Consider the following 53335-nt stretch of genomic DNA (forward strand, 5'->3'; position numbering starts at 1 on the left):
ACAATGTAAGTGTATGAAGAGTGAGTGTGCTAGAGTTTGTTTGTGTATTTGTGTGTCTGTACCTGTGTGTGTCTCTTCATAGTCCCGCTATTCCATAAGGTGTATTTTTTTATATTTGTTTAAATCTGATTCTACTCCCTTCATCAGTTTCCTCCCATAGTATGTCATGGACATGGGGATTGTGAAGAGACCTCTGATGGCATGTCTTGTAGGGTATTCATGAGTTTCCGAGCTGTGTGCTAGACACATTTTTTGCTCAGGCCAAGATTTCCATATGGCTCATGGCCCTGCATAATTCCAGTCCCAGTGATGTGACACAGCCTTGACTATCCCCAATGCAATTTAGGCTGCATCCACTGCAAGTGTTATGAAAGCCTACAATTACGCCTGCTACAGCTCAGCGCAGGCCGGTCAAAGAGCGCCATCGTCTGCCTCTAAATATATCGCTCCCCTTCCCTTGACTCTCCCCTTCTCTGCACATTGCTGAACGTTAGTGCATGCATCCATTCCTGAGCAGCAGAGGTTTTCATTCGATCCTGGCCGCTATACCTGAAGAGCGCGACATAAGAGGGACCTGGCAATGATCTCACTGGACTTCAATTTTAATGTTTTGACAAGGGACCTGTCACTTTATTTGGAAAATCAAGTGAAAGTGGGCCTTTTTGGATCTGGAGTACTGTCACTGGTGCTCGGCTTCAGCGCAGCTTATGCCTACTACTACTTGATCTCTGTTGCGAAGGTAGGGGTCACAGAGGCTGCTTTGAATAATCATTATTTAATAGAAAGGGATATATTGTAACGGGCAATTATCTTATTAAAAGGTGTCATAAAGGTTATTATGATGGAGGATATCGCTGGCGCTTTTGCGCATCAAACCGGCTCAGCAGCTGGATGGTTTGCAGAGGAGGCTGATTATTTCAGTAGCCGACGAGCGTCAACGGTACTGCACATGTGATATGACATCTTTCAATAAAATGGTGTCGTATTTTCTTTAGACTAAATGTGACATTTCAATATTTGTACAAGGCCTACGGATATACAAATGTTAAATTGCCATTTAGGCTGGATATATTTTTTAATCGTGAGTCCTTTTTGTAATCTTAGAAGGCTGGGTATAGACTATTGTTATACAAGCTGTCAAACATCTGTATGCAGTGTAGCCTACTGCATAGTCACAAATGAATGTTTTTCCCCCCCATATTCAATTTCCCCCAATAATTAAACACATAGGCCTAGGCTACATACCATTAGGCTAATGTTAGATTATATAAAAACATATTAGAAGGGGTCATGCATTCTATTATTCCTTATACTTAAATTCAGAGATGCAAGGTCTCTATGCTCTGACATGACAGATATGTTTGATTTGATATGGTGGTGACCTCATATAATCCCAGTTACAACACAGCCTATCACTGTGTCTGTCACTGTATCCTCATTACCAGTCTCCTTCCTTTCCATCAATAGTGATTGCAGAATGTCTCTATAACTCATCAAAACATTTCATCTTTTCTGACACTTTACACAGTCCACTAGACTAAAAGTAGAGCAATATAATATTGAGATTCCAGTCTTGATAGTGCATATAATTACACTCTAGTTGTGGAGATAGTTTGTTTGGAATGTTACAGAAAGGTTGCACCACCAGCAAATAAACCATATGGAAATCTGTTGACATGTCATTTATTAAAGTGCAAGACAGAGAATTATATGTATCACATGATTTCAGTGAAGAGGCTGCACTATATGGGTACTGTAAGAGAGGGGTTATGTAGATGGTGAATGATGATGAAGTATAAGAACTTTTTTCAAGAGTATGTCATCAGTAGTATACATTTTGCCATTTAAATTGGTATAAGAGAAAGAGCACAAGCATTTCTCTTTCACTTGGCACAGATCTGATTAAAACCATTTGATGTTTGAAATAGTTTAACCCCAAATAGTTTAAATCACAAATTAAAACATCTTTGAATCTTGAAACGTATGTGAAGTATCTTTTCAATCCTCATGGTCTATATCTCTCTCTCTACACAAGCTATGAGCCAACGTCATTATTGGAAAGCCACATCACTGACTCACACTGTTCATGTCTTGTATTGCAGAAGCCCCAACTGATTTCTGGTGGAAAGAAGTTCTACCAGTTCCTGCGGGACCAATGTCCCGTGGTGTCAGAGATCTACTACCCCACCTTCTGGTGCTGGGAGAGCCGGATCCAGACGGTGCTCAGGCCCTTCGTCACGGCTAAACCGGGGGTCAGCTACAGAAAGTAAGACTTTTATAGGATCAGACGTGATGGTAACAGTATTATTGTAGAAACACTATAATAAGTCGTATCTCTGTCCAGTGTTGAAACAACTATCTAAAAATGAATAGAGAACATACTGAGAAGATCTTCAGCATGTTAAGGGGGAGTGTTTCCCTGCTGTGATGGTGAAATGAAACTGGGTGAACTGGAATTAAACTGGAGAAAGGGTTAAAAAATCATGGTGTTTTTGTCTAATAAGAGATAAGCCTGTTGCATGGTGTTGGTTTCACAATACACTTGCACGTTATACATGTCCTGTTTACCAAAAAGAACACTGTATGTATTTCAAGTATTTTAAGCCTTGTTGGGCTCTGCTCAGACCTGTTCTTCATGTTCAATTGATGTGTGGCAAAGTTCAAGGGTCACTTGGCCTTGTGACTAGTTAATCCACTTCCTGCAGCGGACGTTATCCACTCATCACCAGTTACCACTAGTAGCCAACACACTTGCTATCCTTAGGTTAGGTAATGTCGCATGGTTAGTTAGTGCCCTGAGTTCTTTCTGGGCAGGTGACCTGTCAAAGAAAAACTCTGGGCCCTAGTTAAAGGCAGGGCCGGATTACCAAACGGGCACGCAGGGCACGTGCCCCAGGTCCCCAGAACCCAAATACCATATGAAGACGTCATAAGCAGTGGCAAAATCTTTAAACTGCAACATTTTCTCTCAGCCTTCTGAAAAAATGTGTAGAATAGCAGGACATTTGCTTTAAAACTGGAAAATTTTCTCACAGCCTCATGACAATATGTGTAGAATAGTATTATAAAACTTTCTTACTGCCCCATGGTAAAATCTGTTGAAATGCAGGAAGTTAGCTGGGGGACTTCCAGGAGGTAGGTGCTTTGTCCGGCCCTGGTTAAAGGGTATGGGAACTAAGGCCCTATGTTTTTCCTGGTCAGGTCACATGGTTGATCAAGGTAAAAAAAAGAAAAATGGTTCACCATCAAACGCAATTGGTCAGTTTTCAACATAGACAGCAGCCATGGCGACATACAGTAAAATAATAGAAAATTCCCTGCCGTATTGGGAAGAGGCTTTACCTTACTTCCACTTTTGATTGTTTTATTATTAGGCTTTAAGGCATTAAGGCAGTTGGTTTGATCATCTAAGTACTGAAATGTGCCCGTTCTTTGACTCCTTTCATTCAGGTTTAACAACGTGAAACAAATGTCCTGCGTCTTGTTCTTAGCCAAGACTTAGCAGCAGAAAGGAGAAAAGAGTCTTTTGTGTGATGGTATTGGCTCAGGCCACCCGGGCTTCTTTAGTGCATTCTGTTAGAGATTAATGGTCACGGTGTCCCAGGCCTCCTGCATGCATTAGGTGGATTGAAATTAATTAAAAGGGGTTGGGGGTAGTTAGTGTACAGTATATGCCACAGAACTGAAATTAGTAGGAAATAGCCTAGTGGTTCGATCAGATTTACTGTCCAAATACATTATCTATATGCATGCCAGTCTCTCCTGGCTCAAAGTAGAGGAAAGATTGACTTCATCGCTACTTGTATTTATGAGAGGTATTGACATGTTGAATGCACCGAGCTGTCTGTTTAAACGACTAGCACACAGCTCAGACACCCATGCATATCCTACAAGACATACCACCAGAGGTCTCTTCACAGTCCCCAAGTCCAGAAGAGACTATGGGAAGCGCACAGTACTACATCGAGCCATGATTACATGGAACTCTATTCCACATCAGGTAACTGATGCCAGCAGTAGAATCAGATTTTAAAAAACAGATAAAAATATACCTTATGGAACAACGGGGACTGTGAAGCAACACAAACATAGGCACAGATAAATGCATACACACACATGATAACTTACGCACTGTACACACACGTACACATATATTTTGTGTTGTAGATATGTGGTAGTGGAGTATGGGCCTGAGGGCACACACTTAGTGTGTTGTGAATTCTGTAATCACATCAAATCAAATGTTATTTGTCACATGCGCCGAATACCACCAGTAGGCCTTGAGATATGGTTCTGTAGGGCCGGAGCAGATGAGCACTTTAGTGGATCTTATTCTGCGCAACATGAAGAGAAAGCTGGGAACGGATGAGGCGCCTTTGGAACGAACGCCACATGTTATTGATAATGTTGTGTATTACGTGTATCGTCCTGTGTCGTTTACCTTACAGTAAAATGCTTACTTACAAGCCCTGAACCAACAATGCAGTTTTCAGAAAAATAGATTAGTAAAAAATAATTAAAGAGCAGCAGTAAAATAACAGTTGCGAGACTATATACAGGGGGTACCGGTACAGAGTCAATGTGCGGGGGCACAGATTAGTCGAGGAAATTGAGGTAATATGTACATGAAGGTAGAGTTAAAGTGACTATGCATAGATAATAAACAGAGAGTAGCAGCAGTGTAAAAGAGGGGGGACAATGCTGGGTAGCCATTTGATTAGCTGTTCAGGAGTCTTATGGCTTGGGGGTAGAAGCTGTTAAGAAGCCTTTTGGACCTATACTTGGCACTCCGGTACCGCTTGCCGTGCGGTAGCAGAGAGAACAGTCTATGGCTGGGGTGGTCTTTGACCATTTTTAGGCCCTTCCTCTGACACCGCTTGGTATAAAGATTAATAGAGATGAACGTAATGAATGTGTTGTAATGTTTTTAAAACTGTATAACTGCCTTAATCTTCCAGGACCCCAGGAAGAGTAGCTTCTGCCTTGGCAGGAGGTAATGGGGATCCATAATAAATACTTAATTGCTTTCAGAAGCAGGCCTACTCTCCATCAGGGTTGGCCATTGATGATGATGACTTTGCTCCTTAGTGGACAACCTACATAAATACAGTAACTGATAACACCGAACAGATTATGACAACAAAACAATAGTCTTTACTACCGTTGCTGAAAGTGGCACTATAGGTAACTAACCACAGAAGGGGATGTTAGCCTGACTATAGGCCGTCTATCATTATTGTGCTGGCCATGCAGTCAGTCAGACATATACAGTGGGGAGAACAAGTATTTGATACACTGCCGATTTTGCAGGTTTTCCGACTTACAAAACATGTAGAGGTCTGTAATTTTTATCATAGGTACACTTCAACTGTGAGAGACGGAATCTAAAACAAAAATCCAGAAAATCACATTGTATGATTTTTAAGTTATTTATTTTTATTTATTTATTTATTTACCCCTTTTTCTCCCCAATTTCATGGTATCCAATTGTTTTTTTAGTAGCTACTATCTTGTCTTATCGCTCCAACTCCCGTATGGGCTCGGGAGAGACGAAGGTAGAAAGTCATGCGTCCTCTGATACACAACCCAACCAAGCCACACTGCTTCTTAACACAGCGCGCATCCAACCCGGAAGCCAGCCGCACCAATGTGTCAGAGGAAACACTGTGCACCTGACAACCTTGGTTAGCGCGCACTATGCCCGGCCCGCCACAGGAGTCGCTGGTGCGTGATGAGACAAGGACATCCCTACCGGCCAAGCCCTCCCTAACCCGGACGACGCTAGGCCGACGGACCTCCCGGTCGCAGCCGGTTACAACAGAGCCTGAGCGCGAACCCAAAGTCTCTGATGGCACAGCTGGTGCTGTATAGCGCCCTTAACCATTGCGCCACCCGGGAGGCCAATTTCTTTGCATTTTATTGCATGACATAAGTATTTGATACATCAGAAAAGCAGAACTTAATATTTGGTACAGAAACCTTTGTTTGCAATTACAGAGTTCATACATTTCCTGTAGTTCTTGACCAGGTTTGCACACACTGCAGCAAGGAGCCACTCCTTAGTTGCCCTGGCTGTGTGTTTTGGGTCGTTGTCATGCTGGAAGACCCAGCCACGACCCATCTTCAATCCTCTTACTGAGGGAAGGAGGTTGTTGGCCAAGATCTCGCGATATATGGCCCCATCCATCCTCCCCTCAATACGGTGCAGTCGTCCTGTCCCCTTTGCAGAAAAGCATCCCCAAAGAATGATGTTTCCACCTCCATGCTTCACGGTTGGGATGGTGTTCTTGGGGTTGTACTCATCCTTCTTCTTCCTCCAAACACAGCGAGTGGAGTTTAGATCAAAATGCTCTATTTTTGTCTCATCAGACCACATGACCTTCTCCCATTCCTCCTCTGGATCATCCAGATGGTCATTGGCAAACTTCAGACGGGCCTGGACATGCTCTGGCTTGAGCAGGGGGACCTTGCGTGCGCTGCAGGATTTTAATCCATGACGGCATAGTGTGTTACTAACGTAGTGTGTTACTAATTCTTTGAGACTGAGGTCCCAGCTCTCTTCAGGTCATTGACCAGGTCCTGCTGTGTAGTTCTGGGCTGATCCCTCACCTTCCTCATGATCATTAATGTCCCACGAGGTGAGATCTTGCATGGAGCCCCAGAACGAGGGTGGTTGACCCTCATCTTGACCTTCTTCCATTTTCTAATAATTGCACCAACAGTTGTTGCCTTCTCACCAAGCTGCTTGCCTATTGTCCTGTAGCCCATCCCAGCCTTGTGCAGGTCTACCATTTTATCCCTGATGTCCTTACACAGCTCTCTGGTCTTGGCCATTGTGGAGAGGTTGGAGTCTGTTTGATTGAGTGTGTGGACAGGTGTCTTTTATACAGGTAACGAGTTCAAACAGGTGCAGTTAATACAGGTAATGAGTGGAGAACAGGAGGGCTTCTTAAAGAAAAACTAACAGGTCTGTGAGAGACGGAATTCTTACTGGTTGGTAGGTGATCAAATACTTATGTCATGCAATAAAATGCAAATTAATTACTTAAAAATCATGCAAAGTGATTTTCTGGATTTTTGCTTTAGATTCCGTCTCTCACAGTTGAAGTGTACCTATGACAAAAATTACAGTCCTCTACATGCTTTGTAAGTATGAAAACCTGCATAATCGGCAGTGTATCAAATACTTGTTCTCCCAACTGTACCTACAGTATGTCAGTGTATTAAATGACAGTTTAATACTGGACGGTTCTGACTTAGAATATGTGGACAACTACAAATACATAGGTGTCTGGCAAGACTGTAAACTCTCCTTCCAGACTCATATTAAACATCTCCAATCGAAAATAAAATCTAGATTCGGCTTCATATTTCGCAACAAAGCCTCCTTCACTCACGCCGCCAAACATACCCTCGTAAAACTGACTATTCTACCGATCCTCGACTTCGGCGATGTCATTTACAAAATAGCCTCCAACACTCTACTCAGAAAACTGGATGCGGTCTATCACAGTGCCATCTGTTTTGTCACCAAAGCCCCATTTACCACCCACCACTGCGACCTGTATGCTCTAGTCAGCTGGCCCTTGCTACATATTTGTCATCAGACCCACTGGCTCCAGGTCATCTATAAGTCTATGCTAGGTTAAGCTCTGCCTTATCTCAGCTCACTGGTTACGATAGCAACACCCACCCCAAGCACGTGCTCCAGCAGGTATATTTCACTGGTCATCCCCAAAGCCACCTCCTTTGGCCGCCTTTCCTTCCAGTTCTCTGCTGCCAATGACTGGAACGATTTGCAAAAATCGCTGAAGCTGGAGACTTATATTTCCCCCACTAACTTTAAAAATCAGCTATCTGAGCAACTAACCGATCGCTGCAGCTGTACAGAGCCCATCTGTAAATAGCCCACTCAATCTACCTACCTCATCCCCATATTGTTTTTATTTACTTTTCTGCTCTTTTGAACACCAGTATTTCTACTTGCACATCATCATCTGCACATCTATCATTCCAGTGTTAATTTGCTAAATTGTAATTACTTGGCTATAATGGCCTATTTATTTCCTTACCTCCTCACGCCATTTGCACACACTGTATATAGGCTTTCTTTTTTTCTATTGTGTTATTGATTGTACGCTTGTTTATTCCATGTGTAACTCTGTGCTGTTGTTTGTGTCACACTGCTTTGCTTCATCTTGGCCAGGTCGCAGTTGTAAATTAGAACTTGTTCTCAACTAGCCTACCTGGTTAAATAAAAGTGACATTAAAAAAAGAAACAAGCATTTTGCTGCACCTGAAATAACATCTTGCAATTTTTTGATTGGATTTGAAAGAGTTGTCCTCCTCCTACTATTCGGTGGGTCAGGCTCACTTCCGATTGGTGCATGCTCTGACCAGCTAGCTCCAGATTGGTGCATGGCCTACAACCCCAGTGGCTGCCCCAGTCTGGCCTTTAAGTACATATTTAATGCTGGTGTGGTTCTATAATTTCATTCCACTTCCAATTAGACAGACATACTGTACATGGGCCGCAGGGCCAGCCATGTTGGTGTTGTCGCCTGGTCGCTCGCTTGGTGGTTTGGTGGTGTGAGATGGATTGCACTGGGATTTGTTGACCTCAGCTGATGGCCTAGACTTGTGGAAACTAGAAATTGATTCTCCATAAGAATCCACTGCTGCTGCAGCGAGCTCTCCGCCCCCCACCACCCTTCCCTCTTCGCCATCCGTGCCCTTCACTGCTTCTGAGTAACCTGGTCTTTTCTTCTCACTGTCCATCCTCAGTTTTACATGTGACCCATATCAGATTTGCACATTCACACTGATGTAGCATCTGAAGTAGCACACAGATGCAAAGCTAATTTCATGTCACTGTTCCTTTGCGTTTGAGGGGTGGTTGTCAAGGGAACGGGCAGGTCATGTGCAAAAAAATCCATTCAGGACAAAAAATTGGGTTTGAGTGTCCAGACAGGTTGCGTAGGGATCATCCAAATTATATCAGGATTGAGATCCACATATGGATGCAGTATAAATTTGAAGTAAAAAAATCAGCTTCCATTTTTTTTTGTATCACATATGACAAATAATTGGAAAAAGATCTGAATTGGGCTGCCTGTGTAAACGAAGCCTGAGAGGCTGATCGCTAGGGAAATTAAGTGGTTGTCAACTAGTGCTAGACTGCGTTCCCTTTGGCAAAGGTAACGTTGGTGATGGGTTCACACTGTAGTAATCCTTGTACCTGTAACTGAAGAGGGACATTTGAGTAAAGAACAATGCCTTTTTGCTGTGTCCTGATTGGAGGTTTGGTTAGAAAGCAGTATCATGTGCAGTACAGTGTACATACTATACCCTATCTAATGCAATCTATACAGGATATATATGAAATCTAATACTTTACTGTATAGAATTATTAACAAAAGTCATGTATTGTCTTGTTGGTCCCTATATGGATGCTGTAGTTCTGTTTTTTTTAAATCACAAAGCATAATATGTAAGAACCTTGGAGGTTGAGTATTTCCTCTGCATTCTGTGCAATGAGCTTCTGCTTTACTGAACATATTGTAAGGAAGCTGCAGTGTAGAACCTAGAACCTAGGCCTACTTGCAGAGTGTGTGGGTATTGTAAGGAAGCTGCAGTGTAGAACCTAGAACCTAGGCCTACTTGCAGAGTGTGTGGGTATTGTAAGGAAGCTGCAGTGTAGAACCTAGAACCTAGGCCTACTTGCAGAGTGTGTGGGTATTGTAAGGAAGCTGCAGTGTAGAACCTAGAACCTAGGCCTACTTGCAGAGTGTGTGGGTATTGTAAGGAAGCTGCAGTGTAGAACCTAGAACCTAGGCCTACTTGCAGAGTGTGTGGGTATTGTAAGGAAGCTGCAGTGTAGAACCTAGAACCTAGGCCTACTTGCAGAGTGTGTGGGTATTGTAAGGAAGCTGCAGTGTAGAACCTAGGCCTACTTGCAGAGAGTGTGTGTGTAACTTAGTGGTGTCCTTTTCTGCCCTGACTGTTATATCTGACCCTCTCTTTGCAGTGAGCTCATTAGAGCAGACGATGGAGGACAGATCTCTCTGGATTGGTTCGACAACGATGACAGCGCCTCCCACCCCAACGCGGCCACACGGCCCACCGTCCTGCTGCTTCCAGGCCTGACCGGTACCAGCAGAGAGTCCTACATCCTCCACATGGTGCAGCAGAGCAGGGATCTAGGTTATAGGTGGGTGGTCCTGATTCCAAGTACTGCAGTTTTTATTCATTCAGACGGGTTGTTCAATTCAATAATGTGGATTGGTCCTATGCCTTAACCTGTAGGAATATTGTAAGCACAGTCAACGTTTGCTCATCTGTTTTAGTGCATTGTAGTTCAATAGTCCAAATTCAAATACATTATCTTTGCAATGAAAGTCCCAAGATATTGCATATGTTAGGAGTTGAAAACGGTGTATGAATGGATTAAGGTTACTTGAGGTAAGTAGCTGCTGAAAGAAAGGCTCGCCAAGCTCTCAGTAGGCAGAGCAGTGCAGACCTGCTTTGGAAAGAAAGAGCTGAATATTGCACAAGCACTAAGAGATGCTGAGAGTGGCAGTTTGTTATCCTCTGAAAGGCCCCTCTGTGTTCGCTGCACTCATTCTTTCAAACAGAGGGAGGGCAGAGAAGAGAGGGAGGGCGCAGAGCAGAGAGAGGGGGGCAGAGAAGAGATGGAGGGGGCGGGGAAGAGAGGGAGGGGGGCAGAGAAGAGAAGGGGGACAGAGAAGAGAGGGAGGGGGACAGAGAAGAGAGGGAGAGGTGCAGAGAAGAGAGGGAGGGGGCAGAGAAGAGAGAGAGGGGGCAGAGAAGAGAGGGAGGGGGCAGAGAATATAGGGAGAGGGGCAGAGAAGAGATGGAGGGGGCAGGGAAGCGGGCAGAGAAGAGAAAGGGGGACAGAGAAGAGAGGAAGGGGGGACAGAGAAGAGAGGGAGGGGGCAGAGAATAGAGGGAGGGGGACAGAGAAGAGAGGGAGGGGGACAGAGAAGAGAGGGAGGGGGCAGAGAAGAGAGGGAGGGGGGCAGAGAAGAGAAGGGGGGACAGAGAAGAGAGGGGGCAGAGAAGAGAGGGAGGGGGGCAGAGAAGAGAATTGGGACAGAGAAGATAGGGAGAGGGGCAGAGAAGAGAGGAAGGGGGGACAGAGAAGAGAGGGAGGGGGACAGAGAAGAGAGGGAGGAGGGCAGAGAAGAGAGGGAGGGGGGCAGAGAAGAGAAGGGGGTCAGAGAAGAGAGGGAGAGGGGCAGAGAAGAGAGGGAGGGGGCAGAGAAGAGAAGGGGGCAGAGAAGAGAGGGAGGGGGCAGAGAAGAGAGGGAGGGGGGCAGAGAAGAGAAGGGGGCGGAGAAGATAGGGAGAGGGGCAGAGAAGAGAGGGAGGGAGGCGGAGAAGAGAAGGGGGGCAGAGAAGAGAGGGAGGGGGCAGGCAAACAGAGCAGGGCAGCGAGGGGGGACAAGCAGGCAAACTCAGCATCTTTCCACCCCTGCACTCACCCCGGCCCTGTCCTGCAAGCTTAATGAATTACAGCTTACTGGTACAAGCTTTGCAGCTGAGCTTAGCCCAACCAGCTTCGGCTATGCAGGAGGAAGTGAATGTGCGTCACACCATCCTCTGCCCTGTCCACACCCCAACCTACAGCATGTCCCTACCCTGCTGCTGAATTTTCACAGCAAGTCTCTTAGATAACAGATGACTAGAGAGAGATTTATGCTATTGCTGTTCAGGTCTTCAGGACTAATACAACAACAGATATGTCTCTTTCACAGGTGGTTGGTAGCACCTTAATTGGGGAGGATGGGCTTGTGGTAATATCTGGCGCAAAATCAATCACATCTATTTATAATCAAATGTATTTATAAAGCCCTTTTTACATCAGCCGATGTCACAAAGTGCAATACAGAAACCCAGCCTAAAACCCCAAACAGCAGGCAATGCAGATGTCGAAGCACGGTGGCTAGGAAAAACTCCCTAGAAAGGCAGGAACCTAGGAAGAAACCTAGAGAGGAACCAGGCTCTGAGGGGTGGCCAGTCCTCTTCTGGCTGTGCCGGGTGGAGATTATAACAGTACATGGCCAAGATGTTTAAACGTTCATAGATGACTAGCAGGGTCAAATAAAAATAATAATAGCAGTGGTTGTAGAGGGTGCAACAGGTCAGCGCCTCAGGAGTAAATGTTAGTTGGCTTTTCATAGCCGGTCATTCAGAGTTAGAGACAGCAGGTGCGGTAGAGAGAGAGAGTAAAAAACAGCAGGTCCGGGACAAGGTAGCACATCCAGTGAACAGGTCAGGGTTCCATAGCCGCAGGCAGATCAGTTGAAACTGGAGCAACAGCACAACCATGTGGACATGGGACAGCAAGGAGTCATCAGGCCAGGTAGTCCTAAGGCATGGTCCTAGGGCTCAGGTCCTCCGAGAGAAGAGAAAGAGAGCAAGAGAGAAAGAGAGAGAAAGAGAGAGAATTAGAGGGAGCATTCTTAAATTCAAACAGGACACCGGATAAGACAGGAGAAATACTCCAGATATAACTGACCTTAGCCTAGACTGACCCTAGCCCCCCGACACATAAACTATTGCAGCATAACACTGGAGGCTGAGACAGGAGGGGTTGGGAGTCACTGTGGCCCTGTGGAATAGTATTAAACACATGGTTTCTATGTGTTTGATGCCATTCCATTTGCTCCGTTCTAGACATTATTATGAGCCGTCCTCCCCTTAGCAGCCTCCACTGGTTTCTTTATATATTCACCTTATTCCCTTTTCACTGCTGTGAAGTACATTTGTCTAAACATTGTTTGGTAGCAGTTCACGTGGTGCACCTGGAAGACAGTGCACCAGTAAGAGAATGCACCTGGAGGACAGTGCACCTATAAGAGAATGCCCCTGGAGGACAGTGCACCAGTAAGAGAATGCACCTGGAGGACAGTGCACCTATAAGAGAATGCACCTGGAGGACAGTGCACCAGTAGAGAATGCATCTGTAAGACAGTGCATCTGTAAGAGAATGCACCCGGTAGACTGTGCACCTGTAAGAGAATGCACCTGTAAGAGAATGCACCTGGTAGACTGTGCACCTGTAAGAGAATGCACCTGGTAGACTGTGCACCTGTAAGAGAATGCACCTGGTAGACTGTGCACCTGTAAGAGAATGCACCTGGTAGACTGTGCAACTGTAAGAGAATGCACCTGGTAGACTGTGCACCTGTAAGAGAATGCACCTGGTAGACTGTGCACCTGTAAGAGAATGCACCTGGTAGACTGTGCACCTGTAAGAGAATGCACCTGGAAGTTAGAACATTATTATGACACAAAATGTACATTGGTGAAACTAATGCAAGGAATGCAATTTAATGAAAGGATGTTAAAGGTTTATTTAGAGCATGTTTTTGTTGTGTTTCAGGTGTGCGGTATTCAACAACAGAGGGGTGTCTGGTGAAACTCTCTTGGTAAGAATCAAAGTACAGTTTAAAAGGATTTTTGCGTGTATGACTTTTAGGTTTTCAATTCAGACATGCATTTAAAAACATACATTTTTTCAATGACTATATTACTCTGTACAATCAAAATGCATCTTCATGTCCAATCAAAAGGCATCTTAATCTACACAGATATGCAAACACTCACAACATGACACAACGACATAGGACCTACATCCTTTTGGCACTCTACTCTACATGCCTGTGCAGTTGTCACTGGCAGAGTGCATGCTTTCCCTTGCATTGTGATTGGAGCTGTTCTTCAGCACCCCATAGCATGTCTGTGTCTGTGTCACACGTGGCATGTGTAACCCATAGTATATTGGGTAACCCACAAGGAGCCTAGTCCAGACAGTGTGCAGACAGACGATGTTCTCACATAGCAGGAATTATTAAGTGGACAGATAGTGTATTCTAGCACTGGTCAATAGAGCAGAATGAGCTTTCCCTGTCCTGCCTTCACGACGACCCACAAGGTGTATCTTTGAATCTATTTCCGTTCATATATAATCACTGAAGCTGGAGACTCATATCTCCCTCACTAGCTTTAAGCACCAGCTGTCAGAGCAGCTCACAGATCACTGTACATAGCCCATCCAACTACCTCATCCCCATACTGTATTTATTTATTTATCTTGCTCATTTGCACCCCAGTATCTCTACTTGCACATTCATCTTCTGCACATCTACCATTCCAGTGTTTATTGCTATATTGTAATTACATCGCCACCCTGGCCTATTTATTGCTTTACCTCCCTTATCTTACCTCATTTGCACACACTGTATATACTTTTTCTACTGTATTATTGACTATATGTTTGTTTATTCCATGTGTAACTCTGTGTAGTTGTTTGTGTCGAACTGCTTTGCTTTATCTTGGCCAGGTCGTAGTTGTAAATGAGAACTTGTTCTCAACTAGCCTACCTGCTTAAATAAAGGTGAAATAAAAATCTAGATATATTTAGCCAACAATTAGCTCTTTACTGTCAATCTTCATTGAAGTGAGAAAGACTATAATGCTATTCAAAAGACGCTGGCTTGTTAAAAAATGTGCATATGCCCTGGACAAAAACTGGCTGAATCAACATGGTTTCCACGTAATTTCAACCTCCAAAAAAATCTATGTGAGGACGTTGAATCAACATGGGAAAACTGATTGGATTTGTAAAAAGTCGAGGGCATTTTGTATTTTATTTCACCCAACTTTTAACCTCAATCCCAATGGCATGATTTCATGTTGAGTTCACGTTAATTGACAACTCAACCAAAGGTAAATCAAAACTAGACATTGAACTTGTCTGTGCCCAGTGGGTAATTATATTACATACCAGTGTCACCCGAACAGCTCAGCCAATCCACAATTGGAATCTTGTATCATACCATAGTATGTGGCCACAATTCGTCCAATGTCCCTTTTGAGATCTGTGCTCTCGAATGAATGAATGGGTTGTTTTGTGTCTTGTCCTTGTTGTATTCACATGTGCAGTCACATAGACACAAACACATGCACGCAAGCAAGAACACACACACGAGTTCTAATACTACAACGGCGACCCCAGGCCAGGGTTTCATCTGAAAGGGCTGTTCTCAGTTGCCAAACTGGGCCAGTACTGTAGTGCACACACAGAATCAGGAATTACAATACTACTAATTTAGTAGGATCTCTATGAGTGCATATGTGAAGAATGGTTACAACTATTGCAATACATAACGTGGTTGTAAGAAAGGAATTATCATCCTTCCATTAACTTTGAGGAATTGTGCTGAAGTTTTATGTAAATGACTACACTTCCATACGCCTTTGTGACTGTTTTCTCTGCAGCCAGTTGAGTGTGAATGGCGTCCATTGTTTAAATAGGGCACAGTGTTAGAATGAATGTTCTGCTCTGTGAGAAGTGCCCTTTGCTTGGCCACAACTAGGGCTACTGCCCTAACTCCACACTGACCCCCCACTCACACACCACAATAGTGTGGTAGCCCGCTCAGTTAAAGTCTAAGCATTACCTTTCGGAGCTAATGCAATTCTTCAGGTCTCGAACCGCCTGGGTTCGTCTTAGCATTTAACATACCATAAATGCTTTAGTTGGTCCATTTAATTCACATCATGTTTCAATGGATGGTTATTGGACTTTGAACTTTATATTGTATCTGTATTGTAGTAGACAACTTTATTACTGTATCATTGAAAAGGAAATTGTTTCAATCTGTTTTTATTATTGTTGCAACATTACCAGTATGGCATATTTCCATGCAGGATTTACCTCAGTGTTTTACCTAAAAGGCTCAGACCTTTCTGTTTCCATCTACGTGGGCCGGTATCCGTGTCTCATTGGGCCATGGCTGCGTCGGACCTGCTCTTGGGGCCCAGGCAAGGCCCTGGATACTTTTCAGCTGGAATTTACATAACCATGGCTAACTGTGAACTTTAACATCTTCTCACAAAGCAAGTCTTGAATGATGCAGAGGTTGTTGATTAGTCTTTAGTGTCACACTCCTGATGGAAACACAATAACACGAGAACTTACAATAGCATAAAACACTGGTGGCCCATTGGTGTGGGGGTAAGTCTCAATGGAAAAGCACCAGTCGAGTTCCTACTCCACTCAAGTAATTTACTCGAATGTAGACTATGAAGAAACAGCAACTGGATATGGCTGCTGTGAAAAAACATTCAGGCTGAACTTTGTGCAAGAATATTGATGAAGAAAAATACTGGTAGTCCCAGTTTGCAGCCAGAGAGAAAGAAGATACTGTGCCTTGCGAAAGTATTTGGCCCCCTTGAACTTTGCGACCTTTTGCCACATTTCAGGCTTCAAACATAAAGATATAAAACTGTATTTTTTTGTGAAGAATCAACAACAAGTGGGACACAATCATGAAGTGGAACGACATTTATTGGATATTTCAAACTTTTTTAACAAATCAAAAACTGAAAAATTGGGCGTGCAAAATTATTCAGCCCCTTTACTTTCAGTGCAGCAAACTCTCTCCAGAAGTTCAGTGAGGATCTCTGAATGATCCAATGTTGACCTAATACAAAACAATAAACGTGGAAAAACCAAAACAGCCCTATCTGGTGCGACAAAGACAGGAAACAATCACCCACAAAACCCAACACCAAACAGGCTACCTAAATATGGTTCCCAATCAGAGACAATGACTAACACCTGCCTCTGATTGAGAACCATATCAGGCCCAAACACAGAAACAGACAAACAAGACATCCAACATAGAATGCCCACTCAGATCACACCAAAACAAAGCAAACTATGGTCAGGGTGTGACAATCTGTTCTAGGATCTGTTCTAGATTGAACAAGTGTTTGAATTCAGTTAGTGTTTTACTAATTTTCTTTTCTCTAACCTTATTGGTCCATTATTGTTCTCCATGTCTGTGGTGTTATTTCACTGTCAGTGGATCGCTTGCTCAATGTGATAGAAGAATGCTTGCATTAATTGATAGTGCTTGTGATGGACAGATACTACGGGCCAGTATCTGAAAAAGGCTGTCCAGCAGCAGGCTTAAATGTTATTATAGTATATCTCCTCCTTTGTTTGCTACTGCTTTAACTCTAAATAGCCCCTGTCCCTGAGTCAGCCATTTGTAATGCCAGAGCTTTTTTTCTACCACTCATTCCAATCCAGCATGATGAATATGCTGTATAGCATCATGGAGAGTGTTTGACCTTCAAGTCACAAGCAGAGTTTGTGCACATGTGTGAGAGAGGGAAGTGTGAAGGCTTGCGTGTAATTCATTTCATTTACAGTATGATTGCTCTGCACATCTGAATATAGATCGCCGGAACAGTGTGTGCACATGCAGAGGTCGCAGTGATATTTGCGTGTGTGTGTGTGTGTGTGTTTTAGTTCGCAGTACTATCCTCCTTACGGTTGAAAGTCAATCTAACAGAAAAACTGTGCTGTAACACTAAAAGGGACATGGACACGCACACACACACACACACACACACACACACACACACACACACACACACACACACACACACACACACACACACACACACACACACACACACACACACACACACACACACTCAGAGTTAACTCTTCATAACTTTGTGTGCTACCAGACTCCCAGAACATACTGTGCTGCCAACACAGAAGACCTGGAGGCGGTCATCGAACACATCCAGAGGACAAATGAGGACGCCCCTCTCATGGCTGCTGGGGTCTCCATGGGCGGGTTAGTAGGTGCCTCTTAATGTTTTCTCACTTCAATGGAATTGACACTATGGCCCAAATCCTGAGAGCTCCATGCATTACTCAGACTGTATAAATCATGTGTGTTGATGTAGGCTACCGTATTGATGTCAACGGGACATACATGTATGTATGGAGCAATACTATACTACAGTATCACTTCACTGAACTGTGGGAGTCAGTCTAAAGATACCACCTTTTATGTAGAGCCTGGAAAGTACTTGGTTGTCCCATCTATATGTTTATATTGATTTCTCAAAAACTGAGGGAAACGCTCACCAGCAGAAATGTTGTCATGGGTTGGTTATGTATTGTATTTTATTTTGCAGCCTCCTCCTTTCCTCTGTCAGCAACACCACTTTTCATTTGATTCTGAGAGCTCAGCCTCTCAGTAGTACTTACACAATGTCAAAAGAGGTATTACAGCTATAATCCCCTACCTAAGTGAGGGTTTCCCCTCTCCCTTCTCCCCCACCCTCTCTCCCCTCTCCCCTCCACCATCCTCCCCCCTCTCCCCCTACCCTCTCCCTGTCTTTCTAATCCCAGGATGATGCTGGCGAACTACCTGGGGAGGAAGGGCAGAGAGACATGTCTGAAAGGTGTGGTTGTGTTCTCGGCAGGCTGGGATGTGTTTGAGTGCACAGCGTCATTGGAGAAGCCTCTGGACCGCTTTCTCTTCAACTCCTATCTCACCAGCTGCCTGCAGGCAGGCGTGGACAGGTGGGTGTTCGCCGTAGAAGGCTGGAGGATTTGCCTAGATTAGCTCTTAGCTCTTAGTTGCACTGAGCTACATTTGTTTAGCTTTTAGATGTTAGCTTTGAGCAACCCCTGAGGATGGGCTCTAAAAGCTAACAGCTAAAAGCTCTTTCTCTTTCTCTCTCTCTCTCTTGGAATATTTTCCTATCTCAATCAATCAAATGTATTTTATAAATCCATTTTTACAGCAGCAGTTGTCACAGTGCTCAGCACTCGGTACTCCACTGTCAGGCCCAAATCATTTAATGGACATTGCCAATGGATATTGAAGCAAACCCACATGCTTCCCTATGTTCCCCATTGAAGCAAACCTACTTCCTGCTTCCTTGTGTTTTTCTCTCCTCTAGACACAAATCTGTGCTTGAGAAGAGTTACGACATTGATCATGTGATGAAGGTAAAATGCACAACCTTTTTAATGACCTCTTCTAATACAATCAAAGAAAAAAAGCAACCCATCTGGAATGTTCCACCAATTTGGTGCCTTTGAGAAGTGTAACTTGGTCAAAAAAAAGTTTGGTTTCACAAAATGTTTACACTCTGTCATAAAGAGCACATGTTCAGCTTCATAAAAAACACATTTCCCATCTCAAGAGGTACAATTTAAAAAATTACTATAGTAAGTTCCTAATAATAGCCAAATAAAGTAATAGGGTTGACCATAACAGGGTTGACAATTTAATCTTAAATCAGCCATAAATCACCTCGTGACAAGGGGAATGGAAGCTTGTTGTGTGCAACAGGGAGTGGCAATTGAAAATAAGCTTCACAAAAAAATGAAATTTCTAAAACATTTCAAGCCTGTATATCTATGGGTTTGTTTGTTTTTTCCTTACTAACTTTTCTGATAGCTACTTTATTGAGAAAAAAAGACTTACTATGACTGTGATATGTGGTTGTCCCACCTAGCTATCTTAAGATGAATGAACCAACTGTAAATTGCACTAGATAAGAGCACCTGCTAAATTACTCAAATGTAAAAAAAAGAACAGGGTTGATGTTATGCTCGACCCGCTCAATTTCCACCACAAACACCGGAAAATGGCCAAAAAGAGTAGAGCCAGCTCACCTGCTTTTACACGATGACTATTAAAAATTAAATGTTACTTTTGAAAAAAATATTTACAAATAAATAGTTTCACCATATTAAGACGAGAGTTCAGTCCATGTAACAGAGTTGACCTTAAAATGAGTGACAGACATTAATTAATCACTAATCACACACATTATTCATTTTAATCTTCAGAAATGACTTTGTCAAAGCATCAAAATAACAAAGGCTTTACAATGATGGTGAAATGCTGCATTTTAGCACTTTGGCAAGCCTTTATTTATCTTTAAAAATCAAGATTTATGGAATTCTCCACGTGATCTATATTAAAGACCACTTCATTTAATATAATAGGCATTTAAAATACCATATTGGTGCACAATTTATAATTAAAATATCAAAGGAATGCGAAAGAAACTCATTTCGTGGAATTTCAAGTCCGCTCCGAATCGCCATGTTAGGCTGCTGCCAATGTTGTTGAAAGCATACAGTGCCTTGCAAAAGTATTCACCCCCTTGGTGTTTTCCCTATGTTGTTGCATTACAACCTGTAATTTAAATAGATTTTTATTTGGATTTCATGTAATGGACATACACAAAATAATCAAAATTGGTGAAGTGAAATGAAAACAATAATTAAAATTATTATTATTATTTTTTAATAAAATAGAAAACGGAAAAGTGGTGCGTGCATAAGTATTCACCCCCTTTGCTATGAAGCCCCTAAATAAGATCTGGTGCAACCAATTACCTTCAGAAGTCACATAATTAGTTAAATAAAGTCCACCTGTGTGCAATCTAAGTGTCACATGATCTGTCACATGATCTCAGTATATATACACCTGTTCTGAAAGGCCCCAGAGTCTGCAACACCACTAAGCAAGGGGCACCACCAAGCAAGCAGTGTTGAAGAACAAGGAACTCTCTAAACAGGTCAGGGGCAAAGTTGTGGAGAAGTACAGATCAGGGTTGGGTTATAAAAAATATCAGAAACTTTGAACATCCCACGGAGTACCATTAATCCATTATTTAAAAAAATCTAAAGAATATGGCACCACAACAAACCTGCCAAGAGAGGGCCACCCACCAAAACTCACGGACAAGTCAAGGAGGGCATTAATCAGAGAGGCAACAAAGAGACCAAAGATAACTCTGAAGGAGCTGCAAAGCTCCACAGAGGAGATTGGAGTATCTGTCCATAGGACCATTTTAAGCCTCCACAGAGCTGGGCTTTACAGAAGAGTGGCCAAAAAAAGCCATTGCTTAAAGAAAAAAATAAGCCAACACATTTGGTGTTCGCCAAAAGGCATGTGGGAGACTCCCCAAACATATGGAAGAAGGTACTCTGATCAGATGAGACAAAATGTAGCTTTTTGGCCATCAAGGAAAATGCTATGTCTGGCGCAAACTCAACACCTATTATCACCCTGAGAACACCATCCCCACAGTGAAGCATGGTGGTGGCAGCATCATGCTGTGGAGGTTCACCTTCAAGCAGGACAAGGACCCTAAGCATACTGCTAAAGCAACACTTGAGTGGTTTAAGGGGAAACATTTAAATGTCTTGGAATGGCCTAGTCAAAGCACAGACCTCAATCCAATTGAGAATCTGTGGTATGACTTAAAGCCTGCTGTACACCAGTGGAACCGATCCCACTTGAAGGAGCTGGAGCAGTTTTGCCTTGAAGAATGGGCAAAAATCCCAGTGGCTAGATGTGCCAAGCTTATAGAGACATACCCCAAGAGGCTTGCAGCTGTAATTGCAGCAAAAAGTGGCTCTACAAAGTATTGACTTTGGGGGGTGAATAGTTATGCATGCTCAAGTTTTCTGTTTTTTTTGTTGTCTTATTTCTTGTTTGTTTCACAATAAAATATATTTTGCATCTTCAAAGTGGTAGACATGTTGTGTAAATCAAATGATACAAACCGCCCCAAAATCTATTTTAATTCCAGGTTGTAAGGCAACAAAATAGTAAAAATGCCAAGGGGGTGAATACTTTCTCAAGCCACTGTTTTGTTTCCGGATGTCACCTTTTAATTTGACTTTATCCCAACCCCCCTGCAGGCCAAGACCCTCCGTGAGTTTGATGAGAGGTTCACGTCTATAATGTTTGGCTACCCCACCAATGATGACTACTACCATGATGCCAGTCCCATCCACAGGCTCAAGTCTGTGCAGGTGCCCATGTTGTGTCTAAACGCTGCAGACGACGTCTTCTCTCCCAGTCATGGTGGGTCCACAATCACACCCCACCTCTGGCCCTCCATTTTGGTTACATAGCCTCCCACTGGCCCTCCATGTTGGTTACAAAGCCCACCACTGGCCCTCCATGTTGGTTACATAGCCTACCACTGGCCCTCCATGTTGGTTACAAAGCCCACCACTGGCCCTCCATGTTGGTTACATAGCCTACCACTGGCCCTCCATGTTGGTTACATAGCCTCCCACTGGCCCTCCATGTTGGTTACAAAGCCTACCACTGGCCCTCCATGTTGGTTACAAAGCCTACCACTGGCCCTCCATGTTGGTTACAAAGCCTACCACTGGCCCTCCATGTTGGTTACAAAGCCTCCCACTGGCCCTCCATGTTGGTTACAAAGCCTACCACTGGACCTCCATGTTGGTTACAAAGCCTACCTCTGGCCCTCCATGTTGGTTACATAGCACAACACCGGCCCTCCATGTTGGTTACATAGCCTCCCACTGGCCCTCCATGTTGGTTACATAGCCTCCCACTGGCCCTCCGTGTTGGTTACAAAGCCCACCACTGGCCCTCCATTTTGGTTACATAGCCTCCCACTGGCCCTCCATGTTGGTTACAAAGCCCACCACTGGCCCTCCATGTTGGTTACAAAGCCTACCACTGGCCCTCCATGTTGGTTACATAGCCTCCCACTGGCCCTCCATGTTGGTTACAAAGCCCACCACTGGCACTCCATGTTGGTTACATAGCACAACACCGGCCCTCCATGTTGGTTACATAGCCTCCCACTGGCCCTCCATGTTGGTTACAAAGCCCACCACTGGCCCTCCATGTTGGTTACATAGCACAACACCGGCCCTCCATGTTGGTTACATAGCCTCCCACTGGCCCTCCATGTTGGTTACAAAGCCCACCACTGGCCCTCCATGTTGGTTACATAGCACAACACCGGCCCTCCATGTTGGTTACATAGCCTCCCACTGGCCCTCCATGTTGGTTACAAAGCCCACCACTGGCCCTCCATGTTGGTTACAAAGCCTACCACTGGCCCTCCATGTTGGTTACATAGCCTCCCACTGGCCCTCCATGTTGGTTACAAAGCCCACCACTGGCCCTCCATGTTGGTTACAAAGCCTCCCACTGGCCCTCCATGTTGGTTACAAAGCCCACCACTGGCCCTCCATGTTGGTTACATAGCACAACACCGGCCCTACATGTTGGTTACATAGCCTCCCACTGGCCCTCCATGTTGGTTACAAAGCCCACCACTGGCCCTCCATGTTGGTTACAAAGCCTCCCACTGGCCCTCCATGTTGGTTACAAAGCCCACCACTGGCCCTCCATGTTGGTTACATAGCACAACACTGGCCCTCCATGTTGATTACATAGCTGATAAGCAAGGCCGATACCGAAAGACAATGCAGCCAAAGACAAATGTAGAAGACATCTTGTCTGGGGGAAAATATACCCATCACTGTTATAGTGGTCAAGGAGGTAACTAGTTTGTTGTCTTATTTTACTAAATCAGAAGTTATTATCCTGGGTGACCTAAATTATGATTGGGAAAAGCAATCTAAAATGAAATCTAAAAGACATTTGTAATGATCTAAACCTAACCCAGCTGGTGACCAAGCCTACACGGCCCTGGAATCAGAATCAGAAGAAGTATCAGAAGTATATAGAAGTATATATTCATAAAAAATATAATGCTTGAGTCAAGGCCAGGAACACAGGCTTAGGCTCAGACTGGCAAGCTTTTAAGCAGCTGAGGAATCATTGTGTAAGACAAATCAGAAAGGCTAAATCTGATTATGTAACCGCTCATTCGGATTGTCATGGGAACCCGGGTAAATTCTGGAAAACTGTCAAATCCCTGAAGGGTTGTACTTCCTCTTCTCTGTCACAACAAATTCCTTCAGATACTGGCCTCATTATGGTAAAAATGCCATCATTGATGCATTTAATCACCATTTTATTTCAGCAGGCTATCTCTTTGAAATAACTTCTAAGCCTTTCACAATGATACTGGGCTGGATGCTGATAGGGGAAACTTGCTGTATGATGAGAGAAATGATAGTCAAAGCTTGTCTTTTAGGCTAATTAAAGAAAAATAAGTCCTGGATGCTTTGTAGCAATAGTCAATAAGAAATCCACAGGGGCCGACCAATTGGAGCCAATTGTACAACTTTGCTCTTTTTTATCTGAGAAATGTTAACCAATCAGGGTTTAGGCATAGGCAAAGCACTATTACAACAATCATTTTAGTTGTTAATGATGTCAAAGGTTTAGACACTAAAATGAAATGCTGCTTCGTTGTGGACCAGTAAAAAGCTTTTGATACTGTTGATCATGCTATTTTATTGAAGGAGTTGTCCTCGTTAGGCCTGAGCTCTGACGCCTTTTCACGGTTTCATGATTATTTTAGTGACAGAACTCAGGTTATCGTGATTGATGGGGTTAAGTCGGAATTTCTTGAAGTGCATAAATGTGGTCGATTTTGGGACCTATTCTCTTCAATATTTATATAAACACCATTGGTCAATCTGTTAAAAAACCTAATCTATATGCGGATGATACTATTATGTATGCTATTGCCCCAACTGTTGATCTGGTTGTGTCAAAACTACAGTCAGATTTTATAGCTACAGTTGAAGTTGGAAGTTTACATACACTGTCACGTTCTAACCTGAGATCCTTTGTTTTGTCTTTGTTTTAGTATGGTCAGGGCGTGAGTTGGGGTGGGCAGTCTATGTTCCTTTTTCTATAAATTGGAATTCTGTGTTTGGCCTGGTATGGTTCTCAATCAGAAGCAGCTGTCAATCGTTGTCCCTGATTGAGAACCATACTTAGGTAGCCTGGTTTCACTTTTGAGTTGTGGGTGATAATTTTCTGTAGTGTATGTTCACCATCCAGAACCTTGTTGTTTATCGTTTTTGTTGTTTTCTTCGAGTATTCGTTTTCATTAAAAGGCATAATGAATACTTACCACGCTGCACCTTGGTCCTCCTCTCTTTCTCCCAACAACGAACCTTAACCAAATACATTTAAACTCAGTTTTTCACAATTCCCGACATTTAATCCTAGTAAACATTTCCTGTCTTAGGTCAGTTAGAATCATCACTTTATTTTAAAAATGTGAAATGTCCCGAATAATAATAGAGAGAATTATTTATTTCAGCTTTTATTTATTTCATCACATTCCCAGTGGGTCAGAAGTTTACATACACTCAATTAGTATTTGGTAGCATTGCCTTTAAATTGTTTAACTTGGGTCAAACGTTTCGGGTAGCCTTCCACAAGCTTCCCACAATAAGTTTGGTGATTTTTGGCCCATTCCTCCTTACAGAGCTGGTGTAACTGAGTCAGGTATGTAGGCCTCCATGCTCGCACGCGTTCTTTCCGTTCTGCCCACAAATTTTCTATGGGATTCAGGTCAGGGCTTTGTGATGGCCACTCCATTACCTTGACTTTGTTGTCCTTAAGCCATTTTGCCACAACTTTGAAAGTATGCTTGGGGCCATTGTCTATTTGGAAGACCCATTTGCGACCAAGCTTTAACTTCCTGACTGATGTCTTGAGATGTTGCTTCAATATATCCACATCATTTTTCTCCCTCATGATGCCATCTATTTTGTGAAGTGCACCAGTCCCTCCTGCAGAAAAGCACCCCCACAACATGATGCTGCCACCCCCGTGCTTCACGGTTGGGATGGTATTCTTCGGCTTGCAAGCCTCCCCCTTTTTCCTCCAAACATAACGATGGTCATTATGGCCAAACAGTTCTACTTTTTTTTTCCATCAGACCAGAGGACATTTCTCCAAAAAGTACGATCTTTGTCCCCAAAGTGTTTCCACACCTCACAAGCTACAGACAACAGACAACATGGAAAGCGGCAACACACAGCTAGGGACCATGTTCACAAATCTGATTGACCTTGACCATGTCTTCAAGCATTTTGTGAAAGTGTGATATGTGGTGCAGTTATGTGTGTCTGATGGCAGTGTATTCCAGACATGGGAAGCTCTCACAGAGAATGCAGATTTACTAAAGGTGCTTTTCCTTAGGGGAATTATACAGACACCTCTCATGGCAGACCTTGTGGATCAGCTGCCATATGTCTGGGTTTTCTGTTTAACAAAAATATTGAGTGGAGGGGGAGCCAGGCCATTAAGGATCTTGAATACAAGACATGCGTCGGTGTATTGCACAAGATTTTCCCAACTCAAGAGCTCATGCTTTCTAAGGATGTGACAATGATGATGGCTATTGGGCTTCCTATCAAGCACTTTGAGAGCCTGTTTGTAGACAGACTGAATATGTTTTAATGTTGTACAGCAAGCTTGGGCCCAACTAGTCAAGCAGTATGTTAAGTGGAGGAGTATCATAGAGTTGAAGTACAGTTTTGGTACCTCTGTAGTCAAACAATTTCGTATAAATCGGAAATTAGCTAGGTTGAATTTAGTGATTTGAATGACCTTTTTCACATGCTTTTTAAAAGAGAGGTTGGAATCAAGTATGATGCCAAGGTACTTAAAATCGGATACCACCTGGAGCTTCTCCCCTGACACATAGACATCTGGCTCAGTAGCATCTGTTGCCCTCTTTGTGAAGAACATGCAAACAGTTTTTTTCACATTGAGATGCAGACACGAGTCACTGAGCCACTTTGTAACCTGGACCATTACAGTAGTGAGTTCTTGTGCAGCTTGTTGTTTGTTCTTTGCATGCACATATATCACTGTATCATCTGCATACATTTGAACTTCAGAACCAGTACAGACAGAAGGCAGATCATTAATGTACAGGCTGAACAGGAGGGGCCCCAGTATTGACCCTTGGGGCACGCCCACATCATAGCTACGAGTGGGCGACAGCTCATTGCTCACTCTGACACACTGAGTTCTGCCTTCAAGGTATGATTTCATCCATCTCAAGGCATCAGGGGAAATGTTGAACTTGGACAATTTTGTGATGAGAATCTCATGGTTAACAGTATCAAAAGCCTACCTTAGGTCCAGAAACACAGCCCCAACAGCCCCCCCTTTGTCCATCTTGGACTTCACATTTTCCAGAAGAAAGCAGTTGGCCGTTTCTGTGGAGTGTTTCGCTCTGAAGCCAAACTGCATGGAGTGTAATGTGAAGGGACTGTTGTTGAGGTGGGCAATCAGTTGTTCTGCTACACACTTTTCAACAACCTTTGACACCACAGGTATTATACTAATGGGCCGTAGTTACTCACGTCAGCAGGGTCGCCTGATTTAAAGATGGCCGTTATTATGGCCGACTTCCATACCCTTGGAAACACACCGAGACCAATAGATGTGTTGGTGACCTTAGTAATGGGGCCAATGAGTGACTCTTTGTAGTTTTTAAGAAAGGTAGAGTCCATCCCAAACACATCTTTGGCTTTAGAGTTCTTTAGTGAGCTAATCACCTTGTTCACCTTTGACTCAGAAACCTCCCTTATGATGAAGACAGGTTGAGTGTCATTCACTAGCACTGAGCCCAAGAAACCAGTGGAGGGGTTCTGTGTCAGTACCCTGACAGAATCAATAAAGTAGGAATTGAAGGCTATTGCTATTTCGACTGCATCCTGTGTTAGATTGTTATTCACCATGATTTCTAGTCTTTTTGCAGTGTTACTATGGTCTTTCCCTGTTAACTTTTTTAGCTTCTCCCATACCAATTTAGAATTTCCCTTTGCTTCACCAATTATGTTAATAAAAAGTTTGCCTTGGCCTGTCTGATTTCTTTCATCACCTTATTTCTCAACATGGTAAACCTACGTCTGTCATGCTCTAATTTAGATTTTAGGGCTATTTTTAGAGCATAATCTCGTTCTTTCATCAATTTCCAGATTTCTCCATTTAGCCAAGGAAGAGTGCTCTTTTGGCCAGGTTTGGATTTGATTTTCTTTAGGAAGCCATTTATTGTAGTCTGGATTGTGGATAGAAAACCTGACTATCAGCTTCCACGTCTGTATAGGACAAGAGATCATTCCAGTTTATTCCCTTAATTGCTTTTTCAAAATAGTTTAATTCACTCTTAGGTATTCTGAGTTGATCCGGCTTTCTAACAGTAGAGAGGTTAAACCTGCTCTTAGACAGCTTTCTGGATATAAGTGTCAGATTATGATCAGACAGCCCAGTAACCATATTGAATGATTTAGTCACTCTCTCTGGTTTATTACTGAACACCAACCAAATCAATCTGTGTTTTAGAGCAACAAGTCACCCTGGTTGGCCCTTTAACTAGCTGTGTAAGGTCAAAGGTATTAGTGATCCGTTTGAGGGTTTTCCTACAACACTTGTCTTCATAATTAATGTTAAAATCTCCCATTAAGATGACCTCTTTCCCAAAATCACATTTCCTAAGCATGGTATTAAACTGATCAAAAAACACACTTTTGGTGGAAAGTGGCCTATACATTCCAATGAGGGTAAAATACATTTGGGGAGACAGTGTAACGTTCAGGCCGATACATTCTAGTTCATTATCACATGACCACTCAATTTGTTTACATCGGATATGTTCTTTAATGTAAATCATCACACCCCTCCTATTCCTTCAATCCTGTCTCTCCTGAAAACATTGTAGCCAGGCACAATCAAAGCAGCATATGGAGAGTGTTTATGGAGCCATGTCTCTGAGAGGCACAGAAAGTCAAGGTTGGAGTCTGTGAGTAGATGTTGACTTTGATCACTTTTTGGAATGACGCTATGAATGTTCAAGTGCCCCCCTAGTAGTCCCTTGGGCTTAGCTCGTGGGTCCCAGATGACTCGAGTGTGATTGACACACATTGACACACACGAAAAAGTTACATTTTCTGTGTTTTCTGACGGCTGGGTTTAGGCCGTTTTGTTTCGTTTTGATTAGGGGCAGTTCAGTAGCGCAATTAACAATCCCTCCCGCCTGCACTGGATGCAGGGAACTAATTAAAATAGCTTGCGTACCAGAAGCAGAGTCAGGGATCGCATATAGCGACTCTGGTATGTTTGAAGAGTCAAAATCTATCCTGGAGCCGGGTGAGTCGAGAGAAACCATAGGACCATAGCACTCACCCACCTCCACAGCGGCAACGACCAGTGGACGAGGCCATCCACCGCTCTCCACTCCGGTGCGTATCACTGGCTCGGTGATATTGGGCCCAGGATTGAGTTGTACATCCCCGGAGAGCAGGAGGGTAGTGAACAGGTAGTTTAACAGTTTCCGATAAATGTTGGACTTGTGTTTGTTACGCCGAAGCGGTTCAGTAGTTGCAGTTGCAAACCATAGTCTGGCTTTTTTATGACAGTTTTGGAGCAGTGGCTTCTTCCTTGCTGAGCGGCCTTTCAGGTTATGTCGATATAGGACTCGTTTTACTGTGGATATAGATACTTTTGTACCTGTTTCCTCCAGCATCTTCACAAGGTCCTTTGCTGTTGTTCTGAGATTGACTTGCACTTTTCACACCAAAGTACGTGTCACGCCCTGACCTGAGTATTCTTTGTTTTCTTTATATATTTTGGTTAGGTCAGGTTGTGATGAGGGTGGTATGTGTGTTTTTGTCTCATCTAGGGTTTTTGTACTGTCTAGGGGTTTTGTAGATTTATGGGGTTGTTTTCCATCTAGGTGTTTATGTAGGTCTATGGTTGCCTAGATTGGTTCTCAATTAGAGGCAGGTGTTTATCGTTGTCTCTGATTGGGAACCATATTTAGGCAGCCATCTTCTTTGGGTATTTCGTGGGTTATTGTCTATGTTATGTTGCACGTTAGCTCAGTGTTTCGTTAGCGGTCACGTTCGTCTTATTGTTTTGTTGTTTTGTTTAAGTGTTCTTCCTTCAATAAAGAAGAATGTATTCTAACCACGCTGCGCTTTGGTCTACTCCATATGACGATCGTGACAGAATAATCCACCTTAAAAGGACCAAGCAGCGTGATTGGGAGGAACAGCGCTTAATGGAGAAATGGACCCGAGAGAAGGATGAATGGGTAACAACCTGGGAGGAGATTGAGAGTTGGTCGATCGATCCAGGGAGAGTGCCAGAGCCTGCATGGGATTCTTTGGAACAGTGCGAGGAGGGATACAGGAGAATGGAGGAACGGCGAAGATAGAAGGGTACTTGGCTAGCACGGAAGCCCGAGAGGCAGCCCGAAGAAATTTTGGGGGGGAGGGACACGAGGAGATTGGCTAAGTCAGGTAGGAGACCTGAGCCAACTCCTCATGCTTACAGTGGGGAGCGTGTAACTGGTCAGGCACCGTGTTATGCAGAGATGCGCACGGTGTCTCCAGTGCGCATTTCTAGCCCGGTGCGCTATATTCCAGCTCCTCGTATTGGCCGGGCTAGAATGAGCATCCAGCCAGGACGGGTTGTTTCAGCTTTACACTCCAGACCTCCAGTACGCCTCCACAGCCCGTACGTCCTGTGCCTGCTCCCTGCACTCGCCCTGAGGTACGTGTCCCCAGCCCAGTACCACCAGTGCCAACACCACGCACCAGTTTTCCTGTGCGTCTCCAGAGCCCTGTACGCCCTGTTCCTCCTCCCTGCACTCGCTCTGAGGTGCGTGTCCCCTTCCCGGTACCTCCAGTGCTGGCACCACGCACCAGGCCTACAGTGCGCCTCGCCAGAGCATCCGACAACAGTACCCAGTCCAGAGCATCCGGCAACAGTACCCATTCCAGAGCGTCCGGCTACAGTACCCAGCCCAGAGCGTCCGGCTACAGTACCCAGCCCAGAGCGTCCGGCAACAGTACCCAGTCCAGAGCGTCCGGCAGCAGTACCCAGTCCAGAGCGTCCGGCAACAGTCTACAAACCGGAACCTCCAACGATGGGCCGCAGACCGGAACCTCCTACGACGGGCCGGATCCGCCAGAGTCTCCCTCCAGAGCGTCCGGCAACAGTCTACAAACCGGAACCTCCAACGACGGGCCGCAGACCGGAACCTCCTACGACGGGACTCTGACTCTGTAGCCAGAGTCTCCCTCCAGTCCGGATCCGCCAGAGTCTCCCTCCAGTCCGGATCCGCCAGAGTCTCCCTCCAGTCCGGATCCGCCAGAGTCTCCCTCCAGTCCGGATCCGCCAGAGTCTCCCTCCTGTCCGGAGCCGCCAGAGTCTCCCTCCTGTCCGGAGCCGCCAGAGTCTCCCTCCTGTCCGGAGCCGCCAGAGTCTCCCTCCTGTCCGGAGCCGCCAGAGTCTCCCTCCTGTCCGGAGCCGCCAGAGTCTCCCTCCTGTCCGGAGCCGCCAGAGTCTCCCTCCTGTCCGGTGCCGCCAGAGCCGTCAGCCAGCCAGGAGCGCCAGAGCCGTCAGCCAGCCAGGTGCCGCCAGAGCTGTCAGCCAGTCCGGAGCTACCCCTCAGTCCGGCATTGCCCCTCAGTCCAGAGGCGCTCCTCAGTCCAGTGGCGCACTCTACGATGATCTTCAGTCCGGGGCCCGCTGCGAGGGTCCCCACTACTGAGTTGCCACCTAAGTGGGCCAAGACTGAGATAGAGCGGGGTCCACGTGCCGCACCCGAGACGCCGCCGTGAAAGAGGCCCACCCGTACCCTCCCCTTTAGATTAGGTTTCTGCGGCCAGAGTCTGTACCTTTGTGGGGGGCTGCTGTCACGCCCTGACCTGAGTATTCTTTGTTTTCTTTATATACACTGCTCAAACAAATAAAGGGAACACTAAAATAACACATCCTAGAGCTGAATGAATGAAACATTCTTATTTAATACTTTTTTCTTTACATATTTCAATGTGCTGACAACAAAATCACACAAAAATGATCAATGGAAATCAAATTTATCAACCCATGGAGGTCTGGATTTGGAGTCACACTCAAAATTAAAGTGGAAAACCACACTACAGGCTGATCCAAATTTGGTGTCAATATACCAGCAACAGTGTGTGAAAACCTCGTGAAGACTTACAGAAAACATTTGACCACTGTCATTGCCAACAAAGGGTATATAACAAAGTATTGAGATCAACTTTTGTTATTGACCAAATACTTATTTGCCACCATAATTTGCAAATAAATTCATAAAAAATCCTACAATGTGATTTTCTGGATTTTTTTTTCTCATTTTGTCCATCATAGTTGAAGTGTACCTATGATGGAAATTACAGGCCTCTCTCATCTTTTTAAGTGGGAGAACTTGCACAATTGGTGGCTGACTAAATACAATTTTGCCCCACTGTATGTTATTTTAATTAACAAATACATTTGATTTTCATTCAAAAACAATTACATTTCTAAGTGATCCCAAAGTTTTAAAAGGTAGTGTACATGTATAATGTTTGTGATTTGTGCAGGGCACATTCTTGTAATGCCCTAATCAGTGTGTAAGACAAGATTTATACTACACGGAATATGTACGTGCATACAGTATTTCTGTGGGGCTTTGGAAGTCAAATCTCCAATCAAGTGCTCGGTGTATGTCCACTGCTTCACTGATTTTTAATAATCTATGTTTTTCTTCTCTCCTCGTCAGCCATTCCAGTGGAGGCGGTGAAGCAGAACCCTAACCTAGCCCTCCTCATCACCTGCCACGGTGGCCATATTGGTTTCCTGGAGGGCCTGTGGCCCCGACAGAGCACCTACATGGACCGCGTGTTTAAGCAGTTTGCCAAGGCCGTCATAGAACAGGGTGGCGACCTCAATGACCTTTCCAGCTAGTACGACATTCCTTTTCTCCCTCCCTCTCTCTCTTTCTTTCATTTCTTTCCTCCTCCCCCCAATCCTTCTCCCTCCCTCTCTCACTACAAGCAAAAAAAGCATTATTTATTTTGAAGGGCACATCCTGTCACAACACAGCAGTCGTCCGTCAACTCATGTATTCCTTCATACATTCATTAATTCAATGTATGTAGCCATGAATTCATATCATGCTTTTTTCAAAAAGATGAGTATGTTCACATTAGTATCTTCAAATATGAATAATTTCAGCTGTCTTTCTCCATCCGTCAGTGTTCTCAACAAAAACTCTGTATCAATAGGATTTTAGTCCTCAGGGATATTATTTATTTTTTACATAGTGTCTGTCTGTCTGTCTGTCTGTCTGTCTGTCTGTCTGTCTGTCTGTCTGTCTGTCTGTCTGTCTGTTATGAATGTGAATAGTTTATGTTAAAGAATGTTTAGTCCATTCAACAACAACAAAATACCTAACCTAATCTTTCGTGACAGCTAGCTGCTATAGTAGCGTGAGATTTAGTTCTGGGTTCCGAGGTGATACCTTTTAATTTACCTCAACAGATCACAGTATTAATGTTCTCTTGAATTGTTCTGCATGCACTTTCATTCACACATTCTACCTGTACGCACACAAAATAGCTCTAACAATGTAATGTTATGGAGATAACTCATTACTAGTTATAAGGAATGTGAATTTGCACTATTTTAGTTTGAACAAGCCATGCCTCTAATTCCTTCCTGCAAACGCACTTGATTTCAATAGTTTTCCTATGTAAATAAGTATACCCAAAAGGCCTAATAAATTAATATGCAAATACCACATGGATGTTATTGTTTGTCCTGATGTTGAGGACACAGCTAAGTATTAGTTACTTTGTGGGCCAGTATTACAGTATTTTACCGTACTTGTAGGGTATTTGCTGAGCATATCATCCTGATGCATATATCATCAATTCAGCTGGGTTGCCAGTTTGGTTCTGCTTAATCAAAACAATGATAAAGGAGTTGTTTACCATAAAGGAGTTAGCAAAAGTAGCACCAAATTTGGCAACTAGGTCATCATCAGTGCAGATGGGTTGCAAGTTTGGTTCTGTTTCATATAACAATGGTAAAGGAGTTGGTTACCATAAAGGAGTAAGCAAAGTTGCACCATATCTGACAACTAGGCTATCATCAATGCAGCTGGGTTGCCAGTTTGGTTCTGTATCAGCAAACAATGACAAAAAAGTTGTTTACTATAAAGAAGTAGCAAAAGTTACACCTGATCTGGCAACCCGGCTATTATGAATGCAGCTGGGTTGCCTGTTTGGTTCTACTTCAGCAAACAACGATAAAGCACTTGTTTACATCAAAGGAGTTAGCAAAAGTAGCACCAGATATGGCAACAGGACTGTCACCAATGCACTGCTTCAGACATTGCCTGTGTACAAAATGGCGCCCTATTCAATATATAGTGCACTACCTTTGGCCAGAACCTCTTGGACCCTGGGCAAAAGTAATGTAGGAAATGGGGTCTCATTTCATATGGACCTATGACTTTGTTCCTGTGGAATTTGTATGTTTCTCTATTTTGCCCCGTGGCCGTTAAGTAGCATGTGTCTCATCGTTATGACGTCATCCCGTTCTGAAATGTATGACTAATACCAACACTACATCGTAATCAGTAGCACAAAGGACATGTTTTGTTTGTCATTATATATACAGTATATATATATACAATATTATGTTTAATTTTATATACAAAACAATCAATTCTATTTACATTCGCAGCAAAAAGATATGCACGTATTAGTATGAAGTGTGTTATGCTGCATTTAATAAATTATTAAAATGGAACCTTGTGCATTTGTCTGCTGTCTCTCCTTTTACGAGTGCTCTGCTTGTAAATGCATTTCCTCAATTGATTTGATTGACTTTTAAGGGTTTGATAAAATACCCCACTGTTGGCATCAGCTTCAGTATCATCTAACAATTGTGTAATAACAAGTTATGTGGTGTCATCCATCCCTCTTTCCATGACTAGAATGACATGAGGATGTGGTCACCCTATTAGAGGTTGTGTGAGGTATGCTTCCATTAATCACTCCTCCTTAGTGAAAACATATTCCAATGTATTTTATTTTCCCTCTTTACACTAACATCTTTGCAGTATGCTGGGAAATGATCTGGATCTGAGTCACATGGTAATGAGGCTCTAAGTTCTGGTCCACGGTCAGAGGACCTCACACAACCTATAATAGGCTGACCACACCGCTCACGTCGTGTGTGCAAAATACATTTATAAATCTGTTATTCAATTATTGCACCCACACTGCTCGCGCGCGTCAACGAACGTCTGCATTGCCAAGGGCTAAAATAGAAGTCCTTTCTATTTCTGACCCAGATCGCACTGCAAGTCCTGCCTCTTCCATCTCCTCATTGGTTTATAGAAGCAGGTGCCCACGTGTCATCTCCTCATTGGTTATACCCACGTGGGTGATTGAACAACGAACTGTGTTGCCGGTCGGTGTAGTAATACTATGAAAGTGTAGATGCTAATCACCATATAAGTTCAAAGATGAAAAAGCCTGGAAGGAGGAGAGATGACTAGAAACGATTCGGTTGACCATTTTATGTGTGGATTAATTGTCGGAGAAGAGGACCTTGTGCATTTCAGGTAAAATAACAACTCAATGTTTATATCCCAGGACATGTTAGCTAGCAACAGCAAGCTAGCTAAATAGGACAAATTAGTGCAAGCTAACTAGCTAAATTGCCATAAATGTTTAATGCTTTTCGACCTGTTCCCAAATTAATGTAATTGGTTCAGAGTTTGTTTTGATATTTTAACCTGCATGACTTGATCGCGTTTGGTGTAAGGGGACAAAATACATTTATGCACGATGGCGCACGCGCGCAGCCGGTTTGGGTTCTGTGTAAGGATATTCAGACGTCCTGTGAAAGTAAAATTTTACAGCTTGCCAAAGAACAGACTTCTCATGGCTTATCATATAACCCGTAATGTGCCACACAACCAGGTTACTAGGTTATGACACATCTGTCACGCTATACCAGGCTTGCTGTTTTATGGTTGGCCGGATTTGGTGGACTCACTTTTTTTCCGAACAGTTTCACAAACTGTCCACACCTGCGAAAGAATGGCGCCATGCATGAACAATTCTTTGAGAAACAGTGACATGTGGTAAGATGGCACTGACAGACATGTTTGATTGTAGCTAGCTAGCTACATAGCCGTCTTTGTATCTAAGACAATTGTGTAGTCTAGAGCGATTCTCTAGGTTAGCTAGCCAGCTATTGTCGTTCTTTTAACGTAACGTAACGCAATCAACACTGCTAGCTAGCCAGCTAGCCCCCGACTAGCAGCACTGTAGAAACTATTACAGTACAACGGTTTGATTTGTTTGATCGTAGCTAGCTAGCTACATAGCCGTCTTTGTATCTAAGACAATTGTGTAGTCTAGAGCGATTTTCTAGGTTAGCTAGCCAGCTATTGTCGTTCTTTTAACGTAACGTAACGCAATCAACACTGCTAGCTAGCTAGCTAGCCCCAAATAGCAGCACTGTAGAAACTATTACACTCGACGGAACGACTTGATTAGTGTAGTATCAACATCACAGCCACTGCCAGCTAGCCTACTCCAGCAGTACTGTATCATTTCAATCATTTTAGTCAATAAGATTCTTGCTACGTAAGCTTAACTTTCTGAACATTCGAGACGTGTAGTCCACTTGTCATTCCAATCTCCTTTGCATTAGCGTAGCCTCTTCTGTAGCCTGTCAACTATGTGTCTATCTATCCCTGTTCTCTCCTCTCTGCACAGACCATACAAACGCTCCACACCGCGTGGCCGCGGCCACCCTAATCTGGTGGTCCCAGCGCGCACGACCCACGTGGAGTTCCAGGTCTCCGGTGGCCTCTGGAACTGCCGATCTGCGGCCAACAAGGCAGAGTTCATCTCAGCCTATGCCTCCCTCCAGTCCCTCGACTTCTTGGCACTGACGGAAACATGGATCACCACAGATAACACTGCTACTCCTACTGCTCTCTCTTCGTCCGCCCACGTGTTCTCGCACACCCCGAGAGCTTCTGGTCAGCGGGGTGGTGGCACCGGGATCCTCATCTCTCCCAAGTGGTCATTCTCTCTTTCTCCCCTGACCCATCTGTCTATCGCCTCCTTTGAATTCCATGCTGTCACAGTTACCAGCCCTTTCAAGCTTAACATCCTTATCATTTATCGCCCTCTAGGTTCCCTCGGAGAGTTCATCAATGAGCTTGATGCCTTGATAAGCTCCTTTCCTGAGGACGGCTCACCTCTCACAGTCCTGGGTGACTTTAACCTCCCCACGTCTACCTTTGACTCATTCCTCTCTGCCTCCTTCTTTCCACTCCTCTCCTCTTTTGACCTCACCCTCTCACCTTCCCCCCCTACTCACAAGGCAGGCAATACGCTCGACCTCATCTTTACTAGATGCTGTTCTTCCACTAACCTCATTGCAACTCCCCTCCAAGTCTCCGACCACTACCTTGTATCCTTTTCCCTCTCGCTCTCATCCAACACTTCCCACACTGCCCCTACTCGGATGGTATCGCGCCGTCCCAACCTTCGCTCTCTCTCCCCCGCTACTCTCTCCTCTTCCATCCTATCATCTCTTCCCTCTGCTCAAACCTTCTCCAACCTATCTCCTGATTCTGCCTCCTCAACCCTCCTCTCTTCCCTTTCTGCATCCTTTGACTCTCTATGTCCCCTATCCTCCAGGCCGGCTCGGTCCTCCCCTCAGGCTCCGTGGCTCGACGACTCATTGCGAGCTCACAGAACAGAGCTCCGGGCAGCCGAGCGGAAATGGAGGAAAACTCGCCTCCCTGGGGACCTGGCATCCTTTCACTCCCTCCTCTCTACATTTTCCTCCTCTGTCTCTGCTGCTAAAGCCACTTTCTACCACTCTAAATTCCAAGCATCTGCCTCTAACCCTAGGAAGCTCTTTGCCACCTTCTCCTCCCTCCTGAATCCTCCCCCCCCTCCCCCCTCCTCCCTCTCTGCAGATGACTTCGTCAACCATTTTGAAAAGAAGGTCGACGACATCCGATCCTCGTTTGCTAAGTCAAACGACACCGCTGGTTCTGCTCACACTGCCCTACCCTGTGCTCTGACCTCTTTCTCCCCTCTCTCTCCAGATGAAATCTCGCTTCTTGTGACGGCCGGCCGCCCAACAACCTGCCCGCTTGACCCTATCCCCTCCTCTCTTCTACAGACCATTTCCGGAGACCTTCTCCCTTACCTCACCTCGCTCATCAACTCATTCCTGACCGCTGGCTACGTCCCTTCCGTCTTCAAGAGAGCGAGAGTTGCACCCCTTCTGAAAAAACCTACACTCGATCCCTCCGATGTCAACAACTACAGACCAGTATCCCTTCTCTCTTTTCTCTCCAAAACTCTTGAACGTGCCGTCCTTGGCCAGCTCTCCCGCTATCTCTCTCAGAATGATCTTCTTGATCCAAATCAGTCAGGTTTCAAGACTAGTCATTCAACTGAGACTGCTCTTCTCTGTATCACGGAGGCGCTCCGCACTGCTAAAGCTAACTCTCTCTCCTCTGCTCTCATCCTTCTAGACCTATCGGCTGCCTTCGATACTGTGAACCATCAGATCCTCCTCTCCACCCTCTCCGAGTTGGGCATCTGCGGCGTGGCCCACGCTTGGATTGCGTCCTACCTGACAGGTCGCTCCTACCAGGTGGCGTGGCGAGAATCTGTCTCCTCACCACGCGCTCTCACCACTGGTGTCCCCCAGGGCTCTGTTCTAGGCCCTCTCCTATTCTCGCTATACACCAAGTCACTTGGCTCTGTCATAACCTCACATGGTCTCTCCTATCATTGCTATGCAGACGACATACAATTAATCTTCTCCTTTCCCCCTTCTGATGACCAGGTGGCGAATCGCATCTCTGCATGTCTGGCAGACATATCAGTGTGGATGACGGATCACCACCTCAAGCTGAACCTCGGCAAGACGGAGCTGCTCTTCCTCCCGGGGAAGGACTGCCCGTTCCATGATCTCGCCATCACGGTTGACAACTCCATTGTGTCCTCCTCCCAGAGCGCTAAGAACCTTGGCGTGATCCTGGACAACACCCTGTCGTTCTCAACCAACATCATGGCGGTGGCCCGTTCCTGTAGGTTCATGCTCTACAACATCCGCAGAGTACGACCCTGCCTCACACAGGAAGCGGCGCAGGTCCTAATCCAGGCACTTGTCATCTCCCGTCTGGATTACTGCAACTCGCTGTTGGCTGGGCTCCCTGCCTGTGCCATTAAACCCCTACAACTCATCCAGAACGCCGCAGCCCGTCTGGTGTTCAACCTTCCCAAGTTCTCTCACGTCACCCCGCTCCTCCGCTCTCTCCACTGGCTTCCAGTTGAAGCTCGCATCCGCTACAAGACCATGGTGCTTGCCTACGGAGCTGTGAGGGGAACGGCACCGCAGTACCTCCAGGCTCTGATCAGGCCCTACACCCAAACAAGGGCACTGCGTTCATCCACCTCTGGCCTGCTCGCCTCCCTACCACTGAGGAAGTACAGTTCCCGCTCTGCCCAGTCAAAACTGTTCGCTGCTCTGGCCCCCCAATGGTGGAACAAACTCCCTCACGACGCCAGGACAGCGGAGTCAATCACCACCTTCCGGAGACACCTGAAACCCCACCTCTTCAAGGAATACCTAGGATAGGATAAGTAATCCTTCTCCCCCCTTAAATGATTTAGATGCACTATTGTAAGTGGCTGTTCCACTGGATGTCAGAAGGTGAATTCACCAATTTGTAAGTCGCTCTGGATAAGAGCGTCTGCTAAATGACTTAAATGTAAAAATGTAAATGCTTCTAGCTACTAAGCAACTTTGTAGTATTTTGTTTTTTGGTGGGTTATTTCTTAGACTATTAGCCCAGAACGGTTTTTGTGTCATTCTATACAGCCGGAAATAACTTTTGGATATCAGAGCGGCAGTAACTCACCAGAATTATGACCAGGAATACGACTTTCCCGAATTGGATCCTTTGTTCGCAACCTCCAGGGAAAATGAACTTATCCCAGAGTCTGCTCCAAGACGCCGCCGGCGGAAAAAAGGTATTCAGAGTGGACTTCTAGTCCGACTCAGGAGTAGGCAACACCATCCACTGCTTCTGAGTGTATTACTCGCTAATGTTAAGTCTTTGGACAATAAAGTAGACGAGCTGGCCACGACCGGGAGACCCATGAGGCGGCGCGCAATTGGCCCAGTGTTGTCCGGGTTAGGGGAGGGTTTGTCCCTGTCCTGTTGCGCTCTAGCGACTCCTGTGGCGGGCTGGACGTAATGCACGCTGACATGGTTTCCAGGTGTACGGTGTTTCCTCCAACACATTGGTTCAGCTGGCTTCCGGGTTAAGCGGGCAATGTGTCAAGAAGCAGTGTGGCTTGGTGGGGTCATGTTTCGAAGGAAGCACGGCTCTCGACCTTCGCCTCTCCCGAGTCCGTACGGTGGTTGCAGCAATGGGACAATACTGTAACTACCAATTGGATATCACGAAATTGGGGGAAAAAATTGAATAATAATCATGATTATTGATACCACCACATTTAACCATGTCAAAATGACTGGGAATATGATTGAATACAAACCGTGTAGTTATTCCCTCCATAAGGCAATCAAACAGGCAAAACGTCAGTATAGAGACAAAGTGGAGACGCAATTAAATGGCTCAAACACGAGACGTATGTGGCAGGGTCTACAGATAATCAGAAATTCCAAAGGGAAAACCATCCACGTCGCGGACACCAACGTCTTGCTCCCAGACAACCTAAACACCTTCTTTGCCTGCTTTGAGGATAACACAGTGCCATCGACGCGGCTAGCTCCCAAGGACTGTGGGCTCTCATTCTTCGTGGCCGATGTGAGTAGGACATTTAAGCGTGTTAACCCTCGCAAGGCTGTCGATCCAGACGGCATCCTTAGCCGCGTCCTCTGAGCATGCGCAGACCAGCTGGTTGGAGTGTTTACGGACATATTCAATCTCTCCCTATCCCAGTCTGCTGTCCCCACTTGCTTCAATATGTCCACCATTGTTCCTGTACTCAAGAGGGCAAAGATAACTGAACTAAATGACTATCGCCCCGTAACACTCACTTCTGTCATAACGAAGTGCTTTGAAAGGCTAGTTAAGGATCCTATCACCTCTACCTTACCTGACACACTAGACCCACTTCAATTTGCTTACCACCCCAATAGATTCACAAACGATGCAATCGCCATTGCACTGCACACTGCTCTATCCCACCTGGACAAGAGGAATACCTATGTAAGAATGCTGTTCATTGACTATAGCTCAGCCTTCAACACCATAGTACCCTCCAAGCTCATCATCAAGCTCAGGGCCTTGGGTCTGAACCCCACCCTGTGCAACTGGGTCCTGGACTTCCTGACGGGCCACCCCCAGGTGATGAAGGTAGGAAACAACACCTCTACTTCACTGATCCTCAACACAGGGGACCCACAAGTGTGCGTACTCAGCCCCCTCATGTACTCCCAGTTCACCCAAGACTGCATGGCCACAAGTCTCCAACTCAAGCATCAAGTTTGCAGAAGACACAAACATAGTAGACCTGATTACCAACAATGATGAGACAGCCTACAGGGTAGAGGTGAGGGCCCTGGTGGAGTGGTGCCAGGAAAATAACCTCTCCCTCAACGTCAGCAAAACAAAAAAGCTGATCTTGGACTTCAAGAAAAAGCAGGGGTAACACGCCACTATCCACACTGATGGGATCGCAGTGGAGAAGGTGGAAAGCTTCAAGTTCCTCGGTGTACACGTCACTGACAATCTGAAATGATGGTCCACCCAGACAGTATGTTGAAGAAGGTGCAACAGCGCCTCTTCATCCTAAGGAGGCTGTGTATAGTCAAATCAAATCAAACTTTATTTGTCACATGCGCCTAATACAACAAGTTTAGACCTTACTGTGAAATGCTTACTTTACAAGCCCTTAACCAACAGTGCAGTTCAAGAAGAGTTAAGAAAATATTTACCAAATAAACGAAAGTAAAAAATAATTAAAAGTAACACAATAAAATGCGTATGTTATCATGCGTGTGTTTGCATGTGTCTGTGTCTGTGTTTTTGTCTCTTCACAGTCACCGCTGTTCCATAAGGTGCATTTTTATCTGTTTTTTTATCTAAGTTTACTGCTGCCATGAGTTACTTGATGCGGAATAGAGTTCCATGTAGTCATGGCTCTATGTAGTAAGGTGCGCCTCCCATAGTCTGTTCTGGACTTGGTGACTGTGAAGACACCTCTGGTGGCATGTCTTGTGGGCAGTGGTGTAATGTACTTAAGTAAAATACTTTGGTCGTTTTTGGGGTGTCTGTACTTTACTTTACTATTTTTATTTTTGCCAACTTTTTACTTTTACTAAATTACAGTCCGAAAGAAAATAATATACTTTTTACTCCATACATTTTCCATGACACCCAAAAAGTACTTATTACATTTTGACAGGAAAATGGTCCAATTCACGCACTTATCAAGAGGTCATACCTACGGCATCTGATCTGGCAGACTCACTAAACACGAATGCTTTGTTTGTAAATTATGTCTGAGTGTTAGTGTACCCCCAACCATCCGTCAATAGAAAAAGAAAGACAATTGTTCCATCTCGAGTGCGTAATATAAGGAATTTTAAATGATTTGTATATTTTACTTTTACTTTTGATACATTTTAGCAATTCCATTTAATTTTGATACTTACAGTGCCTTGCAAAAGTATTCAGCCCCTTGCTGTTTTTCCTATTTTGTTGCATTACAACCTGTAGTTTAAATGGATTTTATTTGGATTTCATGTAATCAACATACACAATAGTCCAAATTGGTGAAGTGAAATATTTTTTTTTACTTGTTTCAAAAAATGTTATAAAAACAACAACGGAAAAGTGGTGGGTGCATATGTATTCACCCCCTTTGCTATGACGCCCTTCAATAAGATCAGGTGCAACCAATTACCTTCAGAAGTCACATAATTAGTTAAATAAAGTCCACGTGTGCAATAAAAGTGTCACATCATCTGTCACATGATCTGTCACATGATCTCAGTATATATACACCTGTTCTGAAAGGCACCAATGTCTGCAACACCACGAAGCAAGGGTCACCACCAAGCCAGCAACCCTGAAGACCAAGGAGCTCTCTCTCCAAACAGGTCAAGGACAAAGTTGTGGAGAAGTACAGATCAGGGTTGGGTTATAAAAAAATATCAGAAACTTTGAACATCCCACGGAGCACCATTAAATCCATTAGATTTATTTTTAAAGAATTTGGCACCACAACAAACCTGCCAAGAGAGGGCCGCCCACCAAAACTCATGGACCAGGCAAGGAGGGCATTATAATCAGAGAGGAAACAAAGAGATCAAAGATAACCCTGAAGGAGCAGCAAAGCTCCACAGCGGAGATTGGAGTATCTGTCCATAGGACCACTGTCACGATTTCCGCCAAAGTCGGTCCTTCTCCTTGTTCGGGCGGCATTCGGAGGTCGACATCACCGGCCTTCTAGCCATCGCCGATTCACTTTTAATTTTCCATTTGTTTTGTCTTTCACACCTTGTTTCAATTCCCCAATTACTTTTTCATTATTTAACCCTCTGTTCCCCCATGTCTGTTTGTGAGTAATTATTTGTATGTAACACGGATACTCTCTTTCTGTTTTGCATTTGTATATGTTGAGTAAAGTACATTTATTTACTGATATCTGTTGTCCTGCGCCTGACTCCTCTACACTAGCTACACACAGACCTCATTACAACCACTTTAAGCCATACACTCCACAGAGCAAGGCTTTATGGAGAATGGCCAGAAAAAAAGCCATTGCTTAAATTAGAAAATAAGCCAACACATTTGGTGTTCACCAAAAGAGATGTGGGAGACTCCCCAAACATAAGGAAGAATGTACTCTGGTCAGATGAGACTAAATTGAGCTTTTTGGCCATCAAGGAAAATGCTATGTCTGGCCAAACTCAACACCTATCATCACCCTGAGAACACCATCCCCACAGGGAAGCATGGTGGTGGCAGCATCTTGCTGTGGGGATGTTTTTCATTGGTAGGGACTGGGAAACTGGTCAGAATTGAATGAATGTTGGACGGTGCTAAATACAGGGAAATTTTTGAGGGAAACCTGTTTCAGTCTTCCAGAGATTTGAGACTGGGACGGAGGTTCACCTTCAAGCAGGTTAAGGACCCTAAGCATACTGCTAAAGCAACACTTGAGTGGTTTAAGGGGAAACATTTAAATGTCTTGGAATGGCCTAGTCAAAGCACAGACCTCAATCCAATTGAGAGTCTGTGGTATGACTTAAAGCCTGCTGTACACCAATGTAACCCATCCCACTTGAAGGAGCTGTAGCAGTTTTGCCTTGAAGAATGGGCAAAAATCCCAGTAGCTGTGCCAAGCTTATAGAGACATACCCCAAGAGGCTTGCAGCTGTAATTACTGCAAAAGGTGGCTCTACAAAGTATTGACTTTGGGGGGTGAATAGTTATGCATGCTGTTTTTTGTTGTCTTATTTCTTGTTTGTCTTCAAAGTGGTAGGCATGTTGTGTAAATCAAATGATACAAACCCCCAAAAAATTAATTAAATCCAGATTGTAAGGCAACAAAAAAATGCCAAAGGGTGAATACTTTCGCAAGCCACTGTAAGTATATTTAAAACCAAGTACTTTTAGACTTTTACTGAAGTAGTATTTTCCTGGGTGACTTTCACAATTGGGTACTTTTCTACCTCTGCTTGTTGGGTATGCATTGGTGCCCGATCTGTGTGCCAGTAGTTCAAACAGACAGCTTGGTGCATTCAACGTCAGTACTTCTCACAAATATAAGTAACAATGAATTCAATGTCTCCTCCACTTTGAGCCAGGAGAGATTGACATGTTACATTAATTTTACTTTGATATGAATCAGTGGGGATTGAGAAGTGAGTATACGCAATGCCCACTGTGTACAGCCTCCACTACACCACTTGAACGCACGCAAGCATGCACACACAAAACACACACACGCAGTAAGCTCTAGAAGACTGGAAGAGTAATTTGAGTAGACAGTGTTGACAAGTCACGTGATTTCCTTTTTGTCGCCATCATAGTGGTTATTATTGTTGTGTTACTGTGAAACACCACCCCCAAGGGCAAAACTCATAATATCAGGAATCTATGTGACCTATGATGTATTGACTAGACACACAGACACACGCACACCCTTACTGATCTAACTAAGCAATGACGTTCAATTACTTCTGTTTCATAATTCATTATGTCAGATATTTAATATTTTAATCATGCAAATTGTGAGTGGTTAGATTAAGTACAGTATTGCCAGCTACAGAGAGAGACTGCCCTGAGGGCTGAACGACTGAACATACTTTTGAGATGGAATCCTCAGGAGAGAGACATTAGGTTTCTTTGTCAAGGGCTTTGTAACAATGGCATTTCAAAAAGCTCTGTAGAGACAATGCATTTGAGGAGGGAGGGTGAAGGGGGGGGCGGTATATGTAGCCCATGAAAGACTTTGTGTACACATATAGTATATATTCCTGGAGGATCAATAATGTCTCAACCATTCTCTCAGCGCTGATAAACTTCCATGTTTACCACAGATGAAACACCTGGGTCAGGGTTTCCCAACTGTCGGAGGTGGCTTTATTTGGCCCCTCAATTTTATGAAAAAAAAGAAGAAAAAAGATTTCATTGTTGGACATAAAAGACTGTAAAAACACCAGGAAATCCAAGTTATTTTAATTTAAGAAATCTGTTCCCAAGTATTCCCACACATAATAGTGACACGTGATCGTATACAAATGTAAGCAAGATTTGAAATTATTATGTTTTAGTCGAATATGATATACAGTACCAGTCAAACGTTTGGACACACCTACCCATTCGGGAGGTTTTTTTTTTGTAGAATTATAGTGAAGACATCAAAACTATGAAATAACACATATGGAATCATGTAGTAACCAAAAAAGTGTTAAAGAAATATATATTATATTTGAGATTCTTCAAAGTAGCCACCCTTTGCCTTGATGACAGCTTTGCACAATCTTGGCATTCTCTCAACCAGCTCCATGAGGTAGTCACCTGGAATACATTTCAATTTACAGGTGTGCCTTGTTAAAAATTTGTGGAATTTCTTTCCTTCTTAATGCGTTTGAGCCAATCAGTTGTGTTTTGACAAGGTAGGGGTGGTATTCAGAAGATATCCCTATTTGGTACATTACAAAGTCTATACTATGGCAAGAACAGCTCAAATAATCAAAGAGAAATGAAAGTCCATCATTACTTTAAGACGTGAAGGTCAGTCAATCTGGAAAATGTCAAGAACTTTGAAAGTTTCTTCAAGTGCAGTCACAAAAACCATCAAGCGCTATGATGAAACTGGCTCTCCTCAGGACCGCCACAGGAAAGGAAGAGCAAGAGTTACCTCTGCTGCAGAAGATAAGTTCATTAGAGTTACCAGCCTCCGAAATTGCAGCCGAAATAAATGCTTCATAGAGTTCAAGTAACAGACACATCGCAACATCAACTGTTCAGAGGAGACTGCGTGAATGAGGCCTTCATTGTCAAATTCCTGCAAAGAAACCACTACTAAAGGACACCAATAAGAAGAGACTTGCTTGGGTCAAGAAACACTAGCAATGGACATTAGACCAGTGGATTTTTTGTTCCAACCGCAGTGGCTTTGTGAGACGCAGAGTAAGTGAACGGATGATCTTTGCATGTGTGGTTCCCACCGTGAAGCATGAAGGAGGAGGTGTCATAGTGTGGTGGGTGCTTTCACAGTGATTTATTTAGAATTCAAGGCACTCTTGACCAGCATGGCTACCACAGCATTCTGCAGCAATATGACAGCAATGTGACAATCTGGTTTGCAGCAAAATTACAATCTGGTTTGCCCTTAGTTATACTCTAATTTGTTTTTCAACAGGACAATGACCCAACAAACATGCAGGCTGTGTAAGGGCTATTTGACCAAGGAGAGTGGTGGAGTGCTGCATCAGATGACCTGGCCTCCACAATCACCCAACCTAAACCCAATTGAGATGGTTTGGGATGAGTTGGACCGCAGAGTGAAGGAAAAGCAGCCAATAAGTGCACAGCATATGTGTGAACTCCTTGAATGCTTTTCCAACAGTCTTGCAGGTGAAACTGGTTGAAAGAATGCCAAGAGTGTGCAAAGCTGTCATCAAGGCAAAGGGTGGCTACTTTGAAGAATCTAAAATATAATTAGATTTCTTTAACACTTTTTTGGTTACTACATGATTTTATATGTGTTATTTCATAGTTTTGATGTCTTCACTATTGTTCTACAATGTAGAAAATAGTAAAAATAAAGAAAAACCCTTGAATGGTGTTCTTCTTTCTGTCAATTTGTAGTCTACAAATGATTTGTAATCATGTTCTGGCCCACCGACCATCCGCTCAAGAAAAAAACTTTCCAAGGCTGAATTTAGGTGATCATCCCTGACCTAGAGCATCAGCAGTCCTCTGAGAGAGAGACAGAGATAGGAGAGATGGAGAGAGAAAGAAAAAGAGAGCATGAGAGATGAGATAGAGAGAGACTGCAAGTGTCTGTTCCTCCCAACGGGGCAATTATGACAGAGTTTATAAAGGAATCAGTGTGCCGGCCTTCCGCTCTGCTCTTCCTTATCCACACCCTGCTAGAGTCTTAAAATAACCTTATGTTACACATCCACCTCCAGCCCATGTGACAACTCCCATGTCCTAAAAGTACTGCACATGAGTCAACCATGGGCTAACTCCCCCCACCAACATCCCCATTAAAACACCTTTAATGCTGTTGATGAAAGAGCAGCGGGTCACTGTGAAAATGGTTGAAAATGGATATAGAAAAGGTTGACAAAAAAATATGTGTTACGTACTACAAGCCAAAATCTTTAGTAAGGAACAGATTATTCTAAAACATGGCCTCAGGGGATTATTTATCAATAAAAATATTATGTAAGAGAGGAATTTAAGTTAGCAGTTTTTGTCCATCATTATAACGTTTTTTTTATCCACCAATTGTAGTACCTTTCATTGAATGAGTTCAACGTGAGCACAGTACAACATAAATGATCAGGTTTCAGGTAAGACACAGGTGCAGACTGTGTTGAAGTAACAATGTTTATTGCAACAGGGACAGGCTAACGACAGGTCAAGGCAGGTAGGGGTTGATAATCCAGAGTATTAGGATTGGCAAAGGCACAGGACGGCAGGCAGAGTGGTCAGGCAGGCAGGTTCAGAGTCAGGACAGGCAGAGTGGTCAGGCAGGCAGGTTCAGAGTCAGGACAGGCAGAGTGGTCAGGCAGGCAGGTTCAGAGTCAGGACAGGCAGAGTGGTCAGGCAGGCAGGTTCAGGGTCAGGACAGGCAGAGTGGTCAGGCAGGCAGGTTCAGAGTCAGGACAGGCAGAGTGGTCAGGCAGGCAGGTTCAGAGTCAGGACAGGCAGAGTGGTCAGGCAGGCAGGTTCAGAGTCAGGACAGGCAGAGTGGTCAGGCAGGCAGGTTCAGAGTCAGGACAGGCAGAGTGGTCAGGCAGGCAGGTTCAGGGTCAGGACAGGCAGAGTGGTCAGGCAGGCAGGTTCAGGTCAGGACAGGCAGAGTGGTCAGGCAGGCAGGTTCAGAGTCAGGACAGGCAGAGTGGTCAGGCAGGCAGGTTCAGGGTCAGGACAGGCAGAGTGGTCAGGCAGGCAGGTTCAGAGTCAGGACAGGCAGAGTGGTCAGGCAGGCAGGTTCAGGGTCAGGACAGGCAGAGTGGTCAGGCAGGCAGGTTCAGAGTCAGGACAGGCAAGGGTCAAAACCAGGAGGACGAGAAAAAGAGAGACTGGGGAAAAGCAGGAGCTGAAACAAAATGCTGGTTGACTTGAACAAACAAGACGAACTGGCCCAGACAGAAAACACAGGTATAAATACCCAGGGGATAAGTGTGGAAGATGGCCGACACCTAGAGTGGGGTGGAGACAAGTACAAGTGAACAGATCATGGCGTGACATAAACAAAACAAATTCTCAACTCCCTAGTTTATTGTAATGTTACTTTATTACATTCATAAATTGTTTTCCAAATTCAGATGTTCACAGTCCACATACTGTACAATCACAACAGTCAATATGAGGTCAAGGCTACCGTCGGGTGGTCGCATAATCTCTAGAAAGAATCATACATGCACACAACAGATGATGCTTCAATGAAGATTGTGAGAAGCAAATTGCATAACTTACATGCTCATCTAATTATCTACAAACAAGACACATTTTATGGGTCAAAGGGGCTTGATAATGAATCCATAAATCTGATTAATCAATCAACACTGTCATTACTGACAATGTAATCTATATTGTTTGGTGTCTATGTTCATCATTTGCCCTTTACAGTTTTGATGACAATGGTCAATACTTTTTGTTTTGCTGCTGGCAAGTTGTATAGTGCAAGTTCACATTTCCTTCTCCCTCGAATTTCAATAGAATTTCAATAGATAACACTCAAGATCTCTTGGTCTTGTGCAAAGCTTTCATTGATGGTTATCAGAAGAGGATACAATCAAAATGACTACACTTCAATATGATTATCAGTCCAAAATGCTTGAGAAAATAAATAAGAACCTCTAATGTAAAGGACATGATTTTCATTTTAAATAAAGAATATATATCCAACATGAGAAATGAGAGGGAACAAACACATGGTCAGAATAAATCTTAAATAGATTCGTTGTGCCTTGCCTGGCAAACACAGAATGCAGACAAATACATTATCATGACACCAAAACATAACTGATAAAATTGAAAATACTAAAATTGTCAAAAACCCTCTGTGAGTTGTAATAGGGTTTATTTAATATATTCATGTAAACAAAGCTTTTAACAGACAGTGGTCCTAAAATTCAACCCTTTCCTAAACTCAACCCCAACCAGATAAATTCCCTCCCTAGCTTTGGTCTATGGCCATTGTAAGACTTACTATAATATTACTGTAAATTAGTGAGGATTGAGTGATTGATCTATGTAACAACATCATTTAATAAGGCATATTCTTTGGATGACCCTGTGCAGTAACATATAAAAACATTCCTACCTGTGTCCAACTGACCAAGTCATCTGATAGTGACTCTACACACCCATTCACTGATTATCCATCGTTTCATGAGAAAACTTGCAACTGTAAGTGATTTGACTGAATTAATTTAGGTATATGGGTGGAGGCCTAAGCCATCTATACAATGAAGCACAGAAATATAACACTGAGTAATATTACAATTAGAAACAAGACCATAGGAACATTCAATAGCGAGATAGAGGTGGCAGGGAAAGTTTGTTCTTTCTCTAACATCTAGTAGTGAGAGCTACTGGGATATATGCATCAGCTGGGCTGGACAATCTGGACCCTCTCTTTCTAAAATTATCCGCCGCCATTGTTGCAACCCCTATTACCAGTCTGTTCAACCTCTCTTCCGTATCGTCCGAGATCCCTGAAGATTGGAAAACTGTCGTGGTCATCCACCTCTTCAAAGGAGGTGACACTCTAGACCCAAACTGCTATAGACCTATATCCATCCTGCCCTGCCTTTTTAAAGTCTTCGAACGCCAAGTTAATAATCAGATCACTGACCATTTCGAATCCCACCGTACCTTCTCCTCTGTGCAATCCGGTTTTCGAGCTGGTCACGGGTGCACCTCAGCCACGCTCAAGGTACTAAACGATATCATAACCACCATCAATAAAAGACAGTACTGTGCAGCCGTCTTCATCGACCTGGCCAAGGCTTTCAACTGTCAATCACAGTATTCTTATCGGCAGACTCAACAGCCTTGGTTTCTCAAATGACTGCCTCACCTGGTTCGCCAACTACTTCTCAGACAGATTTCAGTGTGTCAAATCAGAGGGCCTGTTGTCCGGACCTCTGGCAGTCTCTATGGGGGTACCACAGGGTTCAATTCTCGTGCCGACTCTTTTCTCTGTATATATAAACGATGTCGCTCTTGCTGCGGGTGATTCCCTGATCCACCTAAAATCTAGAATCGGCTTCCTATTTCGCAACAAAGCCTCCTTCACTCACGCCGCCAAACATACCCTTGTAAAACGGACTCTCCTACCAATCCTCGGCGATGTCATTTACAAAATAGCTTCCAATACTCTACTCAGCAAACTGGATGCAATCTATCACAGTATCATCCGTTTTGTAACCAAAGCCCCTTATACCACCCACCACTGCGACCTGTACGCTCTAGTCGGCTGGCCCTCGCTACATATTCGTCGCCAGACCCACTGGCTCCAGGTCATATAAGTCTATGCTCGGTAAAGCTCTGCCTTATCTCAGCTCACTGGTCACGATAACAATACCCACCGGTAGCACACGCTCCAGCAGATATATCTCACTGGTCATTCCCAAAGCCAACACCTCATTTGGCCGCCTTTCCTTCCATTTATCTGCTGCCAATGACTGGAACGAATTGGAAAAAATAAAAAATAATAATAAAATCGCTGAAGCTGGAGACTTATATTCCCCTCACTAACTTTAAACATCAGCTATCTGAGCAGCTAACCGATCGCTGCAGCTGTACATAGCCCATCTGTAAATAGCCCACCCAATCTAACTACCTCATCCCAATATTGTTTTTATTTACTTTTCTGCTCTTTTGAACACCAGTATTTCTACTTGCACATCATCATCTGCACATCTATCACTCCAGTGTTAATTTGCAAAAATTGTATTACTTCTCTACTATGGCCTATTTATTTCCTTACCTCCTCATACCATTTGCACACACTGTATATAGACTCTCTTTTTTCTATTGTGATATTGACTGTACGCTTGTTTATTCTATGTGTAACTCTGTGTTGTTGATTGTGTCGCACTGCTTTGTTTTATCTTGTTCAGGTCACAGTTGTAAATGATAACTTGTTCTCAACTAGCTTACCTGGTTAAATAAAGGTGAAATTAAATAAAAACATATAAAAAAATCAACTGCATAACATGAAATATAATTATACTATTTATCTAGTATCAGCCCCTTAGAGCTAGCTGATTGTTCAACAGGTCTCGTCCTGCTCTCCCTCACTCATTTTGAGTGGCTCAGTTAAACTAAAAAAGATAGAATCATGAACAGTTTTGTGAGGGACAACATGTTACATTATGAAGGAACAAGAGCAACAGGATCCCTTGCAGTGGCTTGCCAGTCGAATGGAACCTGATTGGACAATATACAGTGGCTCGGATATCAGCTAGAAGCGTTTTCCCCGACAGACCAGCATCGAAATGTATAGAAATCAAATACACTCCAGACTCTATCATCTTTACACTAGTAATCTAATAATGGAGTGAAATTTCTTCTTGAGTGTTCTTGTGAATTAGGCAGACAGTAGAAGGGGATAGTGGCACCGGAGGGGATGGCTGTCGTTTTACGGGCCCCTAACCAACTTGTTAGTTTTTATGCGTTTTTTACAACTTATTTTTTTACTTATTCTGTACATAATGTTGCTGCTTCTGTCTCTAATCAGAACAGCAATTACTCACCTCGAACTGGACAACGAAGGATATATACTGCTTTCTCGAGAACAGGCCCAAATCCCCGTCATTTGCGTGAAGAAAAGACGTAGAAAAAGGGGGCCGAGGTCGGGTTGCCTTCTGAGAATTCATAGGCGAGTGAGTAAACGTCCACTACCATCCGTTCTATTGGCCAACGTGCAATCATTGGAAAATAAAATTGATGATCTACGATTAAGACTATCCTACCAACGGGACATTAAAAACTGTAATATATTATATTTCACCGAGTCGTGGCTGAACGACGACACAGATCATATAGAACTGGCTGGGATAACTGTGCATCAGCAGGACAGAGGAGCTATGTGTGGTCAGACGAGAGGCCGGTGTGTGTGTGTCTATTTGTCAATAACAGCTGGTGCACAATGTCTAATATTAAAGAAGTCTCGAGGTATTGCTCTCTCAATGTAGAGTAACTCATGATAAACTGTAGACCACACTATCTACCAAGAGAGTTCTCATCTATATTATTCGTAGCCATCTATTTACCACCACAAACTGATGCTGGCACTAAGACCGCACTCAATGAGCTGTATAAGGCCATAAGTAAACAAGAAAATGCTCATGCAGAAACAGCGCTCCTAGTGGCTGGGGACTTTATTGCTGCGAACTTAAATCCATTTTACCTCATGTCTACCAGAATGGCACATGTGCAACCAGAGGGAAAAAAAACTCTAGACCACCTTTACTCCACACACAAAGACGCATAACAAACTTTCCCTCGCCCTCCATTTGGCAAATCTAACCATAATTATATCCTCCTGATTCCTGCTTACAAGCGAAAACTAAACCAGGAAGTACCAGTGACTTGCTCAATACGGAAGTGGTCAGATAACGCAGATGCTACGCTACAGGACTGTTTTGCTAGCACAGACTGGCATATATTCCGGGATTCATCCAATGGCATTGAGGAGTATACCACCTCTGTCACCGGCTTCATCAATAACTGCATCGACGACGTCATCCCCACAGCAACCGTACATATCCCAAAAAGAAGCAATGGATTACAGGCAACATCAGCATCGAGCTAAAGGCTAGAGCTACCGCTTTCAAGGAGCAGGACACTAATCCGGATGCTTATAAGAACAAACTGGCAAGTGTCTTCATTGACATGTCCAACCTCTCCCGGACTGATCTGTAATACCTACATGTTTCAAGCAAACCCCCATGGTCCCTGTGCCCAAGGAAGAGAAGATAATTTGCCTCAAAGTTTGCCTCCCTGGAGCACTCACGTCGGTAGCCATGAATTGCTTTGAAAGGCTAGTCATGGCTCACAACACCATCATCCCAGAAACCCTAGACCCACTTCCAGTTCGCATACCGCACCAACAGATCCACAGACTACGCAATCTCAATCG

General features: G+C 44.1%; 1 protein-coding gene across 1 annotated transcript; it reads left to right on the plus strand.

Annotated features, from left to right (window-relative positions):
* The first annotated feature begins 485 nt into the window (after positions 1-485).
* Positions 486-34210, plus strand: LOC135512264 (phospholipase ABHD3-like). The gene is made up of 9 exons (XM_064934111.1): positions 486-739; positions 2103-2266; positions 10028-10210; positions 13409-13454; positions 17575-17687; positions 18251-18424; positions 18808-18856; positions 21575-21740; positions 32170-34210. Exons 1-9 carry the CDS (start codon positions 581-583, stop codon positions 32352-32354), a joined length of 1239 nt encoding a protein of 412 aa, XP_064790183.1. The 5' UTR covers positions 486-580; the 3' UTR covers positions 32355-34210.
* The last annotated feature ends 19125 nt before the right edge of the window (positions 34211-53335 follow it).

This window comes from Oncorhynchus masou, chromosome 3 (genome assembly GCF_036934945.1).
Source record: "Oncorhynchus masou masou isolate Uvic2021 chromosome 3, UVic_Omas_1.1, whole genome shotgun sequence".
In the NCBI taxonomy this organism is placed as follows: Eukaryota; Metazoa; Chordata; class Actinopteri; order Salmoniformes; family Salmonidae; genus Oncorhynchus; species Oncorhynchus masou.

Excerpts from the sequence above, each read along its gene's own strand:
- LOC135512264 (XM_064934111.1), top strand. The coding sequence starts at position 581 with ATGATCTCACTGGACTTCAATTTTAATGTTTTGACAAGGGACCTGTCA. Across the intron at positions 740-2,102 it reads ACTTGATCTCTGTTGCGAAG|AAGCCCCAACTGATTTCTGG; the intron begins GTAGGGGTCACA and ends CTTGTATTGCAG. Across the intron at positions 18,857-21,574 it reads ACATTGATCATGTGATGAAG|GCCAAGACCCTCCGTGAGTT; the intron begins GTAAAATGCACA and ends ACCCCCCTGCAG.